The 72,089-nt window shown below is 42.6% G+C and overlaps 1 protein-coding gene across 1 annotated transcript; it reads right to left on the bottom strand.

Moving 5' to 3' along the window:
* Positions 1-24,986: 24,986 nt before the first annotated feature.
* Positions 24,987-43,816, bottom strand: Agr3 (anterior gradient 3, protein disulphide isomerase family member). The gene is given in 7 exon segments (XM_038335666.1): positions 24,987-25,036; positions 25,717-25,802; positions 30,033-30,100; positions 30,296-30,399; positions 30,981-31,033; positions 37,749-37,812; positions 43,708-43,816. Coding segments are annotated over 7 exon segments (534 nt in total).
* Positions 43,817-72,089: the final 28,273 nt, after the last annotated feature.

Here is a 72,089-nt window from a genome sequence, read left to right on the forward strand (position 1 = left end):
AGCAAGTATCCAATGTTTCAGGTTGTTCTCAAAATCGCTAGCTATTTCCATGCCTGTGACAGCAAGGCAAGAGAATTGTAACCTCTCGGCTGGCTTGGGCTGCATGGTAAGACTCAGGCTACAGACAAACATAAAACAGATACGAAAGAACTGAAGCCGTGATTTCTGTGTTTGTGCCTTAGTGTTTATCGTCTCGCTACTGGTGATGGAACCTAGGTCCTCATGGACCTTGCGCATGGTAGGCAGATGTTTAACAACCATCTCACACACACGCACGCACGCACGCACGCCAATCCCTGTGGGGATTGGTTTTTTTTTGAATGAGAGCTTTCTCTTTGTTTTGCAGCTCAGGGCCTTTCAGTACTATTTTTTCCACTGTTTTTTCACATAAATTTCTTCACAAGCATTTGTCCATTGACGTCACATAGAAAATTAACTATAACGATAGCATGGAGAACGGATGAAACGATTTCTAAACAAAGGTATGAATTTCAAGGGAGAATTTCTTCATCCACAAAATTGCTTTTAGAATCGAAAGTAGAACCCGTGTTTTGTGGTGTGTGCTATACCCTTCCTAAACCTTTTGAACAGAACATGCAGCTGAACTTTAACAAGACCGCTGCCCTCTGTGGACTGACTACATGCTCGGAGACAGAACAAGCTGGTAGCCATGCCTAAAGTCAGTTAATATTTACTCAGGCAAGCGTTATCCAAGACAGAGCAAACTTCAGGACGATTCCTTACTGAACATGATACAAGAACAATAGTACATGCTGTCACATCTCGTTATTTCGAAACACCACAAGTTTCAGGGGGACTAAGGACCAAAACGAGGGCACAGTTTTGGAGAAGGAGCCTTTCCCCGGGAGCTGTGCACGCCATTCTGAGGCTCTGATTTGTAGCTGCCCCCCTTTCGCAAGGCACCGTGCAGGAACATTTCAGACTAGGCAACAATGCCGCAAAGATTTATCAAGCCCAGAAAGAGGAAGCTAATGCTGTGAAAGAGTGTCCACAGGGGCAATTTCTGCCAACATTCCGGGTGCTGGCTGAGTCTGAGGCGTTTTGTAATCATTTCCAACCGCAGCGACAAGGACACAGAAGTACAATGCTCTGTCTGTCTTGACACCGGAAGTACAAGAGAACAGTTCCAGGAAGTACAAGAGAGCAGTTCCAGGATCGTTCATTAACTCAGCGCTTAATGCAAAAGGAAGAGAAATAAGGCGGGGCTTCCAACAGCTACCGTGACCTAACGGGACCCCTTGACAGTCTTTGTCCACAGCATCTCAGACAGACAGCATGTCTTGGAAGCTTGTCTGGAAGCTGGGTGCCTTGTGAGGAAGGAGCTGTTTAAGGAGCCTCCCTGGCTGTTGTCTGTGAGCACACTATCCTGGAACTCTGGAGAGAACTCTTGTACCTTGCCATTGATAGAATCTGGGCAGGATGCTGTCCTTCTAATATCCCAGGGTTCCCTATCATTAAATGAAAAATGTCCTCCTGGTTGGTGTCTCAGGATCATTTTCCACTTCCCACCCAGACCCCTGACCTGTTTACTTCAACATATTTAAAACTCAGTTTTCATCTCTAGGCATTTTATCGGATTCGTTCTCAATCCACTTGCCTATTAGAATCTTTTTTACAAGGCGCCGTTCCGTATAAATGTTTCCTTTGTGACTTATTTATTAGTAGGACTGCTTAAGAAGCTCATTTCCTTTGCTGTTTTGCTTTCCATGGTAGACACATTTCATGCAGCACGCTATGCTTTTGGTCTGCGAGCTCATCTAGAGGATTATTTTCTGTGGGAGTTAGTACGTGGGGTTGCAGACAGGTTTCGAGAGGGCCTTTTGGCAGTTTCTTTCTTTCTTTCTTTCTTTTTTTTTTTTTTTTAACATAGTGGGGATTGAACCTAGTACCTCATGCACTCAAGGCAAGAGCTCTACCACTGAACCACATTGCAGCTCTGTACAGAGCCTTTGTTCTAGCCCTGGGCGGATATCTGATTGGTATCTCTGGCCCATAGCAATTTATTTGCCAGGTTCTGTAGGAGATTCCCCATTAATAAGGACCTGGAAGAACCATTTTTATATGTGCACCAAGGACAGACTGAATATTTTACTGACCTTTCATAAGAATATATCTTACTGCATTTTTATTGCATTTACAGATTTCTACAAAGGACATGTTTCTTGGCCAGTAGGTGGTATTTTCCAGACTCTGTCTTTCATACAGAGTTTCAGTAGAGATGAAGTTAATTCTAATGTCTTTACTTCTGCCAGAATCATGCGAACTCACTTGTCCTTGATTTGGACAGGATGGGAGTTGGGGCTGTTGAGGGAATGGTGTTGGGTCTGTATTTAGGCCATTGTCTTTCCTTTCAAGCAAATCCCTTAGTCCTTCATTGACAGTTTTGAATAGTCTCTGGAACTGTCCATTGGAATAGAACAGATCATAAACACAGTTTCCTGTAATAGTCAGGCCTGAATTGATTTGTGTTAGAGCAACTCCTGATGCGATTGCCTTAACTATTTGTTCCCTTCCAGGGAGGAAGCAGAAAGATGGCCTGAAGAGCGAGTGCTGTCTGAGGAGTGATTATTTCCATGGTGACATGGGAGTGGCTTTGTTTGGAGTCTTGGTGGGGACAGCCTTGCCTGGTCTTTGCTCACAGCGACCTTGGAAAGGAAGACTAGGTGGGGAGTAGATAAGGGGGGACCAGTGGGAAAGCCTGAGCAAGTCAGGTGGTGACGGCAAAGCTGTGGAGCGGCAGATGGGTGCCAAGGCAGAGGCTTGGTCCAGCGTGGGTGGAATGCAACAGCACCCCGTTCTTCCTGTGTTAGTTTCCTGCTTTTATGTATTTCCCTTGAAATGAGACATGATAACATTCATGATATGTTTGCACTATTGTAAACATTAAGGAAGAGAAAGGCCAGGGATACAGATGGTAAGTTATATTGCCCAGGATGTCTTATCTTGATTTGAGGAAAACTCAATGTCTGAAACTTGGCATTTTTTTTTTTTAAAAAATATGTCCAATACAGCACCCAATGTGTGTGCATGAATATGTGGGTATGGTATACCTAATGCTTCTGTATTGTTGGCAGTGAATATTTAGTAAAGTGAGAGGAATTTCACTCCATCGCAAAGCCTGCCATTTCCCGGTACTTTCCTAGCCATAGGGCATTCAGCCATGAGCAAGTAGTAAAGTCCACAGCCTTACAGAACGTTCTTCTCAGGGAAGAGAGAAGGAAGGTGAAACGGGAGATAATGGCTTATGAAGGGGAGACAAGCAAGACAGAGAAAGAAAACTGAGTCGGGGTGGGTGTGGCGTCATGGGTGGAAGGCATCTGTAATTTATTTTTTAATTTTATTTTCAAAAACATCACAAAATAAAATATAGTTAGATAAAACTAAAACTACCACATCAAAGTTGGCCAGACAATCCGACAGAGGGAAAAGAGCCCAAGAGAAGACACAAGAATCAGAGACCCCACTCACTCTCACCTTCAGGAATCTCATAAAAGCACTAGGCTGGAAGCCATGGTATATACGCTGTGAACTGGTGCAGACCGGTGCATCCTCTGGGCATCCTCTGTCTCTGTGAGTTCATGGAGCTTTGCTAATGTTGATTTAGAGGGCTAGCTTTCTTGGTGTCCTCCATCCCTTCTGAATATTTTATATTCTTTCCACCTCCTGGGGGTGGGCTCCCTGAGCTCTGAGGGGAGGGATTTGATGGAGGTGTTCCAAGATTGAGTGTTTCAAGGTCTCTCACTCTCTCCATGTCTGGCTGTGGGTCCCCGTGTTTATAATTCTGAGTGTTTTGGGAAAGATTCATGTAAAAGAAGAGGTTGCCAGACAGGCAGAGGAAGGAGCACCAAGAAGCAGCAATGGATGTCCATGGGGCTGGGCATTGGGTTGAAGCCATATAGCTGGAAGCTGGGAGAGCAGGAGCGCAACCAGAGAACTGGAATGGCTAATGCCATTGTCTAACAGAAATCTCCGTGCTCTTGAACACCTGGGCAACAGTGTTGTAGTATTTGGATAAACTAGTACTTAGAACTGAAGAGGTGGAGCATGACCATAGGTAGGTACCCAATGTTACCTCTGGGAGTGACAGAGCCTAGGAAATTTTTCCTTTAAACCTGTCCCATCTTGTTCTATAGCAAGCCTAGTCTTTCCTGTACCCCTGAAGAATCCTTGGGTCCTGTCCTGTATCCCTGCAGCATCTCAGAAGCATCCTCGGAGCCTGTTCTGTATCCCAGCTGCATCCCGGAAGCATCCTCGGAGCCCGTTCTGTTTCCCAGAGGCACTCTTCAGTATTCTCGGAGCATGTCCTGTATCCCTGCAGCATCCCCGAAGCATTTTCAGAGCCTGTCCTGTATCTTCATCATCCACGAAGCATCCTTGTAGCCTGCCCTGTATCCCAGCAGGACTCTACAGCATTCTCAGAACCTGTCCTGCATCCCAAACCACACCCTTACAGCATACTCAGTCCACACCCGCGAAGCCCCTGGACCATCTGAAAAGCTAGTTCTTGTGGCAGAACATGGCTGACTGATTTAGGATAGTCACCCACATTGTGTATCTAAGATGCTTGAAGAGACACTTCATTTAAGATGCAAACTTAATTTGATTTCTGGCACACAGGAGATTGCTAGGTACCTCAGTGAGGTATAAAGATGATTGACATATCAGGGAACTTAATATCCAAGAGAGGGGAGGGGAGGATGGGCAGAAAGCCATCACTAAACTTCCCTAAAGATTGAGCTCCAGACGTAGGTACTGTCTTCATTGCTTCACTAAAGATTGAGCGTCAGACATAAATACTGTCTTCATTGGTCTTTTCCCTACTGTGGCAAAGCACCCTTGGAAAGCACCTTGGGAAAAGAGCTTTGGCTCACAGTTTGGAAGGACAGTCTGCAATGGTGGAGAAGCCAGGGTTTTGGGTAGCTGTGACACCAGTGCCCTGCTGGGCATTGTGATAAAATGTTTCCGCCGCACCTGGTTATGAGCTTGGCTGTTAGCCAAAGACCCTTTTGGTAAATTGCCTACTTTCTCTGCAGCTCATCTTTCTTCTGGGTACACTGGAGGTGAAGTAGTGGATAATGTGCTAAGTGTTTCAGAAGAGCATCTAAATGAACAGTTATAGTTTCTTAAGGATGGTGCATGAAACCCATACCAATAGCTTCCAGATGTTTGCTCAAAAGAAACTTTTCACAGGAAATCCATGGTGTTAAACTCATAAATTAGGAATTATTCTGTGTAAAAGTCAAGCTACCTAGCTTACCTCTTTTTGACAGTACTATCTGAGATTCTGTAAAATGCCTTATTCTTAATTTGCAAATATACAGTCATTTATCAGTATCCTCCAGAGATGGTTTTGGAACCCATACCAACACCCAAATCTGGGAGTGTTGACAGAGTTTCTGTCCCTTCTGCTCCTGTAGCCATTCAGTCCCAAAGAAACACACAGAGATCTACATTAATTATAAACTGGTTGGCCTAATAGCTCAGGCTTCTTATTAACTCATATTTTACACCTTAACCCATAACTCTTGTTTGTGTCAGCCATGTGGCTTGGTACCTTTATCAGCAAGGCATCTCATCTTGCTTCCTCTGCGTCTGGGTGACTGTTGCAGATTCAGCCTTTTCTCTTTCCAGAATTCTCCTGTTCTGGTTGCCCCGCCTCTACTTCCTGCCTGGTCACCCTGTCTATACTTCTTGCCTGGCTACTGGATAATCAGCATTTTATTAAAATACAAGTGACAAATCTTTACAAAGTATAAGACCTTTGTCCTACAGCATGGGAGTGCTCAAGTCTCTTACAAAGAATCATGTAATCTTTGAATGTGACCTGTGGGTAAACTCCCTTTGACTCTAAGTCATGTTTAGGTACCTGTAATACCTAATACTACGCATGGAACTGCAACTGGTGGTTATACTGTGGTTACTGTGTTTGGACTCTGCAGATGGGGGTTTCATTGGGGTGACTATGCATGGAATTTGCAGATGGGGGTCACATTGGGTGACCATGCATGGGCCCTGCAGATGGTGGTTACAATGGGTGACCATGCATGGGCTCTTCAGATGGTGGTTACACTGGGTGACCATGCAGGTGGCGGTTACACTGGGTTTTAGACAACAATGGCAAAAAAAAAATTGTCTGCACATGCTCAGTATAGTTTTTTTTCAAATATTTTCTATATGTGGTTGTCTGACTTGTAAAAGCAGAGTCTGTGAAGGCTTCTTTGAAAGACACAGAGAGACACACCCACAGACACACAGACAGACACACAGACCCACAGACACAAAGACACAAACACACACATACACACAGACACATAGACACAAGGACACACTGACACACATACAAACATACACACAGACACACACACAGACAAACAGACACATATGACACACACATAGACACACATATACAGACATACACACTATAGTAGCCCATAAGTTTCCCAAATTTTGGCCAAAAGTTTTTGTGCTTTGTCTTCCCTATGCTCCTACATAGAAGCTGAGCCAAATTTCGATAACAGCTACAAGTGACTTTTTCCTATTTAAACTCGGGCATAGTGTGGGTATGAACTGTGAGTCACCTTTTTCTCAGATTACAGATGTCAGGTATACGTGGACAAGCCTGCAATAATAGCATAAGTTATTAAGAAATGAAAGACTTTGATTCCTCTTGTGACCTATGTTATAGTTTTTAAAGTCCTAGAAAGGCTTAAAAATTCTGTATAGATGCAGGTGACATTAGGATATACACTTCAATGTGAAATGCCTAGACAGCACAGTTTTTGAATATGCAACCATTGTCTTGCTTTTAATTATTTTTAGTTCTTAAATATTCTATAAAAGGGAAGATAAATTGGAAGGTTTCTAAGTAACGTAGAGTCTGCCCCCGCTCCAGGACATATAGAGTCTTTCTGCCCATTGAAAAGCTAGGTGGGCCAAAGCTTTCTACTGTGAGTTCTCCAGTCACAGTTGTGAAATTGTGTACTGAGAAAGACGAGCAAGGGGAGGAAGCCAAGCCACTGGTTGAAATAACAGGTAACATTTTTTAGTTCTTAGTGGGTTCCGTGCACTGTTCGTAGGATATATCAAATGCTTACCCACTTACTCTTCTAAACATTCACTACATAACCCATGATTCCACCTCCCATTTACCCACAAGAGAGAAAAGTTACAGAGAAAACAGCCATGTTTAGGGAAGAAAAAAACAAAAACTAAGTAGGTTTACTATGAGTGAAGCATGGGGAGACTCAGTTGCTGTGGTCAATGAGTTCCTAAAGGTGACAGGAAAGAGACAGGAGCGGCGCAGATGCAGGGGAAGAATAGGCTGGAAGGGGTTTCCTTAACGAGAAGGTAGACTGTCTCCTCGGACAGCAGAAAGACATTTGGGGGAGGGAGAGAGAGGGTGGTGCAATTCACTAAATTCATCACTACAAGTGGAAAGTGATTCAAGCTTAAGCAGAAACTGGGCATTGTCAAAAGAAGACTCAAGATATAGTAGTGATGGGGAGCGACTCAGTGTGAACCAATGACTGTCCAGCTCCACTGTGGCCTGGAGATCACGATTCTGAGATGGCCTCAGGCAGCTGGGGCTAATGACCTTTCCTCAGAAAACCAAATTGGTCTTGAGTTACAGGAGTAGTCATACAGGAACTGGTCTTCATTTACGCACATCCTCCATTTTTCAACAGTTAAGAATTTTAGTTGACTGTGGTATTTACTTATGTAATTCGTATTAGTGTGAGAAAAGATGACAACCAGTTATGTTCATAATTTAGCAAAGAGTAATGATGAAACTTTAGCAGGAATAAGAGGGGAAGGATAATGGAGAAAGACAAAGGAAAACTTGAGTATTACTATTAGGATGTTTTTCATTGTGTCCTGGTGGTAGATTCAAAGTCATTACTTATTTGTATTTATTAATTAATTAATTTGGAGCCATCATTTTTAAGTTTCCACAGGGTAGATTGTTTGGAGGACAATTCTGTTTAAATATTAAAACGTTATTCGACTTAATGGCTGACTTGTCATTTGACCAAAACTACAAGGATAGATTGGTGGTGGTTCTTGATAGATGGTGTACATGCTGGGGCCTCAGCTTCTTCCTCTCCAAAGAGTGTGATGGTGACAAACCACAGGGTTGCTAAGGGGAAAATAAACAGTGAGCTTGTAAAGGGTTGGCTAAATATTAAAAGCTCCACAAATACCTTTAGTGCCGCTGTACAGGAAAGACCCATGACCTTTCAGATAGTGTTTATTAAGTTTCCGAGAGAGGAGAATGAACGACCAACAAAGCAGGCATTGCCACGGGGAATCAGGCCCCGATACACTATCACTAAGCAGGCTGGGTTTCAGTGAGTCTTTCCTTTTGAGGAAACACAAACTCTTTAGAACTTACCAATAGCCCTAGCCTCCTGAAGGGGACGGCCACTTATAACAAAGGGCTATTGAGCAAGGACTTGCTATGACTTACTAAGGATCGGCAAATGGCCATTAACGTATATCCAGTTCATTGGCAGTGAGCTTCATGTTACATGATTCAGCCAGACCAGCTGAACTCAGGCTCCTGGGCATCTAGAAGATGTTCTTGCGCATTGGTTGCTTCGGTGAATATATTTCTGATATATTCTATTGTGCTATCATGGGTCTACCAATTAGTGTGAAACTCTCTGGTTTCCTCTGCATCCAAAGACGACCATGAGCTTCATATGATCTGGAGACAAAGACTGAGATTTTGAGCTCATAACCCACAGCAGAATAAGAGGTGTGTCTAGTGGAGGGACAGCATCTTCTCTAAGTGCCACAGGTTGCCATACAGAGCAGTTTTCGGTTCATTTCTCTCGGCCGATTCCACAGAGTAGGTGCTTCTTTCTTTTCTGAAGGAGAAGCTGAAAGTTCAGAAGTTCTCCCTTACCTGACATACCACAATTAGGATTCTGCAAAGATGTCCAGAAGTGAGGCCAACCAGCTCAGAGTTTCATGTTCTTTTCTTTCTTGAAAATGGTCCTCTGAGGATGCAGCTCAGTGAGGAGCGGAGCATGTGTGCTTAGCATGCCCAAAGCCCCGGGTTGGATTCCAGCACTGCATGTGTGTGGTGTTGCATGCCTATAACCCTAGCAGGAGACCATCCTTGACTGCCCGCATGGTGAATTTCAGGCCAGCCTGGGCTACATGAAACCCTGTCTTCAAAAAGAGAAAGTTTGTTACAAAAACCAGATGAATACATAAGCAAAACGTGAGGATAACCCTTCTTTTAAAACTGAGTCACAGTGGCAAGAGCACGTGACAAATATAAATTTGAGAATGATTATGCCATATGAACTAGAATAATAGCAACGACCGGCTCTCATTGTGAACCAGGCTTTCACCATCAAATCAATCACTCAGATATGGGTAAAAAAAAATTGAGAAGTGACGAACATTTAATTCAGCTTGGTCCCTGACTTTCAGATAACGAGCAATGAAAATTTCGATAACTGGAGTTTGTTGAGTTATTGAGTTACTAAAGTTTTATAGTGAGTGTTCTTATAGCCTTGTTTTATTTTATACTGAAGCAAACTGAAGCCCCGGGGAAGTTCACTTTTCCGGGGGCCACATAGCTGTTCAGTTTTAGATACTGGCCATGGCTTCTATCTAGGAAATCTGGCTCCCAAGAAAGTTCTTATTTGTTTTCCTATCTTGTCTTTCATTAAAATCCCCAGTTATTTACCAAGAGTTTAGAGCCTAACACTCCAAAATAAAGAGGAAAAGAAGACCATCAAAAACCCTAGCCTCTAGACTATGGAAGCCAGCCGCGAGACTGGCCTGAAGACGCTTGTGGGGTGAATTTCGTTAGACAGAATGACATTCACCTGCCTAATGCTTTTACTTGAAAACCTGGGAAGCCAAAGATGTGTATTCTCTAAAGTATGTATCTGCTGCCCAGAAGCCCTGTTTATTTAATGTTGTTAGAAAAGTAGTTAGCCCAGCTGGATTCCGTGTTTACTACTCTGCCTCTATTCTTTGCATCTGGAATTGCAGCTCTGGGGTGCAGATTGAACAGATTCTGCCTCATTCAGCAAGTTAAGCAGAAGAAAACAGCTTATTAGTGTGGTGCCCCCTAAACGGCACTTGCTAGACGTTATTGCCCTCTGGAGACTGGTTCTACAACTGGATAAGCCGGGAAGTCACGGTGTAATGGCGTGCCTGCGGAGGATCGGACATTAGCATATTAAAAGCCCTTTGAAGTTCTGCTAGAAGAAAGTCTATTTAATTTTGCCTAGCCAAGCTTTCTTTAGGTGATTTCCATGAAAGGTGTCTGGAAGGGTTTTCACACCAACATTTAATTAACCACCCAGCATCATCTGGTAGGAACAGGAGCATTCCAGGGGACAAACTTTAGGATCTCTGGAATTGAGAACGATAGTATAGCACCAACAGAGATCTATCCCTGAATGTGACCGCTGCTTTGTTGCTATGGTAACCAGTTCTCCGAAGGCGGGGTTGCACACTTCAGTGTTCCTGCTTCAGGGTGCACTCATTTTCTCGGTGCACATTGTATCAGTTTGCTCTCAAGACCACTGCTGGGGTAGGTTGTGACACTATCATTTCTCTTAGACGTCACATAAAGGAAAAAGTAGCTTCAAAAGACAACGTCATCCCGGCTCCTCTGGCTGACGACTCTGCGTTATCCCACCCTGCAAGGAAGGGTTGCGATTAGTGAAAGGGTCTGGGTATTCACAAGTCGGGGCTGCAATGCTCCTGACATACAGATATTGGAAGAATGTTCCAGAAAGTGAAGAGAAACTCAACCACTGCACCCAAATCTGCCTGTAACACTTGATTCTTCAGTTAAAGATATTTTTGTATGCAAAGTTGCTTAATCTCTCCACAAATCGCAATGCATGAATGGTTCCTACTCAGGCATCTCATTAGAATCTTCCTGTACAATGATTGGACTTAGTTTCTGGCTAGTGTGACCCTTCTGTTCCTATTTCATGATAGAGAGACAGATTTCTTTTCTGTTCTGCTTTTGCTAGCCATTGATTCGACCTATTCTCTCAGCCACACGTCCTAATTTCTTTGGGTTGCCTAGAATGCTGTCTTAATTAGTTTTCTATGTTCTTAGTTAGTTTTCTATTGCTTTGGCAGAGACATGACCAAAAGGGGAAGGGAAAGACTTATTTGGTTTACAGATCTGGGGTCGCAGTCCATTGAGAAAGCCAGCGCAGGAACCTGGCGGCCGGAACTGAAGCAGAGGGCAGGGAGGAATGTTACTTACTGTCCAGCTCTCCATGGCTCGCTCAGCCTGCTTTCTTTTCCTACACAGGACCCTTGCCCTGGAGTGGCACTGCCCCCAGTGTGCTAGGTCCTCCCACATGATGTGTCAGTCAAGAAATGGATGACCGCCTTGCCCACATGAAAGTCTGATGAAGGTGTTTCTCGATTGAAGCTACCTCTTACAACTGGCCGTGGCTTGTGTCAGGTGGACAAAAACAAAACAAACAACAACAACAACAACACAACCCAGTCAGCACAAATGCGTAGTCTCGGCATTCTAATTCCTGTTAGCAATTGTTTTGTCTTGAACTTGGAATTTCCTCTGTGACCAACTTTTTCTCCTTTTAATAGAACACTGTGAAACAGCTTTTTTTTTTTTAAATCTCGCAATTCAATTCTCTGTATAGTTATAATCTGTCATATTCTGGGGTGTGTGGGGCCAGTCAGAGGCAGTCTTACCCTTTGGCACAGACACTTACAGGTGAGGTAATAGCTGCCTTGCAGGGCTTGTTTAAGGATTAATGATTGTTTGTTTACAAGATGTCTGCTCTGTAACAGGTGCCCAATAAATGAACAAAATTAACCTTATTAAGTGTTAATAATAGGCGTATGACAATCTATTTGAAAAACCTTCACATTACTGTAGCTGGTAGCTTTCAACCAAAGAATAACGTAAGATCCACTCTGTGCGTATGGGAGAGGGCAGGTTGCACACAAGCCACAGGATTCAAGAACCTCGGCTCTAGCTTAATCCGGGGCCATATTGACTCTGAAAAAAGTTGGTCCTCTTTGTTTTCAAAGCTAATCTTTAAGGGGTGTGAACAAGCCTTCTCTTAGTTTCTTTTGCTGAAGAATGGTATCTCCATTTCGTTTTAGTTCTGTGTCTTGCTTTTATAGTTTTAAAAATAATGTATTTACTTTTGTTTCATTTGAATTGGCGTTTTACCTGCACACATATGTCTGTTTGAGGGTGACAGATCTTGGAGTAAGGGAGTTGTTAGCTGCCATGTGGGTGCTGGGAACTGAACCCAAGTCTTCTGGAAGAACAGGTAGTGCCTAGATGTGGAGCCATCTCTCTGGCCCTGTTTGTTTTAAGACAGGATTTTCCAATATAGCCTGATGGTTGGTGTGTGTGTGTGTGTGTGTGTGTGTGTGTGTGTGTGTGTGTGAAAATCGTGGTCCTGCTGCCTCATCTTCTTGACTGCTTGGCTTTGTAAAAATCGTTTTCCCTTTTGATGACTGTGTATTTTTTTTTTGGTCAATACTGTCTACTTCCTCTAATTCCCAGGACTTCTAAAAAGAAATCTGCCACCAGTTCATTTGTCTCCCTTCAAATGTAACATGTTTCCATCATTTCTTTCTCTGCTTTTAATATTTTCTCTTTAGTCTTTAGGAATGATTATTGCCTGTCTGGAGCATTAATCTGCATTTTCTACTTTAATTACTGAAGCTGTGTCTCTTATAGAATTGGGATTTCTAAACCACCACTCTGTAGAGCTTCCCTCAGTATGGTCGTTCTCATTTCCTCTCAACACGCCAGCCACGAGAGTGCCCTTCTTTCACTAAAGCCATTCATTCTTCCCTAGATCTCCATCCTGCTGATTGATCCATCCACTGAGGGATGTTGTTTTGTTTTTATTTGTTGATTAGTTCAATCAAGATGTGGCAGGGAGAGGCCTTTATTCGCTGCTGGTGGAAGTTAAGCAGGCTCAGCCACTGTGGGAATCAGTGTGTGGGGTTCTCAGACACTGAAAACAGAAGTAGTGAATGACCAGCTAGACCTGCCTAGACTGACACTACAGACTCCATCTGCTGCCGCAGAGGTACTTTGCACATGCATGTTTAATGCTATAATGTGCACACTAACTCAGAAATGGAGCCTACTTAAATAAGATTGCTGGCGGGAATGCAAGCTGGTACAGCCCCTTTGCATTTCAGTGGGGAGATTTCTTAGAAAATTAGGAAACAACCTTCCTCAAGACCCAGCAATACCACTTTTGGATATATATCCAAAGGATGCTCAATCGTGCCACAAGGATGTGTGCTCAACTATGTTCACAGCAGCATTGTTTGTCATAGCCAGAACCTGGAAACAACCTAAATGCCCCTTGACCAAAGAATGGATAAGGAAAATGTGGTGCATTTACACATGGAGTACTACACAGCAGAAAAAAAAATCTTAAATTTTGCAGGAAAATGGATAGAGCTAGAAAACATGAGTTTTTTTTTCTTTTTTTTTTTTCTTTTTCTTTTGGTTTTTCGAGACAGGGTTTCTCTGTAGCTTTTTTAAAGCCTGTCCTGGAACTAGCTCTTGTAGACCAGGCTGGTCTCGAACTCACAGAGATCCGCCTGCCTCTGCCTCCCGAGTGCTGGGATTAAAGGCGTGCACCACCACCACCAGGCGAAAACATGAGTTTTGAGTGAGGTAACCCAGACACAGAAAGACAATTATCACATGTGGTTTTAAAACTCACATGTGGTTTTAAAACATAAAGCAAAGAAAACCAGCCTACAAAACCACAATCCCAGAGAATTTAGACAACAATGAGGGACACTAAGAGAGATTTACATACATCTAATCTACATGGGAAGTAGAAAAGACAAGATCTCCTGAGTAAATTGGGAGCATGCAGACCTTGGGTGAGGGTTGAAGGGGAAGGGAAAGGCAGGGAGGGGAGCAGAGAAAAATGTAGAGCTCAATAAAAATCAATAAAAAAGGAAAAAATTAAAAAAAAATAAATAGGAAAAGTACTTAGAAATTAAAAATAAAATAATGAGCATCTAATAAAAGTAAAGAAAAAACAGGTGAGAAAATGAATTAAAGCATTGTCAAATGTCAGATCAGGAGAGGGAAAAGACAATTTTGAGCTGAACACTTTTAATAATACCTGTTAAAATTTAAATGCTACATTGTTGTTGTTTGTTGTTTGAATCTATGACCCTCAAGCATACAAATCAAGCACTTTACCACTGAACTACCAAAAGCCTCAGCCCCCTTTGCTTCCTGTTTTGATGAAGGGTTCCCTAAGCTTCCTCACCTGGTACTGAACTCTCTTGTGTCCCAGGCATGCTTTGAACTTGTGATCCATGATTCTCCTGCCTCAGTCTCCCATGTAGTGGGGATTTTAGGTCTGTGTTACCAGGCTCGGCTGCTGCATGTTGTACCCACCCTCCTTTTGAAACAGTGTTTTTGTTTGTTTGTTTGTATTGCTATGAAGAAGCCTTGCCAACATTAACTTGGAGTTTATGATAATACACAGCTGGCTAGTTGACATTAAGCTTTGATAGGCCATTGGAAAAGTGAGTCCTTGATAAAACATGACGCAAATAAGAGTTCAAACCAGTTAAAGACACCAAACTAATAAACACTTGAACAGTTTAATAGAAAACTAAATACCAGTGGTTGAGATAAATGTGTCATAGGTAATTTATCATATATACTAAAAGGACGGTTGAAGACATTTTATGGTGGGAAGACATTATCCAAGTTTTGTAAACTTTTTCCAGCAGTCTGAATTTAAAGATACACTGTTTCTTTGTGTGTAGTCTACTTACTGCTATTTTCTGTAGTGGCTGACACGTTGGCTGGGAGATCTGGGAGAGCTGCAGATCTGGTAATCAATCTACCAAGGTCTTACCACTTAATTGGCTTTGTATGAGCATCTATGAGGTGAAGCTGGGGGTAATGGGTATTAGTGGAGTGGAATGGGCACACTCAGAAGGCAGTCACCATGACACATGTGCACACATGCAGACACAGACACACAAACACAATACACACACAGAAAAACAAAACACACAGACACACTCACACACCTTCTGCTATAGTGAATAGACTGGAAAGCCTGGGATCAGGTGACTTACCTGAGGCTCTCCCAGCATAAGGTGGGGGGTTGACCAGTTGCCTTCCTCTCAGTTCTCACTTGTACCAAATCAGAGCTTTGATAAGGTGGCTTATATTACTTCCACTCAGAAATGTCATTATGATGTTTTTTTTTTTTTTTTTTCATGAAGTCTCCTGCATAGTCCTGGCCTCAAATGCATAGTCTTCCTGCCTCAGCTTCTGAAGACTTGGGATAATAGGCTGACTCACTATATCCGACTTCAACAGTACTTACAGAAAAATTAATGTTCATTTCCCATAGAGAGCATTTTCTGCACTTTGAAGTCAAGTTGAAGAAAATAAGGGGATTTTAGTTGTAAGTTGCAGGAGGTGAATGTTTACAGAGCATTAGAGTATGAAGCTATTTCCCCTTTCACGGATAAGGCTGGAGCAGCCAGCATGTTTACATAAACCAGGTAACAGCCATCAGTGCCGGGTGGGTCTTGTTCAGGTCCATTCATCAGAGCAAGAGGAGCTACAGAGATGAGTTACACAAATCTGAAAATTCATTAGGACTGCAGAAACACTTTTCTACTGTGTTGCTCAAGGTTACTAATTCCATGGTAAAATGCTGTGTGTGTGTATGCACTGTGTGTGTTGTATGTGTTTTGTGTGTTATGTGTGTACACAACTGCATGCACTCACAAAGACCAGGGAGGGCTGTAGGATGTCCTACTCTATGATATAGGGTCTCTTACCTCAGCTAGTCTGGTTGACAGAAAGCCCACTTCTGTTTCCGTTTCTCTGCGAAGTCAGGGTTACAGGTTTGTTCACGTCTGGCTTTTCCTTTTTCTTTTTTCTTTTTTATAAATTCTGGGGACCCGAACTCAGGTGCCCATATTTAAGCGGCAAACATTCTTATCCACTGAGCCACCTCTCCAAGTCAAGAATTGCTTCTTAACCAAATACTCTTAATTCTGAAAATACCTTTTAATAAACCAGTGTGCAGTGTGTAGATGTTTGTTGATTAGGAAAGGGTTTAAAACATAGGTGAATTGTTTAGGCAGTAAAAACACGTAAGGCAAGAGTGACACACCCCCAAGAGCTCTCATGTCTAAATTTATCTTGTGTCTGTATAAGCTCACATACTTATAAAATTATTCTCATGAGGAAGCTTCCAAATTTGTACAATTAAAATTTTTATTTCTAAAATTACCAGAAAGGGCCCCATTTACTGGGTGTGGAGGTGTGAAGACAACCCAACTGGGGATACTGCTCAGTAGAAGAATGCTGACCTCATATGTACAAGACCCTGGGTTCTACTGAAGGGGGAGGATAGGGAGGAAGATGAAGTATAAAAAACTGTTTTGATCTCAGTAAGAACTATTTCTGCAACCAAGGGACTATAAATTACTGAGTATGAGCTTAGTTATCAAGGTTTGTTTTAACACTGTCTTCTGTCCTACAATGCATGTTTGTCCGTCTTTCACCAGCTTTGAAAGTGAGAGTGCTTTTTAGGATTGGTCGTCTATCATAGACGGATCGTTGCTTCAATATTTGTTTCTCATGTCACGTGTAAGAATACTCTTTCTTATTTCGATGAAAAACACACACATTTTACAATATTAACCCACTGAGTACAGAATATATACTAATATGACAAGAATGGCATCCCTACCCAGAGGAGGAAAGGGGCCAGTACAAACCCTTCAGATGGCTGGCATCATACAGAACGGAGGTGTGCAGCTGTGGTGGCTGAACTTGGCGATTAACCTGACAATGCCTGGAGCTAGCTAAAACCCAACCAAGCTCTTGAGCACACTGTGATGGATTTTCTTGCCTGGATCCTTAGAGGTGGGAAGACCCTAAATCTGGGCCGCACCTTCTGTGGTGACCTCCCACACAGACACATAGGAAGAAAGAAGTTGTTTGCCTTCATTCTCTCTGTCAAGTTCATCTATCCTGTTGCCAATGTATTCCTTAACTGGTGTTACTGTAACAGACTCGTGGGCCTTAGCACAACTAACTCTATGCTGGAAGTACCATTCAGGCCATGTACCCAGCTTGTAGACAGAACCACCTGCCAAAATCAGTACAAAGGCCCAGTTCATCAAAGTTCACAGATCTGGGAATGTCCCTAAATATGCTCACCTTGTTTTTTTTTTTTTTTTTTTTTTTTGCTTCTGTACTCATGATTCTTGCTAATTTTTCTTGTTAAATGAAGTAAGTCAACCCAGATTGTGATTTTTGTTATTAAAAGCTTATTCTGAGGAAGGCTCAGTGTTGCACTGGGGTCTCAAACACCAAAATAAGGACTTTCTATTGACTTAAACCCATGTCCAAGCAGTCTTCTCTGGTGAATACCCCACAACATTAGCATGTACTTCTTTGGGTTCAATCAAGGGAGGTGAACACCATCAGCTCTCTAGAAATCCACCATGACTCCAGCACCAGACTGTGATAAGACATCCAGTCTCATGGACTGAACAACTACTAGATTCTTGGCTTTTCTACTGGGAGACAGCCATTGTTGTATTACCAGACTGTAGCCTAAGCCCACTCTATTAAATTCCAAATACACACACACACACACACACACACACACACACACTATCGAGACAGATATATGTTCGTTCTATCACTTCTGTTCCTTTGAAAGACACAGCCACTATCACAGTTCATTAGGCCACAACAGAAAAGGCAGCAAAGGATGTCCATCATTGGAAAAGCTTTGGGGAAAGGGTTTAGGCAGGAGTAGGAAGTCCAAACTATCTGATGGGATAAGACATTTCTCAGAGTGACAGTACCACCCAGGCTGCAAGTAGACTCATGGCCAATGAAGCAGAGAATAGTTGTCAGAGACTGTTGGAAAGAAGAAGGAGGGGTTGTTAGCACCACATAGATCATTGGTGGTGTTTATTGCCCTCATGACTTCCATTTTCCCTATTCTATCCCTTAGTTTTTCCAGGCTCATCCTCTCCCACATATCGACTGGCACTTGAGGGTTAGTTGACTCTTTTTTTTTTCAATGGGTCATGATCAACTTGGTCTAGTTTCCTCTTTCAGCCTGTGGTCAACTCACTGTATGATCTTGTGCAGGAAGAGAAAAAGAGAGAGAGGAGCAAGGAAGAGAGAGAGAGGAGAGGAGGAGAGGGGGAGAGATGAGAGAGAGGAGAGGATGGACGAGATGAGGAGAGAGAGAGAGAGAGAGAGAATATGGCTCTAACTTCTAAAACTCCCTTTGAACCTGAAAGCAATAAAATATCTCATTATTCTGATCATTTCTTCCATGAGGAGAAATTTTACTCTGTTCACAGCAAAAGAAATCAGGAAAACGGAACTGGGAGGCTAGTCTTGAGCTGTTCTACTTGAGGATTTCTACAATATCCATCTATTATTCTTGAAGCCAGTTTAACTTGGGTTTTTCTGCCTCAGTATACAGAGTTACAGTTCACTGTAATTATAATAAAGATGCTATTCTGTTGTTTCATGACTTATTCTGTTCTAGTTGTAATGATAAAGGGTTTTGTTGATGCACAGAAGGGAAAAGAAGAGCAAGAAGCAAGCACAGCACAGTTGTAGTCGTGTGTGAGAACCTGTAGTGAATGTGTTTTCACGTGAGTCTGGTATTGGTGGAGAATCAGAGCTGGAGAAAAACACATGCAGGTCATTCAACATAAAAGTAGATTTTCAAATCAGTGTGTTCAGATGAGGTTCAACTGCAGGGAGATTAACAATAGAGGAGAGTCTAGGATGGAGCCATCTCTCCAGACGCTGGAGGACAGACCAGAAGAGTTGTAGAAGGGTACTAGGGACCATAAGGGAGGTGAGCAGCAGGCATGGTGGGACTGAGAGTTACACATAAAGGACATTGTTCAGGGCCAGTGAGACAGCCCTTACCACAACTCACGCGCATGCGGCTGAAATCCACGTTTCACAGCCCCGCAGGCGGGCAACTTGTTAGCAGGGAAGCCGGATCAGGTGCTGGCACCCACCCTTTGTACCAGGTTGCACCGGGAACAAAAACAAGAAAAATCGAGCGCAGGAAGACAGGCCCACACACCCCTGTTCTAAAGGTGTAATGGGCAGGAAACCAAAATTCTCATAAAGCCGCTAAACAGTTTACTCAAGTTTCCTGAGCAGCGTATTTCATATCCTGGGGAAAAGTGAGCACTGTCGTACCGTGGAAAGAAAACAGCATGCAGTATTAAGAGAAAGAAACCCAACAGGGACACATTTGTGGGTACAGTTGGCAGTGTAACTTACATATTTTCTTTTCTTAGCACCAAGATGCTTCTACTGTCCATTTTTTTGCAGATCTCTCTGAATGGAGGAAACACATTGATTCTCAAACACGCCTCTCTATGTTTGTGCCTGCCAAATGTTTGCTTTGATTGTCCGGACAGGTTTTAGGTCTAAGCAACAGGAAGGGCAGGGTTTGGGGCTCCTTCACTCACTTCCTTCAGGCCTCTGAATGCTGAGGTGTCCTACACTTCAGGCATTCTTTGAAAGCTTAGCTCAGGGAGGTTTTTTTTTTTTTTCCTTCTTTCTTCCACGTTATTTACTCTGGTCCAATGCAAATATTTGTCTATTAAGAAATATACAGCATACTGAAGTCATAAAACCCACCATCTGCTTAGGACGAGCCAACACCCCTGTACGGAGCCGGATCCAGGCGGGAAGCCTGTTTCTCCTGCTCTCAGGAAAAGGCAATTGACGATGGGCCCTGCCCGTAGGGCCCTGCTCTGTTTGAGCTGCCCCATGCTAAGATTGCCGGATAAAATGTCCGCAAGGGTGTGTGTTTGTCACCACCCCATGAAGACCGCTTTCAGGTTCTCCTGCACAAATCTTTTTACCGGAGTGAAGTCAGAAAGAGGTTGCGCTGCCATCAGCTGTAGGTAAATGGATGCATTTATGTGAGCCCTGTTCTGATGAATAAAGGAATAAAGAGGAACAAGAAACCATTTGGCACATTGCCATTGCCCTGAACATGTCAGCAGGGCTGGTTACTCTGGGAAGGAGATCTTCATTGCTCCATTCCTAAGGACGGAGGAGATGAGAGAGGAAACAAAACAAAACTTCTCAAGTCGCCGCGGAGCGTAGCACTAAAATGATCAGTAACCCTTCTTTCAGGTAGAGGATGTTTGGCTGAACTTCATCTTACTGCTCTCCCTGAAGGGTTTGCTCTGGGACTTAAGAGCGAGTTGACCGGAACTGGAAAGTGATTCTGGGTTGGAGAGTTCCGTCCCTTGAAGGCAAGCCAAATTTGTTTCTGAAAGGCACCTATAGGGGACACAGCCTTCAGCTCTGTACGTCATAACCGAGGGTCACTCTGAAGGCTTGCCTCTGGCATGGATCTTCTATGGGAAAAATCATACACAAGATCAAGATAGAAAACTGACTGTGTTCTAGAGCGCGAAAGTTCTGAAACAAGCAGTAAAGGGATTTTTATTATATCGAGATGCCAGACAATGGAATAAAGGAAATGGGCTTTCAAAATGGCAACAGACCCATGGGAAGGTAGTCAGCAGAGTCTGAGGGATAACTGAAGGCCCCAACTTTATTTTCCCGTGGAGCAGGTCTGTGGAGGGGAGAGGCTCTTGGAAAAGATCTGTGTGGAAGTGAAGAGTGGGGCGTGGGGCGGGAGAGAGCCTCCCCTGATTAACAGTATTCTCAGATCCACCTCAGGCGTGTCTCAGCACCTTCTAAGCCCCGGTCCAGGGGACACAGCGCCCTCTTCTGGCCGATACAGTCCATTGCACATGTGTACACATAGGACACCAGTTTAATTTATCTTATGTTCTTCACATCCCACAAATCAAAAGGAGAAGACTATGAAGTTGGGTCCGTGGGCACAGAATCTAGATCTAATGGGTTTGAGCTCAGCTCCACTAATGAGCACTGTGACCTTTTAACCAAGTGATAGCATGTTGAAGAGAGGATAACAGGATCCCCACTGAGGTTAACATATTAATGCATCAATCCATGAGAAGTTGCCACCATTGTGCTGGAGCATAGAAAGAGTCAATGTTGCATCTACACACATCAGCTGGTGCAATCAGCTCCTCCCCAGGAATGACATTTGCTTCTGAGATAAAACCACAACATGGGCTTTATGTATTTTATAATCTTTATTAACTTAACTTGGAGTCAGCAATAACGTAAAACTCGGCAGAAATTTCTTCTCGAAGGAGAGAAATAGAACGTGACAAACTTATTGTGAGACATGACTGCTAACTTGTAGCAAGGCTTCTTTCCCAGTGCATCATGGGATGTCTTGGCATACTTTACCCATAGTAGAAATCCTGCAGGTTGGACATGGTGGGGGGGCAAGCAACTGTATTTGCTTTCTAGGGCTGTCATAGTGAAAGTAGCACACACAAGTGGCTTAACAGTTATTGGGTCACTGTGCTGGAGACTGGAGGGCTTGGATCAAGATGCTGGATATTCTGTGTGTGCACATTATGCAGACTCTAAGAGACCATGGACACCAACCCAGACTACTATACCCAACAAAAAATTCAATCACCAAGATGGAGAAAACAAGATATTTGATGACAAAACCAGATTTAAACAATGCCTACTTACATGATACAGCTCTACAGAAAGCCTAGAAGGGAAACTCCAACCCAAGGAAGTTAGCTGGTCCCTTTTAAGCACAGGCAATGGATAATCCAATACCAGCAATTTCTAAAGAAGCAAATCCTAAAACATACAACTACCACCAAAAGTAACAGGAATTAGTAATCACTGGTCATTAATATAACTTAATATCAGTGAACTCAACTAGCATATAAATGGATACAAAATAGGATTCATCCTTCTGCTGCATGCATGAAACATACCTCAACCTCAAAGACAAACATTTACTCAGAGTAAAGGGTTGGGAAAAGACTTTCCAATCAATGGACCTAAGAAAAAAGCAGGTATAGTTATTCTAATATCTAACAAAATAGACTTCAAACTAAAATTAGTCAAAAGAGATGGAAAAGGACACTTCATACTCACCACAGGAAAAAAGCCATCAAGATAAAATCTCAATTCTGAAAAATCTAGGAGCCAAGTACAAGAACACCCATATATACAAAAGAAACATTACTAAACTTAAATCTCACATCAAATTCCACACACTAATAGTAGAAAGACTTCAATAATACCACTCTCACCAATGGACAGATCTGCTAGACAGAAACTTAACAAAGAAATAAGAGACTAAGAGTATTGTGCTAGGATTTGATGGGGATTGCATTGAATCTATAGATTGCTATTGGTAAGATGCCATTTTTATTATATTGATCCTGCCTATCCAATAGCATGGGAGAAGTTTCCATTTTCTGATATCTTCTCCAATTCTTTCTTTTAGAGACTTTAAAGTTCTTGTCATACAGGTCTTCCCTTGTTTGATTAGAGTTACCCCAAGATAATTTATATTTGTGACTATTGTAAAGGGTGATATTTTTCTGATTTCTCTCTCAGCCCATTTATCATCTGTATATAGGAGGGATACTGATTGTTTTGAGTTAATCTTTCCTCCTCCACATCACTGAAGGTGTTTATCAGCTGTAGGAGTTCCTGGGTAGAGTTTCTGAGGTCACTTATGTATACTATTGTCTCATCTGAAAATCGTGATAGTTTGATTTCTTCTTGACAATTTGTATCCCCTTGATCTCCTTGTGTTGTCTATTACTTTAGCTAGAATTTCAAGTACCTTATTGAATAGATATAGGGAGAATGGATAGCCCTATCTTGTTTCTGATTTTAGTGGAATCATGTTGAGTTTTTATTCATTTAATTTGATGTTGCCTGTCAGCTTGCTGTATATTGCCTTTATTATGTTTAGATTCATTCCTTTTCCTGCTGTCTCCAAGACCTTTATCATGAAGGGGTGTTGGATTTTGTTGAAGGCTTTTTCAGCATCTAATGAGACAATCAGTGGCCAGTACTGGGCAGGAAGTATAGGTGGGCAACCAGGCAGGAAGAATAGGAGAGTGACGAGAACAGGAGAAATTCTGGGAAGAGGAGAGAATTCTCGGAAGAGGAAAGGCTCAGACTGCAGTCATCACCCAGCCATAGAGGAAGCAAAGATGAGAACACCTCACTGATAAAAGGTATTGAGCCATGTGGCTAGCGCAGACAAGAATAATGGGTTAATGTTACGATGTAAGAGAGAGTTAATAAGAAGCCTGGAGCTAATTGACCACAGTTTATAATTAATGTAGACCTCTGGTTTCTTGGGACTGTGGGACCGGGTGGGACGAAAACTTGGTCAACACTATCATTTTTTTCTCCTTTCAGTCTGTTAATGTGGTGGACTGCATTGACAGATTTTTATATGTTGAACCATCCCTGCATCTCTGGATGAAGCCTACTCGATCATGATGGATGATATTTATGATGTGTTCTTGGATTCAGTTGCCAGTATTTATTGAGTATTTTGCATCAATGTTCTTGAGGGAGATTGGTCTGTAGTTCTCTTTCTTTGCTGTATCTTTGTGTGGTTGAATATCAGGATAACTGTAGCCTCATAAAATGTTTGGCAGTGTTCCTTCTGTTTCTACTGTGTGGAATACTTAGAGGAGTATTGAATTAGTTCTTCTTTGAAATTCTGGTAGAATTCCTGTGCTGAAGCCATCTGGTCCCGGACTTCTTTTGTTTGGGAGACTTTTAATGACTGCTTCTATTTCCTTAGCAGTTATAAGTCTATTTATATTGTTTATCTGGTTTTTGATTTAATTTTGGTATATGGAACCTATCCTAATAATTGCTCCTTTGTGGCCATGGGGTTCCTTTGGCAGAAATTTTCTTATTATTTAAAAGATCATGTGAAAAGAAAAAAAAAAAAAAGATCAATGCAACATTTTATTGACCTTCTGGCATCTTCGGAAAAGAACTGGATTAAAAATGGGTCATCTGATGATTCTGGGAGGGTATATTATCCTTCCCTTATTTGGAGAAATTCTTTAACATTGCTAAGGCAATTCTGCTTTTCTTAGAACATTAAGACCTCTCCAATAATTAAGGAGAACATGTAGTTGAATTTTAAAATACACTTTAAGTGTATTTAAATCAGTTTTCATATGCCCATCTAAAGGTGGAAAATAAGTAAAAGTGCTTAACCCCGGAATATTCTGCTGAATGTTCAAATACGTAACAAGGAAATCATTTATCATTCGAAGCAGCAGATTTGATAATACTGTTGAGGACAGATGTAAAATCCGGTGGTGGACAAGGTGAATGAGCGCTGAGGAAGGAGACGTCAGCAGCCCCTTCTCATACAGGCCCTCCTTCCTCCACCAGGGCTGTGTTAGTTACCGTCTGCAGTAACCAAAGTGTCTGACGTCAACAACACAAGGGAGGAAGACTGCTCTGGCTCAGGGTTTCAGAGGGTCATGGTCAATGGGGTCCAGGTACCTGAGCAGAACAAGTTGTAGGGGCGAGTGTGTGGCAGAGACTCCTCTTCTTGGTCCATACAAAGTAGAGAATAAGATAAGAAGGTGGCGGGGGACAAGATTCCCTCAGTGAGCTACCATCATGGTTTATAATCTCGAGCTGCATCCCCCATTTTACAGAACTTCTTTCCTATCCGAGAACCCAAGTCTTCAAAGCATGAGGCAGTGGGGACATTTTCACATGTAGAGTATTGTAACCCCGAGCTCAGGGCACACCGTCTTGGCTAGTGATATTGGTAAAACATGAAACTACAGCAACATCACACATTTGAACATTTATTAAAATTCATGTTTACCTCCATAAACTATCACAGACATGTCACCAATCTTAATAGCAATGTTACAGAATCCATGTGACTGAACGCTTGCGTTTGCTAGCGAGCCGGAGGTTTTGTCACAACGTTGGACCTCTTGGAGCTGAAGCATCTTCCATTGTGGCCTCACAGTTCTGACTTGATGAGTCTCAGTGCTTTCTTCATGTTGTCTATTACTGAAATAAGAGGAAACAGCGTGTTGTGCTCTTAGTAAATGAAAGAAGGGGGATGCTGTAATCTAAATGGTAACATGTAAAGTTGGATTGTTTAATTTTTATCTTAGTTGGGCTCATTAGCATAGTATATTCTAATGATAAAGGAATATTTGTATGTTTAGTGATTATACCAGGTGGCTCATCAAATTCATTTATAATAAGCAGTTCTATTAAGGGAATTTTCAGAGTGGTTTGTATTTTAGTTAGCTATTGGAATTATCTGACATTGCTGGATCTGAGACCAATGCCATTTTCTTAAATATGGCTGATAGTAAATGCTATGGTTAAATTCCTAAATAAATTGTACCTCATTATTTAGGTCATTTAAGACTGGCAAAATCGCCATTATTGTTATCTGAGAAAAGCACATGGGGTCTTTGACAAGAGATAGATATTTATCTCTGTTAATGGTTTGCATCATTTTGATTTGTGCAAAGTTCTTATTGATCTCATGATTCAGTGATCATAGGGAAGTTCTGTTTTTTTCTTTCTTTTCCTTTTTTTTTGGTGAGACCCGAGAGTGCAATTTAAATACCAACACCCAGATGCCCCACGCCACAGACTGAATTGTGGACAGTACTGATAAGAGCCACTGCTGATCATTGCTGGTCAGAGTCTACCCTGGGGTAATTTATGAATACTCACAAAAGGTAAGTCCTGGGGTTCATAGGTGTAGAGTCTGTTAGCATATCTTCCAGTTATATCAGCCCTGACAGTCAAGAAGGGTCTGTTTAAAAAAAAAAAACAACCCCAAAATAAAGTCACTCAAACATTACCCACCATATTTTAAAGCTGTTTTTCTTCTCTCTGCTCTAGAAACTAAGGTCAGCAAATTTATGTCAAGTTAGTTTTCATCCATGTGAATTCGTGATGTCTTAGCCCACAGTTCCTGGTTCAGAATTCATGGCTCTTTTTATTTATTTTGGGGTTATTGACTGAAAAAGTATTGGCAAATTGATTTAATAGCATAAATTGCTTTTAAATGTTAAAAATCTATAAGCATACAGTGAATTTTTGCTATAATCTAACAAGAAACAACATTATTGATTGGGTTAGGAATGACCAGCTCCCATCCCCTCCCCGCCCCCATTTAAAAAGAATACTGCTGGCAAGACTGGGACCTCTCTGAGGGAGTAGGCCTGAGCCAGGGCTCTGCCAGAGGCATGCCCAAGGCAACAAACTCAGCAGAAAGAGCCCCAAGCAGTTAATCTCTGTGAGAGCAGACCCAAATGACCCTGGTATTGCAGAGCAAACCCCAGGAGCCTGAGCAACCTCCAGGAACACAGATTGATTAGTGGGGTAACTGGAACCAATGGCCCTGACTGACCATGAGGAAAAAACCACCCCGAACCTTGGATTCACTGGCACCTTGGAAGATCAACCAGAGTCACAGACAGTCCCAGCTACACTAATCAGAGAAAAAGATAGAGGTAGACAGGTACAAACACACACACCAACACCACAAAAAGCAATATGACACCATAAAAACTAGTGACCCTACACAGCAAGACTCTAACAGCCAAATATAGATGAAGCAGAAGAAAATGACCTGAAAAATAACTTCAGGAGAAATGTTTGAGGCCCTTAAAGAGGAAATGAAAAATTCCCTCAAAGAAATGGAGGAAAAGACAAACTAAAATTGGAAGACATACACAAATCCCTTAAAGAAAAACCATGAAAAAAGAAATCAACATATGAAAGAAACTATTCAAGACTTGAAAACTGAAATAGAGACAATAAAGAAAACATAAGCTGAGGGAACTATAAGAAACAGAAATTATGAGAAAACATCAGGAAACACAAAATGCAAGCATAGAGCCAGCAGAATATAAGAGATGGAGAAAGAATCTCAAACACTGAAGATACAATAGAGAAATAGACTCATCAGTCAAGAAAACATTAAATCTATCAAAAGCTTAACCCAAAATATCCAGGAATATGGGACACCATGGAAAAGAACCAACCTAAGAATAATAGGGTATAGAAGAAGGAGAAGAATTCCAGCTCAAAGGCACAGAAAATATATTTAACAAAATCATAGAGGAAAACTTTCCCAAACTAAAGAAAGATTGCCTATGAAGATACAAGAAGCATACAGAATACCACATAGACTGGATTAAAAAAAGCCCCTCACCACGTAATAATCAAAACGCTAAACATACAGAATAAAGAAATAATATTAAGAGCTGCAAAGGAAAAAGGCCAAGTAACATATAAAGGCAGACCTATCAAAATTAACACCTGACTTCACAATGGAAACCATGACAGCCAGAAGGTCCTGGTCAAGCGCTATCACAGATGCCAGCCCAGACTACTTATACCCAGCAAAACTTTCAATCACCATAGAAGGACAAAACATGATATTCCATGACAAAACCAGATTTAAACCATACCTAGCCACAAACCCAGTCCTAGCAGGAGGTGGTGTGCACCGCCTTAATCCCAGCACTCGGGAGGCAGAGGCAGGCGGATCTCTGAGTTCGAGGCCAGCCTGGTCTACAAGAGCTAGTTCCAGGACAGGCTCTAGAAACTACAGGGAAACCCTGTCTCAAAAAACCAACCCCCCCCCCAAAAAAAACAAAAACAAAACAAAAAAAAAAAACAAAAACAAAAAAACCAAACCCAGTCCTACACAAAGTACTAGAAGAAAAACTCCAACCCAAGGGAGTTGGCTACATCAACAAAAACATAGGCAATTGATGATATCACAGCAGCAAAGCCCAAAGAAGGGAAAAACACACAAATTAACATCACCAACAACAAAAACTAATTAACAGGAGATAGCAATCACTGGTCATTAATATCCCTTAATGTAAATGGACTCAACTCACCTATAAAAAGACACAGGTTAATAGATTGGATATGAATCCATTCTTCTGTATACAAAAAACACACTTCAGCCTCAAAGATAGTCATTGCCTCAGAGTAAAGGGCTGGGAAAAAATTTTCCAATCAAATGGACCTATGAAACAAGCTGGTGTAGCTCTCCTAATATCTAACAAAATAGGCTTCAAACTAAAATCAATCAAAAGAGACAAAGAAGGTCATTCATATTAGTCACAGGAAAAATCCATCAAGAGGAAATCTCAATACTGAACATCTATGCCCCAAATACAAGGCACCCTCATATGTAAAAGAAACACTTCTAAAGCTTAAATCATACATTAACCTCACACAGTAATAGTGGGAGACTTCAACACTCCACTCTCACCATTGGACAGGTCTGTCAGACAAAAATCTACATATTCAATGCAATGCCCATCAAAATCCCAGCAAAATTCTTCACAGACCTTGAATGAATGGCACTCAACTTCATATGAAAAAGCAAAAACCCAGGATAGCCAAAAAAAATCCTGTACAATAAAAAAATTTCTGGAGGCATCACAATCCCTGATTTCAAACTACTACAGAGCTACAGTACTGAAAACAGCCTGGTACTGGCATAAGAACGGAGAGGAGGACCAATGGAACTGAATCGAAGACCCAGATATTAATCCACACACCTGATTTTTGACAAAGAAGTAAACAGTATAAAATGGAAAAAATAAAGCATATTTAACAAATGGTGCTGGCATAACTGCATATCAACATGTAGAAGAATGAAAATATATCCATATCTATCACCAGGCACAAAAACTGAAGTCCAAGTGGATCAAAGACCTCAACATAAAGCCAGCCACACTGAACCTCATAGAAGAAGAAAGTAGGAAGTACACTTGAATGCACAAGTGGCACGAGGAACCACTTCCTAAATATAACTCCAGCAGCACAGACATAGAGAGAAACAATTAATAAATGGGACCTCCTGAAACTTAAAAGCTTCTGTAAAGCAAAGGACATGGTCAATAAGACAAAAAAAAAAAAACAACAACAACAAAAAAAAAAAAAAAACCAAAAACAGCCTACAGAATGGGAAAAGATCTTCACCAACCCCATATCAGACAGAGGGCTGGTCTCCAAAATAAACAAAGAACTCAAGAAATTGGTCATCAAAAGAACAAATAATCTAATAAAAAATGAGTACAGACTTAAACAGAGAACTCTCAACAGAGGAATCTAAAATGGGCGAAAGACACTTAAGGAAATACTCAGTAATCCTTAGTCATGCAGAGAAATGTAAATCAAAACAACTCTGAGATTTCATCTTATACCTGTAAGAATGGCCAAGATAAAAAACACTAATGACAACTTATGCTGGAGAGGTTGTGGGGTAAAGGGAACACTCCTGCATTGCTGGTGGGAGTGCAAGCTGGTACAGACCCTTTGGATGTCAATATGTCAATTTCTCAGAAAATTAGGAAACAGGCCTTCCTCAAGACCCAGCAATACCTCTTTTGGGTATATGCCCAAAGGATGCTCAATTGTACCACAAGGACATGTGCTCAACTATGTTCATAGCAGCTTTGGTTTTGTCCTAGCCAGAACCTGGAAACAACCTAAATGCACCTCGACTGAAGAATGGATAAGGAAAATGTGGGTACATTTACACAATAGAGTACTACACAGCAGAAAAAATAATGACATCTTGAAATTTGCAGGCAAATGGATGGATCTAGAAATTATCATGTTGAGTGAGGGTAATCCAGACCCTGAAAGACAAATATCATATGTATTCACTCATAAGTGGCATTCAGACATAAAACAAAGAAAAACCAAGCCCACAAATCACAATCCCAGAGAACCTAGACAACAGTGAGGACCCTAAGAGAGACATATATAGATCTAATCTACATGAGAAGTAGAAAAAAACAAGATCTCCTGAGTAAATTGGGAGCATGGGGACAATGGGAAGAGATTGAAGGGGAGGAGAGGGAAAAGGAGAGGAACAGAAAAAAATGTTTATCTCAATAAATCAATAAAAATATTGCTTAAGTTAGAGCCTCCAAGAAAGCCAAATGAAAGCAAGAACGTGGAGATTCCTGCTGGTTGGCAAAACTGACACAACGGAGTTGCACACGTACCGACAAACATGATCCTTGGCACATACTGCCCATCAGGAGATAAGTTCTTGTCTGTGGTCTCATGCTGGAAGCAGATGAAATAAATGAACAATATTGGACTGTGTAGCTATCTGTATGGAAGCTAAATTTTCTGGAAATTATACATTAGGACCTTCTAAATTCTGTAGTAACTAATATTTGACCCTGAATGTTTTGAATAAGAAGAGTTAAAAATTTCCGTGAAGTTATGATATTAAAAAACATTGTGGAGTTCATGTACCATGAGATTCAGCATGATAAAGCTATCCTGAGCCATTTCTTGTATTTCTTCATTTCTGGCAAATTCCTTTTTAGTGCTGTGAGGGAGAACAAAATGTCAGTTAGCTTAAAGGGTCAAGACATTGTCAATATGGTATAAAAATTAGTATGTATTTCTCTCATTTACAATCCATGGCATGGGTGTACATGGTTTGCTGTCCCTTTCACCATTCAGCTCCTTTCTGGGAAGCAATGGGCTAGAGGATGTTCAAGGAGAACATCAAGGGACAATGATATCCGTGAACACACTGATTTTATAACTTACGTTGCTGAATAGGCTCATCAGTTAGAACAATTTCTGTCAGCAAACTTTCCTAATCACTTTGATTCTGTTAAGAAGTGGGTATCAGATTCCAAAGAGCATATCATAATTTCACATTCCACACACATGAACAATTGTAATCTTTTGTCTGGACCTTGGGTCACTGTAGCTGAGCCCCCGTTTACCTCTGACTCACGATCCCCCTGCAGTTACAGAGTTCGCCCCTAGTGGCTCTCACTGGGTCGTTAAGCATATTTATAGAATGGTGCTACTTCTGGGAATGACATTTCTAAAATGGGTTTGCCTGCGTGCCTTCTGAACAATTCTCACGAGCTCACTTCTACCTTGTGTTGGATACGGAGGGAGATCCCAGTAGCTAAGTTACCTTGACAGTATTGGCAGTCTTCCAGGTGGAGAATAACCATCAGTGGCTTGTTACTAGACAGAGGGATCACAGAGTGAAGGTTAAGAGGTTAATGCTGAATAAAATGATAAAAGAAGGTTAGATTTAAATTTTTGGTACTCTTGGTACTATTGACAATATTAAAATAAAAATCCCAGACTCATACTTCATGGGAATGAAGTTTACACTAGGTAGTGTCAGATAGTATGTGGCCCCAGATCTTACCAAGTACCATATTACAAACACCAGCTCACAGGCTTCATAACACACTGAGTCAGAATCTGAGTGGGGTGCAGGAATTATACTGAGAGTACCAAGTGGTACTTAGGTCCTCTGTGGCACGTGTAGATAGCTTAGAGAACAAGGCTACCTCCAGGGCCCAAGAGATGCTATGCACAAATTTTGTATTGAAACATGATGTATGATTTCAGGACAGTCACTTAAAATATTCTTGGTTTATCTCTTAAGTTTTCACAAGATCGCCCTGTTTGACCAGTTTCATAGTCTTTCATTCATGTCCTAACCCAAATTTACAAATAACTCAAGTGAAACCCCCTATTAATATACTTTCAGGATCGTTTTGATCTCAACTCTGAATTAGTTGTTAGACTAACTCATTTGCTTCTAAGTCTAGTCTAAGAGTAAAGTGAGCGCAGTGACCACAGAGGGGAAAATGATAGGACATGGATATTCGCACGGTTTAGGCTTCACCTTCTCTCCAAAGGTTCTTGAGGTAGAAGCAGGATCCCAGTGGGATGACAAACAGGGGGGAAGTTTAAGGGTAGGAAGGTGGCTAATGGCTCTGTAGATAATAACAAGAGCAGGATAATGGCTCTCTCCTCAGACTAGCAGCGCGTCTCCTGGGAGAGGACTGGTCCCCTGCCACTGGGCTACTTTCCACAAGTATGCATTGCAGCAAGGCTGGAAGCTTTTAATCCTCTCTGCAGACAATCATATCCTATCATCTGTCATGAGGCCTCTTCAGAGCCAGGCAGATATTAATGTCTGTGCTCTCAAATTTCCGTAGCTAAGTAAATCTCTTGGTTTTACAAACTACCCAGTCTCATGTATTATTATTATAGGCAACAGAAAATCGGCTAACACAGATATATAGGATTATTTTTTTCAAATGTGGCTTTAATAATCAGATAGTCATGGGCATCAAAAGAGAGTGATTTTAAGACATATTTATTCACAAAAATTGTTACGTATTAGTTGATTAATTTGGCGGTGCTGTTAACCAATCTTTGGATTTGCTATGCAAACACACTCTATTAGTTGGCTACATACCCAGGCCAGCATAAATCTTTTCAAAAGCAATTACCAAGTATATTGTATATAAATTCAGTGATTGCATAAATCTATGATGTATCCAACATTTTTTTTTTAGTCTCGGTAAATGTTAAACACAAACATTAAATGATTAATTTTATTTACTTCCCTATCTTGGATTAGAAGTACATTTTAATAAGACCTTTCCAACATGCCTTTAGGATTTATGAGCTAATTAGAAAGCTACCATTCACCAACATCAGACATCAGAAAGACTGTAGCTTTGAGCTACAATGAGTTAAATGCCACACCCAATCCTTTGTGAGCAGCAAGCTAAGGCCTAAAGGTATTCAGTGAGGCTTACACAGGCAGGTCAAGCTGGAGTCGGCCCACATAAGCCGAAGATAATTAATGATACTCTCACAGGCAGGCCCATGCTCCACCTTGTACAGATCAGCTGAGTAAGTCTTCTATATAGAGAGTTCTTGTGATCGAGTGCCAGTGGGAGCAGGCGTCCTGAGGCAGCGCAGGCAGGGGAATGGGCCATTCTGCTTTCCTGATTGGCTGCCACTTCTTCCCCAGAACCTACAAGACATCTTGAAGGGGCAGCAGTGCTGTGGGACTCCCCTCTGTATACTGTGAATATGTTTTATTATCATTGGTTAATAAAGAATCTCTTTGGCCTGTGGCAGAGCAGAATAGAGCTAGTCAGGAAAACTAAACTGAATGTTGGGAGAATAGAAGGCAGAGTCAGGGAGGATGCCATGTAGCTGCCTAAAGAGACAGACACTGCCAGAACCTTACCACTAAAACAACAAGTCTCTTGGTAAAATATAAAAAAAATAGAAATGGGTTAATTAGCATCTAAGCTAGCTAGAATATACTTAAGATATCCTCCAAACAGTATAACAATTAATATAGTTTCTGTGTGATTATTTTGGGTCTGGGAGGCTGGGAATGAACCAATAGCCTCTGCTTACACAGCGGTTGCTTATGGAAGGTGCTTGAGGGAAGTCTGGGGAAATCCACCCAGAATCAGATCACAGCAATTAGAATCCAAGGGTAAATGTACATCAGTTACGTGGAGGACTTACTTTTAACAGTTCACAAATGAGCTGTTATTCCATTGAAAGAAACGTAGAGAGACTATGGCAGAAATTGAAGCGGCTATATCTAAAACAAGGCTTCAGATTTTTGTTTTGGTTGTGTTTCTTCCAGTAGAAGAGAATAAATATCTGAGGGTTTGCGGCCACATTTTCATTCACAGGACTTAACTATGCCATTATAATGTAGAAGAAGCTAAAAGCAGGATGTGGGGGACGGGAAGAGGTTTTTTCTTTCGTTTGTGTAAACAGACACTGTGCTTTCATTTCCCAGCCACCTAGACCTGAATAATCACACAAAAATTTTATTAATTGCAACGCTTTTTGGTCAGCAGCTCAGGCATATTCCTAGCTTGTTCTTCTACCTTAAATTAACACCATTTCTATTAATTTGTGTATCACTATGAGGCCGTGTCTTAACCAGTAAGGTTCTGGCATCTTTCTCCTTTGGCAGCTACATAGCCTCTGCTTGACTCCACCTTCTTTCTCCCTGCATTCTGTTTAGTTTCCCCACCTACCTGTATTCTACCCTGCTATAGGCCAAAGCAGTTTCTTTATTAACCAATGGTAATAAAACAATATTCAGAGAATACAAGGGAGAATCCCACATCAATTTGTGAACACTAAAATGTGAGTCAGCAGTTTTAAATTATTTTCCCCAGTAGCAAGAGGAAAAGGGATCACTGCTATTTTACCTTTACATGCAAGAGTTCTCCTCCTCTGTTACAGGTGTAACCATTTGTTTCCGGACTAGTATAGCCTTCACTCATTTCTTTTGTGTTGACTTGAGATTTCGTTTTAATTTTAAAGATGACTTCGTGTTAGAGAAATTTACTCTTGTGATATATGCTCCTTCCCTTCCCCATCCTTGTCCTTTTCTCATTGCATATGTCTTTTGGTTAAGCAGAAAAGCCATGCAATCAGAAATATTGGCTTCTTGTGTTTACTTACTTATTCATCTTATGACCATTATACCTGAGATCTTTTATGAGCTCCAACAGCCCTGGGGACTTTCTATGTATGCAATCATTTCCCTGGGCACATGGGATGATTTAATTTCTACCTTTCTTATGCGGCTGCTTTTTACGTTTTTGTCTTGCTTGGTTAGGTTGCTCATTCGTCCCAGGTACCATGTGTAAGAGAAGCCGTGAGAGTTTGACTCTCCCATCTTTTTTTCTCAGAGGAAAGCTTCCAAAACCGTTCTCCACTGGGCTACGTGACCTAAGGTCATATGGTTCTCGTGCCGAGGGATGGCCCTTCTGGAGCTAGTTTTCTGTGTTGTGGATGCTAACCTCTGTCAGATGCTTCTCAGTAGCTACTGAGAATCATGTGATTTTTCATTCTGCTATTACGGGGTACCATACTTATTAACAAATATTGATTATCCTACACTCTAAGATTAAGTCTTATTCAACCATGGCTAATGATGTTTTTAACATGCTGTTGGATTCTATTTGCTAGGATGTTGTTAGGGTCTTTTCCATTTGTGTTCATCATGGTGTCTTAGTCAATTTTCTATTGCTGTGAAGAGACACCATAACCACGGCAACTCTTTTAAAACAAACCATTTAATTGTGGCTGACTTATAGATTCAGAGGTTTAGTCCATTATCACCGTGGTGGGAAACATGGGGCACTCAGGCAGACATGGTGCTGGGGAGGTAGCTGAGAGTTCTACATCTGGATCCACAGACAGCAGAAAGAGAGACACTGGGCCTGACTTGATCATTTAAAAACCCTCAAAGCCCATTGCCATGCCACACTTCCTCCCAACAAGGCCATATGTCCTAATCCTTTCAAATAGTGCTACTTTCCTATGGGGGTATTTCATTCGGACCACCCAAAGCGTCTTTTCTTGTAGTATCTACCTGACTTTGTTACCAGGGTAATTCAAGCCTTATTAACAAAATCTAAATACATTATTTTCTATTCATTTTTAGATAAATTAGTTCTCTAACAGTTTATCAGGGCAGCAGGGGGAGTGTTAGCACACGGCTGTAAAACCAGTGTAAGGGGAACTTAGGCAGAAGCACAGCTCGATGGCAGTGGGGATGCAGGAGATGTTGCCTCAAAAACAAACAAAACTTTAGAACCGTCAGATGCTGGGATTTGCTTTTAAAATTATGAATAAAATTTCTTCACTGTCTGTTCAAATTTCCTATTCGTGATTAAATCTGATGTATATAGGAAGCGTGGGAATTTATGTTTCTGCTAGAATAGTTATTGACTTAATAGTTGTTCAAAATAGTCTCTTGTGACCATTTCAGTGATAACATTTTCTTTGTCTGGTTGTGCTTTTTAATTTATTTATGCGTGGTGTGTGTGTGTGTGTGTGTTGTGTGTGTGTGTGTGTGTACCTAGGGAGGCCACCAGAAGGTGCTGGATTCCATGGAGCTGGAGTTATAGGCACATGGGGGGCTGGCAATTGAACTCTGGTCTTCTGGAAGAGCAGCAAGTGCTCTTACCTCCAGAGTCATCTCTCCAGCCCCTGGGATACCATTGTCATTTCTATCTTTCATTCTGATTTATTATTAGAATTCTTTCTTTTTCTTCGTTGGTTTATTTATTGCTAAGTTGGGTTTATCTCTTCCAAAAAAAGTAAAAAGAAAAAAAAAGCAGCTTTTATATTTAATGGTGCTGTTCACTGTTGTCTTGCTTACTGTTTGCCTATGTTTGCTCTGGTCTTTCCTAAGTACTTCCTAATACTAACCTTGGCCTTAGTTTCTTTCTTTGGGGATCAGGATGAAAGATGTCTTTAAGGTACAATATTAGATGATTTGGAACTTAGTTTTCCAAATAAGAAAGATAAAGATATTTATTCAGAAAATGTCCTCCTTTGAGCTGTTTAAAGCACATTGCATGAGTTTAAGTATATTGACTTTCCGTGTTAATTTGCCTCAAAATATTAAAAACTTCCCTCTAAATATCCACTTTGACACATTTGACAGACAAACCTGTGTGTTGTATGTGTATGGAGTGCATGCTCTACTTGAGTGTTGTGTGTGGTATGTGTATGTGCAAGAGGCTAGAGCAGGATCTCATTGTCATCCTCCAACAAGGCTCCACCTGTGTGCTCAGTCGGCCTGTCCAGTGAGCTCCTGGGGTCCGCCTGTCTCCATTAAGTCTCATAGGTTTCAGACCAGCTTTCAACTTGCCACAGAACTAGGGATAACCTTGCACTGATCCTCTTGCACCTGCCTCCAGAGTCCTGGCATTATAGGTGTGTGCTGTCACACTCATTTGTGTGGCTATGGGAATTAACTCGGGGCTTTTGCCAAAACCGTAGCAGCTGGGCTACATCCCAGCCCTAAATATTGACTTCTTTAATAGATGAATTCTTAGCCTTTGATCGTCCTAGAGTTTCCAGATGAACTCTTACTCTATCTGGGTGGGTTCTTTACACGTCCTGGAGATATAATTTGTCATATGTGGTTTTTTTACACTCATATCTGAAAGTGAAATTTTTTTGTAATAGTTATTCAGTTTTGAGAGCATTTAACTCAATTTTCATTTAATTTCCTGTATTTTTCACTTGAGTGGGAAAATTGAAAATGAACGTTCATCCGATATTTGATAAATTCTTCAGGAGATTTAGTAGGTCTTTAAGGATAAAAATGATGCCGCATTTGGTCACTGAGCCTGGGCCAGTGCCTGGCACACTAGATAATGCTCAGCTAGAACTTGGCTGATTGATTGACTGAAGATGAGATTCACACTCATCATAAAGCTCCCCAAGGTGTCTGGCTGACCGGACTGGCTGGAGGACTGTTGCTGTAAACTGCTTTCTGTGTAAGCTTGCATAGTGCCCAGTGAATGGCCCCTTCTTTTCATACATCTTGCATTTTAAAAGATTGCCTGGGTAAAAACGAAATGCATACAGAGGTATTTAGAGCTTTTATAGCTAGAGAATACCATTTACCGTGTTCTGAATGTGACATGTTCCACATGGGCTTAGTTGTTTGAATAATTGCTCCCCACCTTGTGGCATATTTTGTGAAGTGTGAAACAAATAGAAGGTAGAGACAGTGGGGGCTGGGGAGCAGTCCCACAGGTTATATCTGGCCCCACCCTGTTTCCTGACTGCCCGTGTGATGTAACCTGCTTCCCTCTGCCGCCATGCCTGGCTTACAATGATGAATTCTTTCCTGAATTCTGACCCAGGATAAATCCTTCCTCCTTTCAGTAGCTTCTGGTCAGCGGTCTGATTACAATGAGAACAGTAGCTACAACCTGCAGTGATAGCAGCTGCGATGTCACACAGCGTACCACAACGGAGCAAGAACTGGTGGCATTCTTTAGAAGCTCATGCGACTGTTTCTGGGTCTTCCATGAGGCATGAGAAACAGCATGTGAACAGCAACAGAGAAGAACTTTACCTTTTGTGAGCGTGAAAGAGCCCTTCTTCGTAAGTTTGCACCCAAGTGATGTCATCTCCCCACCCTGAAGAAGAGAGAAAATCAGCGCATTATTCAGGGTTACCCGTCTCTGTCTGATGAGCAAATGTCAACCTATAGGACCTATGGCAGCTCCAAAGCTGCCGGCTGACATGCAGTGTAAACATAGTAAAATTATATCTGGATACAAAGCAGTGCCCTATCAAAGTGGGGAGCACATCAAAGCTCGACCCAGCTTTGAACCTACTAAGTACTGATCAGTGCTGTATGATGGCTGAAGGTTGCTGAGAAGACATCTCTGGTCCTGCAAAAGCTCCAGCTTTCAGAACATGTGTGAAATAACAGCTAGCATACTTCTAAAAAATTGCCAAGAATTCTTCGGACTATACCACAAAGTGCCCTTTGTGTCTTGGGTACCAAAGGATGCTGACTGCTTCTATGACTGTGGATGTTGACAGGAAGGAGTTCCGAATTCTACTTTGACTTTTTACTGGAAAACATTCAAGGATGAGAATTTCATGTTTGAACACACACACACACACACACACACACACACACACACACACGAAACATTCAAGGAGTAGAAGAGAGGGAGAGAGAAAGCCATGACTACAGTAGAGAGACTCCACTGACCTTTGAAAGGAGACAAAAGCAGTTGTGAATTCGTAGCAGAGATTAAAGGATAAAGACCTCAAGAAGTAGAAGGTACAGAGCATCCAGGAATATTGCAGAGTGTTTAGGACTTGGCTGAGATATAGATGAGAAAGACTGAATTTTCATGAAGAAATATCTGGGGGCAAGTTCAGCTCGAGTTTTCCTGTGTTCAGATGTCAGACTGTGGTGCTAACACAAGTGTGTAATAGCAGTAATCAAAGGCAGAATCATGAAGTAAGAGAAAAACAATTCTGTGTTTCTTCTTGTTTTCTTTTTTTGTCCTCTGGTAACAACTTTATTGATATATTATCCACACATAATTCAACTCACCTACAGAAAGTACACATTCTTTGTAGTATATTCCCAGAGTCATGAGGCCAACACTACTATCAATTTTAGAATGTTCTCACCACCTCAGAGTAAACTCTGCTTAAAAAAAAACTAATTACATTTATTTATTTATTTTTGTGTGGGGAGGGCATAATAAGTGTGGGCTCAGAGGACAACTCGAGGTGTGGGACTCTTTCTTTCCTTCCAGTGTGAGGATTCTGGGGATTGAGTTCAGGTTACCATGCTTGGCAGTAAGTACTTGTCCATGCTGAGCCATCTTGGCAGTCCTAAACCCAACATTTTGTAGCTATCTTCCACCCTCTGTTCTCTAGATCTGCACAAGCTCTAAGAAATCCCTAATCTAGTCCCCCCTCATACTTTGCCTATCTGGACATTTTATGTAAGTGGAAATATCCAGTATGTAGTCTTTCTGATTGAATTATTTCACTCAGCATGTTTTCAAACTTCATGCATGTTTTGTTGTGTATTAGTACTTAATGACCTTTCTATGGCTTAACATTATCCTATGATAAGGAGAGACACTTAAGCAGTGAAGAAAGTTAGAACCAGGAGTGGGCTGTGCTGTGACAGACCTGACCCTATTGCTTTGGGGACAATCGTGGAAGGACTTTGGAACTTTGGGTCAGAAAGACACTGAGTGTTGAGAGCTCAGTGAACTGTTCTGTAGGAACTTGGGTGATAAGAAAGCTGAGATCAGTGCATACAATGGAGACCTGGCTTCCTGGCTTGTGAAGTTTCAGAGGGAAGCAAAGCCTCTGCTGTGTTTTTTATGTGAAGAATCTGTGGTTTTGGTTAGCAGGGCCTGAATAATCAGCTGTGAGCAGTAAGATACCAGAACTACTAAAATGGAATCTTTGCTTTTCTGGGATACTTGATGCTGGTTGTTTGGAGTTGAGAAATTAGCAGTGATTAAGAAGTCATCAGCAACACTGAGTTGAAATCTTCTAGGAAGTGTTTCCTGCAACTGTGTTCCAGAGGCAGCCAAAGTGGTACCTTGTGTTGGTGGCTGGACTTGGTCATGTGGAGTCACTCAGGTGATACTGCCTTTGAGGCATGAGGAGTCATGGAGAGATTGAGGCTTGGCACAGCGAGAGGGCAGGAGATGCCCTTGGTAAGGGGGCAGCATCAGTGGCCATTGAAGACCCAGGACTGAAAAGCTGCGAAGGGCCAGGCAGAAAGCTTGAGGCTTGGCACCATGAAGAAAGTCCATGAGAGGCTATTGGTGAAAGGGCACCCCAGCTGCAGCAGAAGACCCCAGTATTTTGGAGATGCCAGCACCACGGGATGACTTCCAAGAGCAATAGCAGCAGTGGAGAGGAGACGGGTGGAGTCTAGAAAACCAGCTGTGTGCGCTACAGAGAGTGGAGTCGGAGAAGTGACCCAAGCCCTTTGGAGGAGCCCAGAAGACCATGAGCAGACCCCAGATATTGGACATTGAGTTATTTATACTGTTGGAGTTTGTTTTGCTTTGTTCTGATTTTGATTTTGACTGTGCCCTCACTCTTCCCCCTTGAAGTAAGAAAGTATTTCTTTTTTTTTTTTATTTTACAGAAGCCTACAGTTGAGAGACTGAATTAAAAAAAAAGACTTTTAGGTTTTAAAAGAGACAGGATTTTTTAAAAAAGAGACAATTTATTTTAAAGTGAATTTGTAAAGACTATGGAACTTTCAAGGTAAGTAACTGTTTTTTATTGTGTAATCCTGGGGATGAACAAAAAAGGAGTGGTTGTGGCTTACCAGAGATGTGTTTGTGCGTCAAGCTGGCAAGGGTTTTATGTCAACTTGACACAAGCTAGAATCATCCAAAAGGAGGGAATCTCAATTGAGAAAATGCTTCCATAAGATTCAGCTGTAGGGATGGGGGAGGGCCCAGCCCAGCATGAGTGGTGGCTGCCCTGGCTGGTGGTTCTGGTTCTATGAGAAAGCAGGATGAGCAAGCCATGCTGAGCAAGTCAGTAAGCAGCATCCTCCATGGCCTCCGCGTCAGCTTCTGTCTCCAGAATCCTGTCATTGGAGTTCCTGCCCTGACTTCCTTCAACGCTGAACAGTGATACAGAAGCGTAAGCTGAATAAACCTTTTCTTTCAAGTTTCTCTGGTCATGGTGTTTCATCACAGCCATAGTGACCCTAACCAGGAAGCCTCTTTTTATATACTCATCAGCTGATGGGAATTGGAGTTCTTTGCCGCAGGGAGCAGATGAGAATGTGCGTGCATTTTAGTTGTTTGGGGCTTCTAGGGAGATGTGGAATTGCTGAGCTAAAATGGTAACTGTATTTTAACTTTTTCTTTTCTGAGACAGGATCTCTGTATGTAGTTTTTGACTCTCCTGGGGTCAGGGTGGCCTCGAACTCACAAGTGCTGGGATTAAAGGTGCTACCACAGCTGGCATGTATTTTAATTTTCCGAGGAGTTGTTGGTGTGTTCCCTTCTATACAGCAACTGTATATATATAAGCCACGGTGCCCTTCTATACAGCAACGAGAGAAGAAGAGGTTTGCTTGTGCTAGATCTCATGTCTTAACCTGGGAAGACATCTTTGCTGTTTTGGCTCACCCTGCCTGGATGGTCTCCGTATGATCCTGGAAGATGATTGGGTGTTGCTTTTAGCACAGTTCATAGTAACTTACTCTAGAAATATGACAGCAGCCCCTTGGTTAGTTTCCCTGTTTTTGCTTGTATTTGGTTCTTAGATTTATTTGTATTTTTAAAGTTTTTTTTGTATATGGGTACTTTGCTTGCAGGTGTGTAGATATACACACACACACCCCAAGCACACTTCGTGCTCATGGAGGTCAGAATTAGATTCCTTAACACTGAAGTTATAGAGGATTGTGAACTGCCCTGTGGTTGCTGAGACTTGAACCCACGTCCCCTGGAAGAGCAGACAGGGCTGTTAACAGCTGAGCCATGTCCCTAGCTCCTCTCACCTGTTGTAAATGTCACTCAGATACTAGAGCATCAGCAATGGAAACATTTCAGTTCTCATTTCCTGATCACTTTTGTCCCACAGACATTAACGAACCATCTGTTCTGTTTAATCCACTGGTCTCCAGGAATAAAAAAATATTATAGCTTCCTAAATATCCTTAAGAGCCGCAGGGGAACATATTGTATCATAACTGTTTCTGTACAGCCTAGGTCATAATTACTATGGACCAAATGCGACAGAATTTAAATTCTCTTCCAAGTTGGATTCATGGCTATGCTTTCGTCTCTAGCTTTGGTGATGCTATTGGATCTTCAGTGATTTTGTGCATTCTACTTCTGTGCATTTATTGAGTTTCTGCTGTATGCCAGTCACTGGACCAGGTCCTGAGCATTCTTTGGTTAAAAGGACATTAGGAAACATTGGTCTCCATATGTGTGGTTTTTTTCAACCCTAATCCTTTCTTCACTATCTTCTGTTTTCTCCACGCTCGTCTCTGCCCTGAACCGTTTGGCCCTGTCTCTGCTGCACTCTGCACATGGTTCTCCCTCCTTCCACCCACTCCTGCCTTTCCTCCTCACTCTCTCTGCCATTTCTAACAGAAATAGATCTCCAAAGGACTGACAGACATAGCCCAGCTCTCAACACACAGACTCCCAGCACTAACTGGTAGTCATGTTCCCTATAAAACAGTGTCTTAATAACTGAAGTAGTAGAACCAGGCTGTTCAATTTAAGCCGTATGTACTTCAATTGGCTTTCATAAAAATTGCCAAAAAGGAGGCCAGCAGGATGGCTTAGCAGGGACAGGCTCTTACTGCCAAAATTGATGACTGGAGCTTGAACCCTGGAACTCAAATGGAGGAAGGAGAGAATAGAGTTAGCATGTTCATTGAGTTGTCTTCTGACCTTGACACATGAATAAACCAACCAAGCATCAAACATAATAAAACCTTGCTGCAGAGCTGTTGATCAACATATAAATGGGCTCCCAGGAAAGCCACATCGTAGATGATAGCTATAGCAACGCCAAGCAGCTCCACTACAGGACTTGAAGGGCAATGAGTAGTTTGGCCCTGAGTTGTTCAAGGTCACTAAGCTTCTTATTTTATAACTCTTAGTTTGTATGGAGAGTTACGTGATGAATTATACCCAGGGCAATGTCTTCGCCCTTTATTTATTTGGCAGTAGATATTGCCTTTCTCCACATACAGCTTGTGATTGCTAGGCTAAAGCTGCATTAATTCACTTAGGTAAACAACACGGACACACAGCTGGCATTCTATAGATCCGAAGAAGCTAATGGTGTGGAAGCCACCTGCAGGGTGAGGTCACTCTTCCCTCTGCTCAGAGCACCATCCCAAAGAGCCGCCAAGCATGGCTATCCCGATTATTTGAATCAATCGTGTGTGGGCACGATAATTTTTCTCCTCCCTGGAAATATAAAAAACTAATTTTGAGAACTGTTTCTTCATCATGCTTCTGGATATGAAGGTTTATTTGTTTCTTAGACCAAAGTAAAACTGTAAGTATAAAAATGTAGAATTTCTGGAGTCAAAGCAAAGGCAAGTGTCTACAGTCAATCAAAGCTGTAGACACCAGGCCAGTTCTTTATAATACCTAGAAAAGATGCAGCAAAAATGCTGTTATTGAGCCAGGCACAGTGGTGCACACCTGCAATCCCAATGCTCGGGAGAGAGAGGCAGGCAGATCTCTACGAGTTTTAGGCCAGCCTGGTCTACATAACAAGTTCCAAGCCAGTCAAATCCACAAGGTTTGAAAATAGAGCAAACAAACAAAACAAATCTCCAAACCCAAGGGTTGTTATTTCTTTGAAATTTAGTTATTTACTGTCTAAAATAGATGATCCCCTTTAGAAACATCTGTTTTAAAGTCACACATAGCAAATATCTGGTTTTTTGCTTATAATCAAACTATTGATAGATGTATTGGATATTTTGAGAGCAGTTGAACTGACCGAGTTTAGAAAGTCCAGTGAGATTGCCATACCTCTTGAGAGTGTCTGGGGAGGTCTCTTCTCTTTTTTGATAGCAATGGCAAGGTTGGTAGAAACTGTGATCAGCAAGAGGCAGAGGGACAAAGTGGAACAGAGCATCATGTCTTCTAGAAAGTCACTCAGAGGCAGCTAGATGGCAGAAAATAAATTTCAAAATCTGGTCATTTTCAACAGTCTGCTATTAAAAGGTATTTGGACAAACCCCATGCTGACAGGTTTTTCTTTTGATTTCACATTAGATAAACTCTGGGGATTGTTTTTAAAGCATTTAAAGACACTGAACCATCTTAGATGATATTAAATTAGTGAAGGTTCTGGATATCCTGGCACTTGCGACATTCAAGAGCTGGCTGAAAACACCCAAGTGTCCCTGAGGTCACTGCGATGTGCGTAGCTCCACAGTGGAACTCAAGCACAATCCCCTTCTTAATCACCTCCAAAATGCAATATGAAGGCAAAGTTGGCTCTTAGCATGTACAAAGACCCCCTTGTCTTTTCATCTTTCTGGGCCTAATAGCTGAAAACAACATTTTAATTCTACAGCAAAGTGAGATTAGCTATGAAAAAACCAGTGCTTCAGCTACAATCAAAAAGCAGAGTAGAACCAGGAGCCTTGATTTTCAAAGCTCCGTCTTCACAGAGCTTCCTCATGCTTCCCAGCAGTCGGGTAGCCTTTCCCTTCAGATTACAATTCTCTTTAAGATCTGCCACACGCTGTCACATTGCTAAAATAAACATGTAACAGGAGAAGTAAAGGTGCAGACAAATCTTCACGTTTGTTGAAAGATTCTCAAAGCATTTTTGCTGCAGATATGTGTAATCTGGCAGTGAATTTCACCATAATAATGAAATTTCCTAGCCCAAACTTAATAAATGGTTGCTTACTGATTCTACTTGAGTTGGCTATATTTAGCTCTTCTATGAATTGTGAGAAATGGAAAGATTAGCAAGACACAAGTTTGGTCCCAGCAAAACACCTGGTGACTGTAACAGTTAATGTAGGATAGTGTCAAGATTGGGGACAAGAACTCAGTGGAGGTTTCTGGACCCTGGTTTCCCTAGATGTTTCCTTATCGCTCTCTTTCCAGCATGCTCTCATTCTCAGTGATGTCTCTTCTGGCTCACCTCTGAACTGATGGAGGTTGCCACCCCAGGTTAGTCTTACTTACTTCTACCACAATCACCAGCACAACAATTTATTACCATTCTTGTATTCAGGCCCTAAAGCTCCTGTTACACAGTAACCATGTCTGATAACACCATTCCTTTTAGGTCTTATGTTTATCAATCATAAAAACCATTTTAGAATGTCATCTTGTTTCCTGCAGGTCTGGCCATCTTGTACCTAGAAGATGGAATGAGAGCTATGCTTTTAGCAGGGAACAGGGGTAGCCTGGGGTAACAAACCAAACTTGGGCAGGCCAGCTTCAGGCAGGCTGCATGTTACATAGAGAAGGTGAAAAGCTGCCTACACTAGAATCCTGTGCTTATCTGCAGACCTTCCAGAAGCGGGTAGGACTCCCAAAAGACCTGCAGATGAGCTACAGGTGCAAAAAATAATAAAATAACAAATTAAAAAAACTCTGAAATTGCCTGCAAAGTTGCACCTCCTCAAGAAGGTTAAGCAATGCTTCAGATTCTTCTGGGATCTTAGAAGGCAGAGACAAGAAAAGTTAAGCTGGAGAAAGTGTCTGGAAAGTCCTTGATGTTAGGGACAGAGATGAGCAGGTGGAATCTACCCCAAGAAACAAGAGAAACATGCAACTTCGCTGTCTGTGCTGTTTTAGGTCTAAGTTCAGAATGGAGATGGAATCTGTAATTCTTAATTTCAAGTATTTATATACTTATTACACATTTATGTACTAGTACCAAGCACCTTTTTATATTCAAAATTAAAAACCTTTGTTAGATGTTGCAAAAAAGATACAGACTGTATTCAAAACAATACAACTTGTGTATAGTTGTTTGGGAATGACTGATACTTTCAGCATCAATGGTCAGCATGTGACTTGCTGAAAGTCTTTAAGTTCTGGCTGCCAGGGCAGACATTTGGAGGAATTATTCCACTGCAGCAGCATCTGTTACCCTTGGGGACCACCACCCCTCCTGACTACCAATAGGCTTAATCAACATTGGCCAGTTAGCATTTCCTGGCATGAGGCTTGTGCTTTTAAAAAGTAATTAATGTAAGCCATTTACTTCAATATTGAACATTTCTATATTTTAAAATAAAAATTTTGTGGGCTGGAGAGATGGTTAAGAGTACTGGTTGACATACCACAAGGACATTTGTTCAACTATGTTCGTAGCAGCATTATGTGTAATAGCCAGAACATGGAAACAACCTAAATACCCCTCAACCTAAGAATGGATAAAGAAAATGTGGTACATTTACACAATGGAGTATGACTCAGAGGTAAAAAGCAATGACGTTTTGAAATTTGCATACAAAAGGAGAATCTAGAAAAAAAACTATATTGAGTGAGGTAACCGAGACCCAGAAAAACAAATATAATATGTACTCACTCATAAGTGGCTTTTTGACATAAAGCAAAGAAAAAGCAGCCTACAGTCTACAATCCCAGAGAACCGAGACAACATAAAGGACCTTAAGAGAGACATAGATGGATCTAGATAGGAAGGAGAAAAAGGATAAAATCTCCTTAGTAAATTGGGAGTGCAAGAGTCGCAGGTAGAAGGGGAGAGGGGAGGGAGGGAGGGAACAGATTGAAATGCATAGCTCAATAGAAACAATAAAAACAATAAGAGGACTGGTTGCTGCTCCTGAGGACCCAAACTGAATTCCCAGCATGGCAGTTCACAAGTGTCTGTAATTCCAGTTCCACGGCATCTGACACCCTCAACACAGACATGCATGCAGGCAAGACATCCATGCACATGAAATGAAATTAAATAAAAAACAAGTTATTTTATAAAACAAAACAAAACAAAACAAAAAGGAAGCATTATGGCCAGCACCCAGAGATTTTTTTAAAGAAGTCATTTTAGAATAATTCTTACTTATTCTACTATTAATATGAATTGAGAGTGAAATTATGAAGCTGGTACAGGAAACCAGGTCAGTCGCAGCAGCAAAATACAGTTTCATTTGATGTGTCCCCCTTTTAACCAAGAGACTCACTTTTAAGTAGCAAAACGGTGAATTGATCATTTAAATGTAGCAGAGGTTGAGAGACTGAACACCGACTCGTCTGGAAGTTTTGCTTGCTTACCTAAGCTGTCCAGCGATCTTGTTAGAAACGACCTCGTTCTGGATGTTTCCCGTTGCAAAGGGGTGTGGATTTATAGACACTCACGTACCCGACCTACAACTTCAGCTGCATGGCAACAGGAGCGGTGTCTCCTGTGTGCTCACAAACACAGGCCAGCCCACAGAGCGTGGCTTCCTCCAGTTCTCATGCTTTGAAGTGAGAACGCTCTCCTTGCTCTAAAGTAAGATCGCATGTCCTCATGACACCGGAGGCCTCGTGCTTCTTTTCTCCTCTACCGTTTTCTTTCCAAGGTAACTGGACATTTGGCTAGATTTCAACACTGTAAGAAAAAAGAAAACAGAGGGAAAAACGGCAGGGGTGGGGGATGAATGTAGAAACTGTGTGTGCACCATTGTTCCCAGTGGGAGAGGGAGGTCAGCGAGTTTTTCGGATTAGACACAAAGCAAGCAGAAAATCTTCTAGGCGACTCGGATTACAGGAATATAATAAAGAGCTAAAGAAATCAGGTTCGTTCTTTCTTTCTCTCTCTCTCTCTCTCTCTCTCTCTCTCTCTCTCTCTCTCTCCCTCCCTCTCTCTCTCTCTCTCTCTCTCTCTCTCTCTCTCTCTCTCTCTCTCTCTTTCTTTCTTTCTCTTTGAGGGGGGAGAAAAGAGGGAGAGAGAAATAAAACTCTTTTAAAGCATTTTACTATTTTCATGATTTGCTTTTTCTTTTTTGCAATCTCTTGTTTGTTTATTTTGGGTATTGTTATATACTGTTTTTGCACCTAATTTCTAAGTTTCTCTCATTTAGTTTTAGAGAATGGTTGTGTCTCACTGACTTACAGTGAAGTTCCTGAGAGTTGGGCAAGACAGCTGCTCCCCAGTGATGTACAGGCCTCCAGCTCTAGTAGAAAGGCGATATCCATCTTCTAACCTTGGCAACTGGACCAGGAAGTCTTGGAAGAGCTGGGCTTTCTCCTGAGATATTGGAGATGAAGCTTCCAGCTCAGTTCTAGATTGATTCTCCGTGTCCTGGAATCATTGCACGTGGTATTTTCAGCAATAGGGTTTCACTGTCTCGTTCTAGTGGACAACCAAGAGCCATGGCAATAGTCTGTTTTGCATGGGAAGCCTCTGGGTCCTCAGTGGTTAACTACTGGACGGAGGGCAGAAGCTCCCCACAAATAAGTTGTCCAGCTTGAAATGTCCATAGTGCTGAGGTAAGAAAACCCAGGTCTGTTTTAACTCAGTCACAGGGTTACTTATAGTGTTAATTTACGTATACACATAGGATATAATTTTTGTAAATTAATTATGAGGGAATATATAGGAAAGTTTTTAATTATTAGACACCAACAAATATAAAGAAAATAGTCCACTTTATCTACCCAGTTGAGTGGTGTCTGTATGGAGCGTGTGGGATTCCGGCAGACATCTTGGTTTCATGAGGCAGTCTAAGAAAACAAAGATGGTTTAGTTGAGAGAGAAGTGGGGAGGTTTTAAAGGAAAAATACTTCTCTCTCTTTTCTTTTAACTGAAAATTGAAAATAGATTCTTCTCTCATACAGTACAACCCGACCCCAATTTCCCCTGCCTCTACTCCTCCCAGATCTGCACCACCCCCCTTTTCCCCCAGGTCCACTACCCCTCGATTGCTCATCAGGACAGAGCAGGCCTCCAAGAGACAACAGCCAAGCAGGACTAACCAAATACAACCAGACAAGACAAGAGCCCTCACACCAAGCAGGACTAACCAAATACAACCAGACAAGACAAGAGCCCTCACACCAAGCAGGACTAACCAAATACAACCAGACAAGACAAGAGCCCTCACACCAAGCAGGACTAACCAAATACAACCAGACAAGCCAAGAGCCCTCACACCAAGCAGGACTAACCAAATACAACCAGACAAGACAAGAGCCCTCACACCAAGCAGGACTAACCAAATACAACCAGACAAGACAAGAGCCCTCACGCTGCAGCTGGACAAAGCAGCCCAACAGGAGTAATCGAGTCCCAGAAGCAGGCAAAAGAGTCAGAGACACATCCACTCTGATGATCAGGAGCCCCATAAAAACACCAAGCTAACAGTTATGACATACATAGAAGACCTAGTGCAGACCCACGCAGGCCCCATGCTTGCAGTTCAGTCTCTGAGAATCCGTATGTGGCCTGCTTGGTTGATTCAGTGGGTCACATTCTCCTGGTGTCCCCCACCCTCTCTGACTCTTACTCTCTTCCCACCCACTCTTCTGCAGGAGTCCCCGAGCTTCGAGGAGAAGGACCCAGTGGGGACCTCCGATTTAGACTCTCTCTTCACATAATCTCTGGTTGGGGGCCTCTGTGCTTGCTCCATCTACTGCTGAAGGAAGTCTCTCTGATGACAACTGGGCAAGGCACCAACTTATGAATATAGCAGAATATCATTAGGAATCATTTGATTGATTTGTTATTTTTTTTTAAAGACTAGACCTGTTTGGCTCTACCCTAAGTCTCTGGACTCTCTAGTCTTAGGTTCCTGGCCTTCCAGGCAGTGGGGGCATGGGATTTCTCTCATGGAGTAGGCCTCAAGTTAGAGCAGACCTTGGTTGGCCACTCCCACAAGTTCTGCACCACCACGGCCCACCTTGCTGGCAGGACATATTGTTGGTCAAGGTGTCTGGGTTGATGTCCACATTTCTCTTTTGATAGCCTGAAGTGTACCTTCCTATACCAAAGAGACAAGAATGTGGGGATGAAGGCTCCTTGCAGATGGCAGCTTGACCTTTCTACATTCAATGAGTGTGTGGATGCTGTCCTCAGCAATGGGGTCAGTTTGCATCTATGACTGTCCTAATATCATTGTACATTGTTGTAAAGGGGGCCGCTTGTTTGTTTTCTGATTGCCGGCAGCTCAGACCTGAAAAAAATCACATAGAAACTATATTATTTAAATCACTGCTTGGCCTGTTAGCTCTAGCTTCTTATTTGCTAGCTCTTATAGCTTAATTTAATCCATCTCCATTAATCTATACATTTCCATGTGGCTGTGGCTTACCGGGTAAAGATCTGTCTGGCATCTGTCTCTGGCAGGGGCTACATAGCTTCTCTAACTCCTCCTTCTTTCTCCCAGCATTCAATTTAGTTTTCCCTGCCTACCTCTATTCCCTGTACATGCCAAAGACAGTTTCTTTATTAATCAAAAATATTCACAGCATACAGAGGGGAACCCCACATCAGTACATTGTTTGGGGATCTATGTGGGATCCCCTTGGCCACAAACACAACCAAATGCAGCCCAGTCCCACCACTGAAGCCTTGCCTGGCTATAAGAAATGGCCAGTTGAGATTCAGTATTCCCAATCATTAAGAGTCCTCAATAGGATCACTCTTATAGATTCCAGAAAGTTTTCAGTGTGCTAGATTTCCATACCACACCCGAAGTGCTCCCCAGTTTCAGCCATCTGTCCCCACACTCTCCCTCCATTCCATCTCCCCACCTGACCCCTTTTACTTCCATCCCCAACTGTCCCCAATCTACCCTCATAATCTGTTCTATTTCCACTTTCCAGGCCGAAGCATGCACACACACACCCCAGACACCACCTCTTTCCCTAACCTCTCTCTATGGATTATAACTTGGTTACCATTTACTTAATGAAAACCTTAATGGTTTACTTAATGGCTAATATCCACATATAAGTAAATATACACCATGTTTTTATTTCTGGGTCTGGGTTACCTCACTCTGGATTATTTTTTCCTAGTTCCATATATTTGCATGCAAATTTCATGTCATTTTTTTTTTAACAACTAATACTCCATCGTGTAACTGTACCACATTTTCTTCATCCATTCTTCAGTTGCGGGACCTCAAGGTTTGTTTCCAGTTTCTGGTGCTAAGAACAGAGTTAAGCAAGTGTTCTTGTGGTATGATAAAGAGACCTTTGGATATATACTCAAGAGTGCTATAGCTGTGTCTTGAGGTAGATCAATTCCATTTTTTCTGAGGAACCAGCATATTGATTTTCATAGTGGCTGTGCAACTATGATTGCACTCCCAGTAGAAACAGAAGGGTGTTTCCCTTGCTCCACATCTTCCCCAGAATGAGCTGTCAATTGTGTTTTTGATCTTAGCCATTCTGACAAGTGTAAGATGGAATCACAAAGTAGTTTTGACTTTCATTTCCCTGACGACTAGAGATATGGGACATTTCTCAGTGTTTCTCAACCATTTGAGATTCCTCTTCTGAGAACTCTCTGTTTAGATCTATACCCCACTTTTTAATTGGAGTTATTTGTTGGATAATTTGTTTTTTTGAAGGCATTTCTCATCCGGCTTCCGTGCCTCATTTCCTCTCTTCCTTATCCAGCCTCTGCTGCCTGTGGAGAGAGCAAATGACTAGGAAGTAGAAGGAGATAGGAGGAAGGAAGTTCCAGATAAACTTACACGTGAAGACACCATGAGCCAGCTGATGTGTAAGGTTTTGATGTTTGCTTAAAGGAGGAATTTGATTCATAGTTTGGACTAAATGCATTAATATTTGCAGTTAGGCTGTGTGTTAGCTACACAGAAATCCCATGGTCTGCTGTTCAGGGCAAATGGAGGATGATGTATGGTGATTTCAGTTGTCATCCAGAATTTCCAGGAAGCTAACATCTATGCCAAAGCAGTGTTTTGAAGGTGAGTTCTACTTGGTTATCCATGTGCTCAATGTCCCTTCTCTAGGGACAGTGGGGGACCACAGTGCCTGCTAGCCTTCCGACACAGGTAACAGTTGCCCTTAGAAAGAAAAGGGGAGTATCTCATAACCCCTTTAAAAAGAAACAAAAACTAGATAACCTTTAGAATTCATTGGGTTTGGATCTGTGTATCAGATTTAGAATGCCTGGTTGCTCCTACTCCGCACACACGTTCCAAATATGCATTCTGTATTTGCTTTTGAAAGCTGAGAATAGGATCCCAGTGAGCAAAGTACTGACTTTTCTATTTCACAGTGCGGAAAGTTATCTGATGACAAATAGGTCAAATTCTAGATATGTAAATGGCCTATCTCTTTCCTACCATTCACTGCTGGCATCCCTGCTCATGGATTGAGAGTCCCCTTTCCGCAGCCAATGACCTCTAATGGTTCCTGCGGAGTGTGGGAGTGTGGCTATCTCTGGGATATCACTTTTCAACCTAAACTTTCCCCAGAGAGAAAAAAGGTCAGACTTGTTTTAGTTTTAAACAATTTCTGAGATGTGAATACAAATGCCATTTTGAGGTGAATGAATTAACATTTTAAATGCCCTGCTTGTAGGGCAGTCTCCCAAGACGTCCACGGAGGAGCCCAGCTTTTGAAACGCTCTGACCCAGGGACCTAGCCACTGTTCATCACCCCAGAGCCGGGCCTGATTTGAAGCTTGATTCTTTTTTTTTTTGTCATTGAGGTGTGTGACTTGGGTAAAGAATGTAATCGTGGGAGACCCAGTTTTCTCTTTGAGAAGTGGGATAATAACTGCTGAGTTTGCCAGGACTGAGTAGGAAGCTGCATGTGAAGATGAACTCAAGCGTGATCTACAGGAGAGCAACCCAGTCCTTGTGGGTTAGGCTTACCAAGAATATTTTCAAAAGCTGTTTTAATGACGTAACCGAGTTGACATTTGAGGGGATTTTTGAATTTTAGGAGTATCTAATGTCAATAATGTCACTTTTAAAAAAAAATTTAAAACAAATCATTTCAAGTGTGCTACATCACTGAGGGATTAAAGAAAGAAACCTTTTGGCCTTTTGATTTAAAATATATGTTCACAGTGCCACCTGCTGTTCAAGAAGAAGAGCCATCTCTAGACTATTTCAATAAGCAAAAATAAATAAAATACAAGGATTATTTCCTTTGATGTCTTTTTCAGCACAGACGGCCAGCCATCCTGTCACTTGTTCTAGAAATTTACATTATTTTTCAGCGCTCTGTGATGTTCTTCTGAAATATCAAGTAGCAGAATATTGATCTCTTTACTGACTGACCCTGTCATTGGATCCGCTTAGATGATCAGTGTTACATTAAGCTAGTGGCGGGAAAGGGCAGGTGATCCACACGGAGCTCTCCTTTCACTCAGAGGTGGGGGCTGACAGACACATGCTAAGCCCTGGCTTTTACACCACTAGAAAATGTACTCCAAGCTCCAGACCACAGACTTCATGTGAAGTTCAGGCCTGTCTCTGAGAGACCACACGAAGATTCTGACTGTTGTTCACCCCAGACTGGACCCTGTGGGACAAGAACAACCCAGGTCCCAAACACACTGAGATCACAGCCAAATGGGAGGTGCCAACTGGGTCTGTAGCAAAACTGCAAGTGGGAGTGATTAGTATAACCAAGGCCATATAAACCTTCTGAACTATGGATAATTATTCAGTATATTATAAATTATGGGCATGGTTATTATATATACATCTATACGTAAACCACTTAAATATGTATTGCTACTAGCATACCATGGGTATGTGTGTATGCATGTGTGTGTATATGCTTCATTTATCATTTCGATTTATGTTTATGCTAGCACATAGGCATGCATATGTGTGCATACACATGTCAATATATAAGAAAATAAATGAACAACTCTCATGAAGTACATTTCCCACACACTTTTTAAATTTATAAAATTCATGTAACATAAAATGCTTCATCCTAAGCACTTAGAGGAGTACAGTTGTGCATTTAGTACTCAATAGTATTGTGGCAGCCGTATCTGTGTGTACTTGTGCATTTAGTACCTAGGAGTATTGTGCATTTATATCTATGACCTATTTCTGGAAGATTTTGCCACCACAAAAGTAAAACATATAGCATGGACAGCTGCTCCCCATCTCCGTTCTTTCCTTTGGCTAATGCTGGTTTTCACCTCCGTGTCTCTGTAAGTGTGCCTATTACTGGTGTTCCATGGAAGTGGATTACACACTGTGTGGCCTTCTGTGGCTGGTTTCTTCCCTAGAGCGGTGTTAAGGTTCATTCATTTGGCAGTGTGTATCCGATTTCGTCTTTTCACAGGTAAGTCCCATTCCATCGTATGACTCTACTGAAACCTGTCTGTGCATTTGTGGATGTTTTCGTTGCTTGCACTTTATGGGATTGTGGATAGCAATGCTGAGTGTTGCACAGGTTTTGTTTGAATCCTCTTCTGTAGCCCTTTGGGTATTCACGTAGGTGTAAACTTTGTGGCCATATGCTGCTCTATTCTAACTATGCTATTATGTAAAAGTCTAAATTACTGACAATTGCCAAAATTGGTACCTATACCATTTAGCTAACAGATTATATGCATATCCAATATATGTAATTCTAATGTCTTTTGAGTGTAGCTCTCCTGGAGGTATTGGGGGGGCTCTCTCACTGTGCTTATGGTTTTTATTGCCTTAATATCTAATCACACCGGACATACTTTCATGAGCTTGTTGGCCATTTCCATATTCCTGCGTTGGAGTTTCTATCCCAGTTCTTTGCCATTAGTGATTCCTAAAAGGATACAAAAGGATGAAACAAGGGTTGAGAAACCATGATTGGGCCCCTTCCTAAGGTTGTCAAGAGCAGAATCTACTCAGTAAATAAGGTGGGGTGGCAGGGTTCATCTCAGCAGCTGCTCTGAGCCTCGGGAAGGCCTGAAATGCAGCTGACTATTGTGCATCCATGCAGGGGTCATCTGAGGCCTGGGTAGGGTCGCTGTTGCCATGGGAACCGCAGGGCAGTGTGGGGTCATGGTCTCAGGAAGTAGCTGCTCACTGCTCCTTCTCCTGCTTTGTTTGTCTTCGTGCTTTATTCTTCTGCCTTCCCGTTCTGTTTCCACCCTGAGCTCTGTCTCCTGCAGCCCGGCGCCATTCTGGGGTCGCACACTCTGAGGGAGGGGATGCTCTCTTCCCTTAGTCCTAGCCAGTATAGGAGGGGCTGACAGAGCTCCTATCTGGGAGGAGCTGGGAGGTGGCGAGGGCCAGGCAAGCGTAGAGGGTCTTTTATGGGCTGTTTACCGCAATGTTCCAAGCCTTCATCATGTGCACACGTGTCTCTTGATATGGTGACAAATGGTGCTGTAGTCACTGGTTAAAACCAGCACAGTTATGGCACAATTTCGAAGGTCGGCAATCCGACCTGGATCCTGGTTCACAGAAAGCAGTGGGTTGCTCTGTCTCCTTCTTGACTCTCCAGGGACAAGGTCCTGTCCCCCAGCTTTCAACTGTCTTCTTTTTTTTTTTAATGTACTTGTGCCATGCCAGCCCATTGTGTGGCTTCTCTGTTGCTGGAGATCTCCGTGTTCTTTCACATGGGTCCTTGTGGTACATGCCTCCACCTGGATAGCTAGGAAAGTCTGCCTGGCCTGGAATCCTATGCACACTTACACGGTGTAAGGCAGCACCGTGGTTCTGAGATCCACAGTTCAAGAACCTGTGAATGTTCTTGAAGAGACTCATTTGTCTGCCCACCACAAGGTCCGCATAAGGAAGAAACTAGACAGGCAGGATTTCAGTCTTCAAGAACATTGTGGAACAATTCAGAAAAGGTGTGCAGTTGGAAGTTTCTAGTGCCCCCTTCCCCGTCTTATGTGTCTTATGTGGTGGTCTGTAGTGTATAAGGAGATCTGTTGCCTCAATATCAACATGCTGGAAACGAGGCGTGAAGAGTCTAACACAGACTAAGTACTCTTTGGTGAAATTAATGAAGCAGATTTCTCACAGAAATCAAACAGTTCTAAAGGTAATTAGGCCACACTCGGGGTCTCTACAGCTGCTGCGTTCACTAGTATTTAAGAGTGCAGTGGAAGGTGTGCTGTGTTCCTCTAGACAAAGGATGAGTGGACAACCCACCTCTTGCTCCTAAGGAGCCCCAGGGTCCTGGATCTCAGAGTCTCTTTTATGCTGGACTCTTTGTTTCTCAATCAACTCACCTCTCATGAGATTTGACTTTCCTTGACATGGGGCATGTCCCCAAGACAGTGGAGATGGGGTCAAACACCAGTTCAGAGGGGCTAGGTAGGTTAGGCTCCAGAGCCCAACCGTGTTGAAAAAAAAAAAGAAAAAAAACAGGGTGGGGTGTTACCACTACAGAGAGGCTATAACACCCCAAGGGTTTTGTTTGTCTTAAATATTTGTCCAGGGAGTAGACAGGAAGTAAGGCTTATTTGAAATGTCTTGTAAGTTCAAAGTATTTCTCTGGTGAAAAGTTTGATTTTTTATTTCTGCTCAAATACTGTTGTAGCTCCATTCCTAGGATCTATGGGAGTCAGAGTCAGTGTAAAATGCTCATGTGTATGTGCACTTACACACACACACACACACACACACACACACACACACACACCTCTAGTTAAAACAGGTAGAGGGCAACTTCCATGGGCTCACGTTTTGAGTTAGGTGGAGACACAACAGGGACAAACACGACCTGGAAGCAGAGTAGAAGAGTGTGTGTTTTGCACCCTGATGCTAATCTACAAGACAAAACGCAGCCAGCTCGCCTAGGTTTGCCCATGCTCTGTGACCTCGCTGTAAAGCCACTATCTTCCCTTTCCTCAGCTGGGACTCATTTCCCCAAGCAGCACACCTCTCCCGGGTACACCCTCAACTCCTCCCTCATTTCACCTAAGGCAGCCCTAGCTGGTTTCAGAGAATACAGCCAGGTAGTAGACATCTGTCCCAAAGAAAAACTCAGATTCCTGTTTCCCGTGAGAAAAGCTTTCCTTTCCTAGTCCTCTACCTTTTCCATCTCTCCATGTTCAGGTGGAGGCCAAGTTCATAGGCTGACTTCTCGTTCAGGGCGGTGTCATGTGTTGGCTCTCTACGTCATCTGCCTTTCTGGAAGAGGTGATGGCAGCGTGATGATTGCTGAGGACGTCTGCCGGAGCATGGCCTCCAGAGCCTGCCCCCACCTACTCACAGCACTCTAGATGTGACGTGTCTGAAGTTGGTCTCCAACTAAACACCATGGCACAGACCCCACACTCAGGCTTGGCTGTGGACCAGTATGAGTCCATTTGGGATTGCCATGTCCTTTAAATATCTCTGCTCCTAAATACACAATCTTCAGGCAAGTCACCTTTGTGCTCATAACATGTCTTCTTAGTTCATAATTCCTAAAACGAAGAAGAGGAAGAAGAGGGGGAGGAGGAGAAGGAGGAGGAAAAGGAGGAGGAAGAGGAGGAGGAGGAGGAGGAGGAGGAGGAGGAGGAGGAAGAGGAGGAAGAAGAAGAAGAAGAGGAAGAGGAAGAGCAGAAGAAGAAGAAGAAGAAGAAGAGGAGGAGGCGGAGGAGGAGGAGGAGGAGGAAGAGGCAGGAGGAGGAAGAGCGGAGGAGGAGGAAGAGAGAGGAATGAAGAAGAAGAGGTAAGAGGAAGAAGAAGGAAGAAGAAGAAGAAACAGAAGACAGAAGACAGAAGAAGAAGAAGAAGAAGAAGAAGAAGAAGAAGAAGAAGAAGAAGAAGAAGAAGAGGAGGAGGTGGAGGAGGAGGAGGAGGAGGAGGAGGAGGAGGAGGAGGAGTAAAGCACAGAGTCTGACTCTAATTTATTTGAAACCGTCACTCCTCACATTATTGCTTCCAACTCCAGAGGCCTTAAAGATGTTATTTTCTTTAGAGTCTGACTTTAAAGTCTGACTTTTGTGTATATTACATCTTTTCATTTGTTCTCCTGAAGATTAGATGTAAACAAAGATTAAATGTAGAATAACTTTCCAGAGCTTATTTTTTTCTCTGAAAATTTATCTTGCTATGTCTTCTTTTTCAAACCCCTGTGCTACTTTGGCTTTTTATAGTGGGTGACTTTGAGGATGCAGAAGGTGGCAGCAAACCACAGCAGGAGGGCAACCTGGTCCGAGTTCAGGAGAGGTAGCCACACTGTTAAGCTCCAGCCTGCCTAGTCCAGTCAGACCACTCTTCCCTTTCAGGCCACGCCCACCACTTAGGAAGGACTCTGTTTATTCATTTTGTAGCTGCTACAGGAAACAGTGAGCTGAAGATTCAGTAGGTTTGTGGTCAAGAAATCTGACACCAATGATTCTTTAGAACGGAGTTTCATCAGGAGAGAGAGCCTAGCAACCATGGGGGCCATGACTAAGCCTTAAGGTAAGAGGGCATTTAGGAGGCCATAGCATCTTGTCAGAGAAAGCATGATGGGATCTTAAAGAGAGGCTTCCTTTAAAATCTGGAACGGAGCTTCATGGAGAGAGATAGCTTAGAGTGGGGAGGGAGAGAGCTGGATAGTTGCCAAGGATGAACTGAAGAGTGGTGGTGGGGGGGGGCTGAAGGGGGGGAAAGGCAGAGCAAGAGGGAGGGGAAGAGTGGGGAGGGAGAGGGGAAGAGGGAGAGCAAGAGAGAAAGAAGGAGAGGGAGCAAGTGTTTCAGAGAAGTCCTTCACTCATGACTTTTCCTAGGATGTGGGAAAGGGCTGCCTGCCCTTATCTCAAAGACATTTCCTTGGAGGGCCACAGTGATAAAGAGCAGGGGTTTGCAAGTTCCTGCTACATCCTGTGGGAGGGTGTGCTGCCTTCTAAGAGAACTTGGCACTCTCCTGGATTCTTGCAATTGCTTCACTTTTTTAGTGTGTGCAGGGCACTTTCTTCCATTACTACACGGAGGCAAGAGTTCTGCCAGTGTCCGGTTTCTGCAGACCGTCAGTGGAATAAGGGTCTAGACTGATGGGTAATGGCTGCAGCACAGGATCCGCTGGAGGTTTGAAAAGAGATTCGTTTCCCTTTAATCCTAGCACTCGGGAGGCAGAGGCAGGCGGATCTCTGTGAGTTCGAGACCAGCCTGGTCTACAAGAGCTAGCTCCAGGACAGGCTCTAAAGCTGCAGAGAAACCCTGTCTCGAAAAAAAAAAAAAAAAAAAAAAAAGTGTGCATGTGTCTCGGTATGGATGGCGTGTGTATGCAGAACCTGAAGTGTCCGGTCCTCTGGAGCTGGAGTTACGCGTAGCTGTGAGACGCATGACTCGGGTGCTGGGAACTGGACTCGAATCCTCAGAAAGATCAGCAAGGGCTCTTAACAGTTGGGCCATCCTCCAGGCCGTAAGTTTTGTGATTTCTACCAATAGTCCTGTAATAATCTTAGACATAGACACTAAACACAATGTACTCTTTGCTAGGCTAACTAATTAAATAACTAATGAATATCTAAAAGGAACGGTCAAGGAGTCAGTGAGTGCTGTGTTTCCTCAAAGAACACAGCCACATTTTGTTTCTCTGTAGGCGAAAAGGAAAGAGATGGTTTCTGCCGTGGAATAAGAAGAAGCAACTGTGACCACAATCTCAGGATTAGAAGATTGTAGAGTGATATTAAGCTTCTAAAGTTAAAGTTAAAAATAAAATGGGATGAAAAATGAATGTAATGGGTGCGGGGCCCCGGAGCCCCAGCTTTCTCCAGGGTCCTCTCATCCTAAGCCGCTCTCTCCCTCATCGAGATGAAGGCTAAGCACAGTGCGCATGTGACGCGCGAGTGTTTCCAATTTGCTCCTGACGAAGACAATGCCTAACACGTTTTCTTGAGGACCCTTCTCGGTGTTTTCATCCGAGGCCACAAACTTCTTGCGATCTCACTGTGCCGTTTTTCTGAAGTGCACAACTGAGCAGGTAGACCGGGCCTTGCAGAGACTGAGATCAGAACGTGGAAATCACGGTCGGCCTTAAACACCCACAGGGAGGGTGTGGAGTGCGGTGCACACGCGACTCTTGGTTGTTGTGGGTTTGGGGGTGCGCAGACTTACTTCCTCTGTGCCATTCCCTCTTCCCACACCCTTTGTGTTCTCTTCAAGCTGCTTCCCTTTTCAAGACTCTGCTTCTTCTTCCTTCTGGTTTCTTCCCAGGTTGCTCCTCCCTTCCCCCCATCCTTTTAGCTATTACCCCTTCCCACTTCCACACCCCAGAAGAGACTCAACCCCTACTCACCCTAGGAACTATTCTTCTTGTTTTTCGGGTCCTACTGCTTTGAAAAGAACACCGAAGTTGTTTATAAGGCTGTGTTTGGAAACTAAAGAGGCCGCTCACTAGTGTCTGCTCCCACTGTGAGACATTTTTCCTGCACTGGAGGAGACGCTTGCAGGGCTCACTGCCTGCACAAGGTGGCGCTGTGTGCTTACTGACCGTGCAGTCTAATAGCTTGGTCTTTATCAAAACAAAGCTCTTTGTTCCTTAAGGAAGAAAATTAACATCCCCATATAGACACAGGATGCCAATGTCTATTGTTCTCTGAATTTTCCCAGCTTGTGTATAGCTAATTGCTGCTCCTTGTGGGTTTGCAGTCCCATTTGTAAGAGCTGAAGAGAGATCAATTTGCTGAGTATAGTTGTGCCTTTAATCTCCACACTTGGGAGGCAGAGGCAGGCAGATCTCTATAAGTTCAAAGACAGCCTGGTCTATATAAGGAATTCCAGGAGCCGGGCGGTGGTCGCGCACGCCTTTAATCCCAGCACTCGGGAGGCAGAGGCAGGCGGATCTCTGTGAGTTCGAGGCCAGCCTGGTCTACAAGAGCTAGTTCCAGGACAGGCTCTAAAATAAAGCTGCAGAGAAACCCTGTCTCGAAAAACCAAAAAAAAAAAAAAAAAAAAAAAAAAAAAAAAGGAATTCCAGGCCAGTAAGGCTACATAGTGAGACCCAGCCTCAAGAAAAGAAAAAGTAGAGGTGATTACCTTTTTCTTATTTTTCTTTTTAATATGAAGGTCAAATTATAAACGCCTGCAATTGCTCTTCCTTAAGGAACTACTGAGATGACTGCTGATCGACAGGGTTTCTCACTCCCAGCTGCTAACAGCTTCTCTGCCCTTAGACCCCTCAAGGGGATTGTCACTGATGAACTGTTACAGTGTTGCGGGCTTCGCTTCCCACAGCACACATTTGACTTTCTCTCTCTTCTTCCGCAGCACTTAATTCTACACAAAGACGGAAGGGCTGCTATATCACATGGGGATTATGGGAGCGTAGATGCCCCAGAGGCCCATTTTCAACAGTTAGGGTTTGAAAAAGGGCCCAGAAGATGATGGCCATGAGCCCATGACTCATAGATTCTAGGTTGTGAAACTCTGACTTGGTAAAAAAAAATTAAAAAATAAAAACCATCAGATTTCCCAGGAATCCAAGAGTAAACAAAGTAATCAAGATATACATTTGTAATAACAGTATATCATAGTCATAATAATACATATGTTAAAGAGTTTATGTAAGTAAAGCAATAAATTCGTATGTAAGTCACAACAGCGTGCAAATATTTCCCTGATCAAAACCAGAGGGGGCTCTGGTTTATGGGACTTCCCATGTAGTCCAACTGAGGCATGCAAATCCCACCTGTGCGAAGGCCTGCCCTTGCCACGCAGTTTCCAGGGTCATGCCCACAGGTGCTGATGTGTTCACACCACGCTGTCCTGTGCTGTAGTGTTCTGAGGCACAGGAAGCAGGAAGGGAAACCTTCACGTTGATAAGAGAGTATGCAGACTTGCTTACTTGCAATGAGACAGTGAATTAAACAGTAGACAACATTTGAACAAGGATTAGCAGAGAGGGAGAACCAGTATTGTCTGTGGGGTGTTTAACACAATTTAGCATTCATGTGTCCATTCCTCTTCGCTGCCTTCTGTTTCCCCTGGCGTCTACTTAGGGCCCTGTCAGGTTTCTCTTTCATTTATCATCAGCTGTTCTGGATAGAATTCCCTGCACCCATGGGAATGCACTTTTCACTTTCTTTGTTTCTTTCTCTTTCCCATTGTTGTGTTCAGAGAACAAACCTCTCCACCTCAAGAAAGAAAGAGGAAAGTTATTTTTAAGCTCACCAGGTCACAAAACACAAACAAACCAAAAAAAAAAAAAAAAGAAATTTAAAACAAGGATATTAAAATAGAAGGGAGTGGTGGGGAACAGGAAAGGTATCAGTGAGAGAGTTGGGGACAAAAGAGTGTGGCAGGGGACCAACATGGTCAGAGCACCTTATATAAACGCAAGAAAAGATCTCAGCGAAGCCTATTAATTACTATGTACACTATGCTAATTAAAACTTTGTGGAAGTTAAGATTCCCAGGATGAATCTCCATGGCAGGCCAGCCCTCTCCCCGTTCTGCCTTTTGAAACCTTTCCCACCTAGAGAATGTTTGCTCACTGAGGACACGAAGCCAGCCAGTCATTTGTCTCACTCATGAACGCAGGTTTCTCTCCCAGATCACAGCTGAGCATGGTAAAATATGCCCGTGCTTGTACGCTTCAGTGAAAGGCAGGGGAAACATTAGCTATTTGGAGAACACGGTCTAGACCCTCATTCCCACAGTTGGAAGTCATCTGAGGGCCACAGAGAGAAGAGATGGCTTGGGAGAAAATCGGAAAGGAACAGGTACTAGAGGAGATGAGTAGATAATCAGAGAGTAACGTAACACTAACAACGGCAGTACCACACAGACACCAGGGGTGTCAAAAGCAAACCTTCCCCTTCAAATGTACCTTTACTAAAGTGCTGTCTCACAGGAGAGCCTGAAGGCGTCTGAGAAAACTGCCTAGATATTAGAGAGATGATGAAATTCACGAAAGCTTGGAACCCTTTCAAGTTCATTATTTTCCGAACTGGAGAGAGAAAAACAAAACCAACACTCTGAGAGTTATAGCGAAAGAGGTCCAGAAATGGGGAACAAAGAAAAGCGTGGGTGGACATTTTTAAAATCTAAGAACAGCGTTTCCCATAGCTAAGAAAGACCTGTGATGTTGGAGGGAGGAGTGACTGGGAGCTGAAGGAGGAAGAGAAGAGAAGAGGAGAGGAGAGGAGAGGAGAAGAGAGGAGAGGAGAGGAGAGGAGAGGAGAGGAGAGGAGAGGAGAGGAGAGGAGAGGAGAGGAGAGGAGAGTTTCTCATGCTTCCTGAGAGCAAGAAAGATGTCCTCCACCAATGTTAGGAAAAATCAGAACAGCGTAGACATTCTGGATGTTAGGAAGGTGAACGATGCAATAATAGATCTGAAGACTGTAATGTGCCTAGAACTTTAAATTTCTCTTTTCTGTTTTTCTTTTTTCTTTTTTGTTTTTTTCGAGACACGATGTCTGTGTAGCTTTGGAACCTGTCCTGTAATTAGCTCTTGTAGACCAGGCTGACCTCCAACTCATAGAGATCCACCTGCCTCTGCCTCCCAAGGGCTGGGAATAAAGGCATGCGCCACCACTGCCTTGCTTTTAATTCTTCCAAGTTGTTAATTGAGTGCAAAGTAAATTAAAATGTGTCTTCACACACCTTAATTTGGAAGAGGTTTTGAAACTGTTTTGTTAACAGTCTTTCTCTCTCTCTCTCTCTCTCTCTCTCTCTCTCTCTCTCTCTTTCTCTCTCTCTCTCTCTCTCTCTGTGTGTGTGTGTGTGTGTGTGTGTGTGTGTGTGTGGTGTGTACAGATGTGGAGTGGGTGCCTGGGTGCAGACCAGAGAAGCTCACTAGGCATCTTTTCTTACAGCTTTCAGCCTTATTCTTTTGAGGCAGGGCCTCTTCCTGAACCTAGAACTCGTATTTTCAGCTAAACTGGTACCCTGCAAAGCCCTCTGACTCCTCTTGTCCCTGTTCCCACAGCCCTGGGTACCCAGCAAAGCCCACTGACTCCTCTTGTGCCTGTTCCCACAGCCCTGGGTACCCAGCAAAGCCCACTGACTCCTCTTGTCCCTGTCCCCAGAGCCCTGGGGCTGCACATGAATGCCCAAGAGACGGCATCCAGCTTGCTGTATGGGTGCTGGGATCTGAACTCAGGTTCTCATGGTTATGCTGAAAGCACCCTTAACCACTAGCTAACTCTTCAGCACCCAAGAGAAAAATTCTTGTCAAGTACTTTTACATGCTAAGAAAAAAAGAAAGGAAGGAAAATATTTACAGATGACTTCAAAGGATACAGTCAACAGCGGCAGTGGTCCAAGAAGGCTATGATTAGCCACAGGGTAGCAGTTATTTGAACATACCTGGAAAACTTAGTCTCAAAGAGTTGGTAGTGATGGTTACTATTTATTTATTTATTTATTTATTTATTTATTTATTTATATTTTTCCCCAAATTATGCAGTGCATGTGTATCTGTATGGGATAGGCACACTTGTGCCAATACCCATAGTGTCCACCATGGACAGAAGAGAGCATTAGTTTCTCTGGAGCCGGAGTGACAGGTGGTTATAAGTTGACTGTTGAGGGGACTGGGAACTGTGCTCTAATCCTCTGTAGGAGCAGCACACTGCTAACTGCTGAGCTCTTTCATCCTCAGGAGGATGGTTTTAAATAGCAACGAAATAGAGTCACGATGCGGGAAGATATGCAGGATGGGAAGAAAGCATGGCTCAGCTTCCTCAAGAACAAAGCAGAAAGCTCAGCTCCATTGAAAAAGGGTCACTGCTAAAGTATGCTGTCACCATGGAAAGGGCATGATGTTGATCACATAAACAGATAAAGGGTGCTGTGTTTTTTCCATGTAGTGCTGCCGAGCAAGTTACATGGATAAAGGGCGCTGTCTTTCATGTAGTATAGAGGTGTTGCTCTGGGCCTTACTGGGAAGGACTATGCTCCTAGCGAGGTACTTGGCCTGTCTGTGAACGAAGTGGCTATACACATGCAGGTTTCCCTGTGGAAGAAGCTCTAGAAAAACCTTTTTAGGAGAACAGGCACCAAGGTAGGGGATGAGCTGCTTCCCCGATCATGAAAAAGACTGGAGGCTGGACACCAAAGCACAGACTCAGGTCTTGGTTCTCAGACGTCAAGTTGGACCTGTAGGTTGGGAAATCCCTTGGTTAGGGAGAGGATGGTGTGACAGGAATATGGAATGATCACAGAAGCTGAAGCTATGCCTAGGCCCGTGTGCACGTGCGCATAATGGCATTCAGCTGGCTATTGAGAAATCTCAAGACAAGGTGGGTCGAGTGCACCAGTTGCTGCCTCTGGCAGAAGAACCTAGCCCTCTCACTTTCTAGCTTCTAGCATCCCTCCTGGAGCACCATCCCATTGGCTGTCTACTAGACGGATTCTAGAACTTTCTACCTACACTGTTGTAACCAGTGCCTGAAGAGGCTAGAAAACCACCCCGTTACGAGGAAGGTATGCCGCGTTATTGAGTCTGGAAATGTGGGTTGAGGTATCCTCCTTGGCAGTGGCAGGCAGAGCTCAGAACTGGCAGAATAAATTTGTATCACCAATGCCAGTTTCCAATAGGCAGAATGTGGGTGGTGTAAAAGTACAGCGGGGTTACAAGTTTTACAGATGTTTAAACGTAATAGAAGGACAAATATCAGAGACTCTTGACAAATGAAAATATAACTACTATAAAACCAAACCTCATTCCTCTGAATAAGAGTAAATATTTAAGTGTTCTGTTAACATTGTGTTATATGTCAGGGACAACAATAACTGACATTCTAACAAGAAAGAGGACTCTGTTACGGTGCCCAACAACTGAGACTCCTGAGAGCAGGGGAAATGGTCTTCACCAGAGAAGATCCCCTAACTTGTTATCCAGTACCAAGTGCTCAGCCTTGAAAACATATAATACAAGTAACCTAAACAGACTGAGCGGACTGTGTTTATATATTTATGATTATATATTTAACAATAACCATTAAAGAAAAAGAGGCCATAACTTTGAGAGGAAAGAAGTGGGGAAGAACTTGGAGGGGAGAAAAGCAAGGGGGCAAATGATGTGGTTATTTTAGTTTCAAAAAAGAAAAAAAAGGGGATGTGTTATATGCATAGTATTTTGAGGAGAAGAGGGTCCCACCACATGAAATAAAAAGAGAAACAAAAGCAGGAAGTGGTAGCTGGGAGAGGGAATGGGGTGGGTGGAGACCGAGATCATTGCCTTTCATTTTAGACCCTTAAAAAAAGTAGTACACACATTTTATCTTAAAACTTGTTAAAGAAGGCTATTCTTTTACTATGGCCTTTAACAAAATTACTCAAAATATTTTAAAGAATGTAATTCATAAAAATACATGCCTTTGATGAGAACTTCCACTCAAATTATTAAAGTTGTTCGGGTTCATTTTGGAAAAAGACCCCAAGGTTCGGTTTCTTAGTGGTATGGAAAATGGTTTCTAGCTATTTAGCTGCTGCCCACGTGTGCCCAGATGATGGGACGACACACAGTTGCTTAGAGATGGTCCTCATACACTTTGTCCTCCCAGAACCTGAGGTCCTCCCAGAACGGAGCATGGTGCCACAGCCCCCGCAGGTGCAGGAGAGTGGAGCAGGGCTCAGGGAGGTCCTCCCAGAACCGAGCATGGTGCCGCAGCCCCCGCAGGTGCAGGAGAGAAGCAGGCTCAGACAGCGTCTGTTCACACACCAGTTCTACCTCCTTAGTGCAGAAGCAAGCATAGGGCTACTTCTCGGGACACAACCTGTAGCCCTCAGTGGCCGCTTGCTGCTCCAGAGAACAGTGACGCTGTTCTCTGAGCTGAGCAGCAACGAGGCTGTGGCTGTGACATTTGCAGTTCGGGGTACTATTCCAAAGCAATTTCTTTCTTCTTTTACATCTCATGATACCAAATTTGTCCTTAGCCCAGACCTTGGAAATTTGAATGTTGTTTTCCTTTTTTGCTTATTAAGCCCAGCATTTCCAACATTGCGCTTACAAGGAGTACTGGGTATACTTATTACCAATGACAGTATCTCTGAAGCCTCTGTTAAGAAGACTAAGGAGCTACTCTGAACATAAGCTTTGGGGTCCTGTGACAGTCTGTGTTAAATACAAGGGCTCGGGCACTAATAGGTTGATGGAGCTTCTGGTGTAGACGCATAGCATCAGGGGATGATTCTCATTTGTCACGGAACAGAGTGGAGTGATTTGAGCTTTTACCACCACTTCGAGTGAGCACAACTAAAAGCATTGCTTTATTCTGTGGTTATTTTTTTTTCTGCTTTGTTTTCTGGTTGTTGCTGGTTTTGGTTTTGGACAGGGTCTTTCCCAGGTTGGCCAGGAACTCTCCATTACGTCGTTTTAGCCTTCCAAGTGCGGGCACGTGCCACCACACACAGCTTTTGAACTTGTATACTGCTTACTCCTAGAACTTCCCCTTGAGTATTCTTGTAATGCATGGATAATCGGAACTTTAGAAAGCTGAGCTTGAGATAAGGAGCTCTACTGTAGCCTGATCCTCAGGCACACGGTCTTAAACCATCTGTGATGAAAATGTTCCCCTTTGTGTAAGATGCCACCCTCTATATTACTTGAGTGGAACTGTGAGGGAGGACTCTCATTGGTTAATAAAGAAACTGCCTTGGCTTTTTGATAGGGCAGGATTTAGATAGGTGGAGTAGACAGAAGAGGATGCTGGGAAGAAGGGAAGTTAGGCAGACGTGATGAAGCTCGGGCCCAAGATGGATGTGGGTTAGAATCTTCCCGATAAACCACCACCTCGTGGTGCTACACAGATTATTAGAAATGGGTTAACCAAGATGTGAGAATTAGCTAATAAGAGGCTGAAACTAATGGGCCAGGCAGTGTTTAAATGAATACAGTTTGTGTGTTGTTATTTCGGGTTTAAAGCTAGCCATGTGGGATCCGGGCGGGATGAAAAGCAGGCCTGCTCGCCTCATTACTACAGAATGTTTCACAATGCAAAACAAGTGTTTTAATAAGGAGTTCAAATGAAAATATTGACATCAAATATTCAAATGTCTCACATACATGACTACGTATTTATATCATTTACCCACTCTCCTTGTCTTAACCCTTCCTGTGTTCGTCTATTCCCTCACAAGCTCATGGTCTCTTTTCTTTATTATAGACTTAGCCTGACATGTGATCTAATTAACTGAATGCAATTTTTAAATAAAATTCTCATGTAGATTTTTTTGATTCTTAATAAACAATGCTGTATAGTAAGCCCACCTCCTGGGAAGCGGCTTTCCTCTCTCGCTGCCCTCAGACACAACACTATAACTAACATACTCATTGGAATGTCAACATGTCTGTCTACGACATTTTCCAGTGCTAAGAAGCAGTGCTGCCCTTTAAACAATAAAATCCTGATGCTATCTGGTCCAGACAGGACTTCCTTTTTGTTCCATGGAGGCCGCATGGCAGGAACTCAGGAGTGGGCCCTTGAAGAGCACAGCGAAGAGGTGAAGTGAGAGCTCTCGTGGGGTAGTTCCCGGTGTGACAGCCTTGTCCTCTGAACAGCAGCTCATCTGTTCTGACAGATCCCCCAAGAATGCAGTGCTTTGCCCGCTGGCGGCCAGCCTTAGAGCAAAGACAGAGTTGGTGAGCTGACACCCACTGAAGTGTTTCAGTAGATGAGATGCAGTGACAGAGCCACCGGTCACAGAGGCTGAGTCCTAGCATGTCCTGGTATATGGTTAAACTTCTTATGTTGTAGAGAAAGCTATATGGGGGAAATTGGGTTTGTATTCTTGAACTTCACTTTAGCTTCGAATTTTAGGGTTTATCTTGGAAAAGATAGTTTCAGGGATGGCGAGATGGCTCAGTGGTTAAGAGCGTGTAACATTCTTGTAGAGGACCCGAGTTTGGTTTCCTGCACCCACATTGTGCTGGTGCTCCCAATCACCTGTGACTTCAGTTTCATGATATCCAGCACCCTCTTCTGGACTCCATGGTGCCTACACTCATGCGTGCATACACATACAGAAGAATAGGAAGTTTTAGAATAATTTTCAGGAATTTTAGAGTAGTTTTGGAATAATAGGCAGTTTTGTGAGCTGTTCGATGCGGGTGCTGAGAATGGAACTCAGATCCTCTGGAACTGACACAAGAGCCACCTCTCACACCCCTTAGACCTTACTTATGTGCGTTACAATATTCAGGAGAAGTGATTCTACCCCTCCTCTTAAATATGATTCAATTAGGGCTTAAGAAATCGCTCATGGGTTAAGAGTACTGGCTTCTCTTCTAGAGGACCTGGATTAATTCTCAGCATCCACAGGGCAGCTCACAACTGTCTGTTACTCCAGTGCCAGAAGATTCGATGCCCTCTTCTGATCTCCATGGACACCAGGCAAGCACATTCACACAGGCAGGCAAAGTACTCATGCACATAAAAATAAGTAAATAAAAAATTAAACAGTTCACTCTGGACAGCATAGACCTTGTTAAAAAAAATGGTTCAATTATATGAATGCGTATTAGTTTTAAATAGTCTATAAAGTTAAAAGATCAAAAGAATATAGTTACTCAAAGGCTAATTATTACATTTTCTAAATCTAGGGTTTGATTTATTGCTGTATCTAATCTGGGTTTAGTTAATAAATTAATTTTTTTTCAGTCTTCCTGTTTATGTAGTTTTGATGCCTTAGCTAAGATTAAAGTGAAGTCCCGAGCATTCTAAACACATGAATTTGTTTATAAACAGGAAGATTGGAGCAAGAAGGGCTGAGGCCTGGATCTGCTATCAAATTGGTATCTTAGATAAAAGCTCTCTGAGCTTTTAGATAGAGTTGTCATCCTCGGTTTTCTCCTGTGACCGTGAAAGAAGATAAAACACAGACAATGCCCACAACTGGGCCACGCGCTCTCAAGAACAAGCGTAGGGCTAGAGCTGAGCGCACGCCTCTGGCCCAAGTGCAGATAACACCTGCACTTAGGCTCTACTGAAGCAGCTATTTGAAAGATTTCCTGCAGGAACCAGAGAGATGGCTCAGCCGTTAAGTGCACTGACTGCTCTTCCCCAGGAACATGGTTCAAGTCCCAGCACCCACCTGACAGCTCACAGCACTTGTAATTCCACTCCCAGGACCTACAGAATCCTTATCTGGACTGTGAGCACCAGGCTCACATGTGGTGTACAGACATGCTTGATTGCAAAATATTCATATCCACAAAATAATGTTTTAAAATAAAAAATATTAAAAAAATTTCCCACAGAGGCAGAAGCAAGAAGGGTAAAAAATTAACAAGATGAGTTAGCTGGAGTAGCCATATTCCTAAGATTGTTAAACATATAGCTTTATGTTTAAAGGGCTAAGTGATAGCCAGTTCTTCAACCACATCTATTCTTAATTTCTCCATTTTACATATATGCATTTTGACGTCATTGACCTAAGAACTTGGCTCATTGTCCAAGGTTATTACAAATCTTATTTCAGTTGTGTAAGTTGTATTTTTTTTTTTTTTTATAATTGCTTGCTTCGGTAAAACAAATAGCAATCCGAAACTCCAAACCAATGCTGTTGGATGTACGCGAGATGTTTCTTTTTAAAGAGGATGAACGGGATAAAATCTCACCCCCAATTTAGGTGGTAGTGACTGTTCTTCTAACTGGCATCTCGCTGCTGCATTTGCGATGCTCATTAGGTTGTAGAATACATTTGCATGAATTACCCTCTTACTAAATGCCAGGGAGCCTTTATAATGCTTTAATTAAGCACATTATCAAACTTCTCACTTAACTAAACTGAGTTCTTGTTTGTGGCTCCAGTAAGCAGATTGGCTATCTAGCTCAGTGAAAGCCATGTTAAGGTGCATTTCTGGAGGCTCTATTGATTTCCTTTTTTTCCCATGTGCCCTGGTGTCTCCACTGCTAGCTGTCACTGAAGGCTTTCTCTAGTAGTAACACAAGAGGTATTGGTAATGACAGAAGCCCAACTACTAAGGAGGTTTTCCTCAGTCTTCATTTCAAAGCAACAGTGGGTTCTTTATGTTCTTATATTCTGTCGCTAAAGTAAATTGCTGCCTTAGACATAAAATTCATTTGTCTGGACTGGCTGATGTCTATGGGAAACCTCAGCCTACTTTTCAGGTGACTGTATCTTAGGTGGCATAATTTTTGTTTGTTTGTTAGTTTGTTTTTCCAGACAAGGTTTCTCCATGTAGCCCTGGCTGTCCTGAAACTTGCTTTGTAGACCAGGCTGGCATCGAACTCACAGAGATCCGCCTGCCTTTGCGTCCAGGTGCTGGGATTAAAAGCATGTGCCACCACCAAATGGCTACATGGTGTAACTTTACAGCCAGAAGACATTCTTCAGATGTCACCTGGAACTTTTTTCCAGATATGCCCCTCTTTCAGCAATCCTTGTGAAAAGAATGTTGTCCTTGCCTTATAGGACAGAATTTTAGGTTCAGATAGTCAGTTCCCAGATTGCTTGTTTTGTAGTTTTTGTTTGTAATTCTGTCTGACTCTAAACTAGATATGTGGAGCAGGCCAGCCTCAAACTCACAGAGACACATCTGGTTATGCCTTCTGAGTGCTGGGCTAAGGGTCTGGGTTCTGACACACACAAGTCTCAGATTTTTGCTTAGCTGCCCTCTTAACTACATTTTAAAAAGTGATACGCTGCAAAACTCTCATCACCCCTGAAAGCTGTCTCTTGGTCTGTAACCTAGAGCTAACAGCTGGAGTCATGGGAAAACAGCATTGTCATAAGTGTAATAAAAATTATCTGGCTTTATTACATCATTTATGGGACGTACCAACTATACACGGGAAGTACACCCAGGTAGCTCCAAGCCTTTCACACATTGTCAGGGTTCACTGAATGTTGAGACTGTTTTGTTCCCAAACTGGGAGAGGGATGATGATGATGTGTGTGTGTGTGTGTGTGTGTGTGTGTGTGTGTGTGCATGTGTGTGTGTCTCGCTCTCTCTGTATTGGAATGAGGAGTACATAAAATTAAATTGTAGCTAGGAGTCTGAATCATGCCAGAAATCCTGATAGCATGTCAGGCCTTCCCTTTTGATTTCCTATCAAACACGAGCATGTCCAAAGGGCATGTAAGTCCAGCAGGATTCCAGCAACGACTCGGTATCTCGCTCAGTGCTCACTGTGTCTGTCAAGTGGGAAAGCGAGGCTCTCCTCATCTGCTCTCTGCTTCATTACCATGCAGAAGAAGAGCAGGGTCATAGTGACGTGGGGTAGGGACAAAGGGCATTATGGGGCAATATCAGCGAGGCATTGATATTTTAACCGCTTGTATGTGGCATGAAAATCAGAATATTCTTGGTGTTATGGCTTCTTTAACTTGTTGATAAATTCCATTTGAGATACGCTTTTCTTCTACATAACGGGAGAGAATTTCAGGGTCTGCTTTTGTCTAGGAGGCAGTAAACCTGACTCCAGCGTGGTAGGCTACTGGTCCTGGCCTGAAATGGGGCTCTCTTTTTCAATATTTTCTTCTTTTTTTGCTTAATCTCATGTTTTGTGGGTTCTCAAAGTCCTACTACCAGTGGGTCTCAGCTGTGTGTGAACTAAGGAAATGAGTTGAAGGAGTCCTTGGGGATCTTCCTGGGGG

The sequence above is a fragment of the Arvicola amphibius genome, chromosome 7 (genome assembly GCF_903992535.2).
Source record: "Arvicola amphibius chromosome 7, mArvAmp1.2, whole genome shotgun sequence".
NCBI lineage: Eukaryota > Metazoa > Chordata > Mammalia > Rodentia > Cricetidae > Arvicola > Arvicola amphibius.